Consider the following 72,089-nt stretch of genomic DNA (forward strand, 5'->3'; position numbering starts at 1 on the left):
GGAGAATTACTCAGTCGTGGCGAAACCTCTATCAGTCAATTTTTGCAATTGAGCTTTCAACTTTTTTAACTCTATCGGAGCCATTCAGTACAAAGCTATCGATATCGGAGTTGTTCCAGGCACTAACTCAATACCAAATTCAACCTCTTGGATCGATGGTAAACCCGATAACTCTTCAGGAAACACATCTGGGTAATCACATAGAACTGGCACTGATTCAATCTTCTTTTCAGCCACTTTCGTGTCAAGCACATAAGCTAAATAAGCTTCACAACCCTTTCTTACATATTTCTGAGCTAACATCATTGAAATCACTGCTGGCAATCCATTCAAATCATCTGATTCAATTCGGATAATCTCGTTACTCTGACATCTCAAATCAATCATCTTCTATTTGCAATTCACAACAGCATCATGCAACGTTAACCAATCCATACCCAGGATTATATCAAACTTACCAAATGGTAACAACATCAAATCAGCTAGAAAATAATTTTCCCAAATCATCAATGGACAATCCTTGCACACTTTATCAACCAATACACACTTGCTTAAGGGGTTTGATACTCTAATTACAATTTAAGTAGACTCTACAGGTAAAGTCTTACTAGATACTAAATTCACATATATATTTACGGATAAGTAGACCCTAGGTCTATCAATGCAATAACTTTAGTATTATAGAGAGTAAAAGTACCGATTATAACATCTGGATATGACACTTCTTCACGTGCTCGAATAGCGTAGGCTCGTGCAAGTGCTCTAGCATCAGATCTTGCTACAGTGTCTCGCATGACACCTCTATCACCACTTCACATTTCCCGTGTTTCTCGGTGGTCTACCTCTAGCTGCAGTGTTACTCGGCCTCGTATTCTAAACATTATCTTTTTTGGCTAACTCTAGGCAATCTTTTATAAAATGATCTCGTGAACCACAACTATAACAAGCTTGGTTATTACTTTTTCCCCAGCAATCACCAAAATGTCGTCTTTCACATTGTTGACACTCAGGCTTAACATCTTTTATGATACCAACGATCGATACCAATGTGGTTTGAGCTTTAGGATTAGTATATTGCTTCCCGCGATCTCTACTCTGATATCCCATTGAAGCTGTTGATCGATTAAAGTAATCTCTTGATTTCTTCGATGAAAAATGATAAGATTTATTCATCAATCACTTTCTCGAATCTCTAGCCTCTGAATTAGCTTTTCTCTTTTCTTAACTGAGATTTTTGGCCTTACAAGCCCTCTCAACCAGTACTACGAATTCTTTCAGTTCAAGTATCCCGACTAATAGTTTTATATCTTAATTCAATCCATCAACAAATCTTTTACACATGATCTCTTCAGTAGACACGTATTCTCGAGCATACTTGCTCAAACGTACAAATTCTCTTCCGTATTCAGTAACGGATATCCGACCTTGTTTTAACTCTAGAAACTCTTTATTTTTCTGGTCGAGAAATCTTTGACTTATATACTTCTTTCGAAACTTGGTCTGAAAGAATTCCCAGGTAACTCATTCTTTAAGAACAACCGATGTCAACGTTTTCCACCAGTGATATGCATTATCTCTAAGTAAAGATACTACGCATTTGATACATTCTTCTGAAGTACAGGACAATTCATTGAATACTTGAATAGTATTCTAAAGCCAAAACTCAACCTTCTCAGCAACATTATCAACTGTAGCCTAAAACTCTTCAGCCTCGTGCTTACGAATCTTATCAACAGGTGGCTTACTCAATCAAATCAAATCTATTACTAGTGGCACAACCAGAACTTGTTGAGGAACAGGTGGGGGTGGAGGTTGTTGAGCAGCTGAATTCATTCGAAAGAATTTCGTGAACCACTCAGTCATGATTTGGAAGAAGGCTTGCTTAGCCTCTCCTCCCTGACTACTAGATATCGGCCTAGCTTTGGCCGGCGCTGCGCCTTGAGCGAGAGCGAGCGCATTGCTCTCAACATCATCAGCTATCCCTCATTCAGGATCCATTTGCTATATGAAAAACACATTTAACTGTCAGGAATCATCACACTATCGCAATTCATAGATATGGCATGTATAATTAGACTCTCATGCTCTAATTTAGTCCTAGAATTGACTAAACTATAGCTCTGATACCAATTAAATGTAACACCCTAAACCCGTATCATTACCAAATTAGGGTTAAAGGCATTACCGGACAAATCAAAATATTTCATATTCATTTCATAATCATCATAACATCATAGTCATACATCAATACAGAGTCCCTTACATAGGTTAATGAGACCTTAAACATGCTTTAGAAAGGGATCGGGACTAAACCGGACGTATACAAAATTTTTCAAAACTTAAACATTTTTCAAAGTTATACAGGTCACGCACCTGTGTGAGCAAGCTGTGTGTCTCACACGGCCTAGACACGCTTATGTATCTAAGCCGTGGCAAAACAGGACATAAATATTGACTTATCCACACGGCCACAAAACATGCCCATGTGCCTTGGCCGTGGACGAAATTGACTTAGGTCACACAGCTAACCACACGCCCGTGTGTCTAGCCTGTGTACCCTTAGAAATGGCCACACACGCCCATGTACCAAGGCTGTGTGCCTCACACAGACACCAGACACGTCCGTGTGTCTAGGCCATGCTCAAGACTAACTTGAATAACTAAATGACAGCAGACACACGATCGAGACACACCCCCGTGTGCTCATCCGTATAGGGTGAAATTAGGCTTGGTTTAAGCCACATTTCCACCTATCTCAAGCACTCCAAAACCATAACATTTTAGCATCATTTGCATACATTCATAGCCAACCAAATCAACCAATTTGTACATATGTCATGCCATTCAAATACCATCCAATTCACTACTCAATTTCACAACCAAAGTATACCAAAATCATCATAGCTTACCTAAATTTCAAGTGCATAAACTCATTATCTTATCACCATTTCGTATCACAAAATTTACCATTTCAATATTTCATAACTAATCCATCACATAAGCAATATATGCATCATATAACTTACTTATCAAACACACCATTTTGGCCAAATTAATAGGCCATACAAAACAATATTTACAAGCCAAGTCTCATGGCTATAATCACAACACAAAACATACCAAAATAACTCTAGCTTATACATGTTATATACCATATATATAACTCTCAAAATGGTACCAAAATAGATGTCCTTTAGTGTGAATGAGTCACTGACGATCCCTGGATCTGAGCTAGCTTTATAATACTATGAAACAAAGAACATTTCACATAATAAGCTTTGAAGCTTAGTAAGTTCACACCAAATATAATCAATAGTTTATATAATACGAAACATCAGCTATTAAACACTTAGTAATTCATAAATCATCCATCAATTCTATTCCATCACAATTGATATGTTCATACAAATTCATGAAGATTTATTCACATAGTATCATTTACCATATAGGTATCATACATACTTGAACTTTCCAGTATTTATTCATTTCATTCTCAACTCTCGTTCAAATACGTTAATTCATTTGGAAGTCTTTCCATGCTTTAAAAGCTTGCAGACTTAATGCATTAATAGTTAGCTGAAGTTGTAACGATCTCGCACACTTAGTGTCATCTCAAATAAGTCGAAACTATCTCGGTATCGCACACTTAGTGCATCATATAGCCAAAGCTATTCCAATCCGCACACTTAGTGCATTTTATAGCCGAAGCTATTTTACATCACACACTTAGTGCCTAACATAATCAAATATATATACAATTTATGCATTATCAAAGCATTAAAACTCAAATTGTAACATCATTTATCACGTACGAACTTAACTCGTACTCAGAATTGACGATTCGATTCGTTTACTCGATAATCTTCGATTTCCCTTGATCTAAATCCGAATTCCTCTTTTCTTGATCTATATGTATTCAAAATTAACCCTTTTATTCAAAATAATCATTCAATTCAATCCATTTACACATATTTAAGGCATTTTACAAATTAGCCCTCACATTTCACATTTTAACACTTTCACAATTTCACAAAATACACCTAATTTCAACAAACCCATACATAGACGAATTTTCCTATGGTCCCTATCAGCCCATATTTATCATTTATTTTACATTTCAACCCCTCAATTTCCACTTTTCTCAATTTAATCCCTAATATGCATTTTTACTCAAAAATCACTTTACAAAACATGTGTATCAAGCACCAAGCTTTCATAATCCATCATAAAACACATGAATTCATCAATGGCATCTTTCAAAATGATAATCAAAATCATAAATTTAGGCATGGGCTTGATAGAACATAAAGCAACGATCACAGAAATGTAAAAATCATCAAAAATCGAATAAAAATGAACCTTTAATCAAGCTTGGATGAAGGCCGAATGTATGAAAGCTCAAAACCCTTATTTTTTTTCTTTCAATTGGTTAAAACAAGATGAATGAAACATAATTTAATTTTTGTTTTTATTAAACATTAACTTAATTAACAAATACCATATTCAACCTTTTTAATTGCATTAAAATCCCACTAACTATTGCCCATTCTTGTCCATTCATTAAACCAATGGTCCATTTACAACATAAGGACCTCACCTTTAATAAACCATAGCAATTGAGCACTTTTAACAAATAGCTAGCCACTTTTACATTTTACACGATTAAGTCCTTTTTTCACAAATCGAACATGCAAACGATAAAATTAAATCACGAAATTTTCACATATATCAATTCACATAATATAAACATAGAAAATAATATTTAAATATTTTTTGACTTGAATTTGTTGTCCCAAAACCACTATTCCGACTAGGGTCTAAAACCGGGCTATTACACTAGCACACGGTCTGGCACACGGGCATGTGAGGCCATTTCAAAGGGTACACGGGCGTATGGTTGGCCGTGTGACCCAAGTTAGGGAGTTATACGGGGTCAGGCATGGAATGGGACACAGCCACGTGATCCCATTTCAAATGCCCACATGGCCTGTGACACGGGTGTGTCTTTGGCCATGTAAGACACATAGCTGGACCACACGAGCATGTGTCCTTTGTGCTTTGAAAATTTTCTATGTTTTCTAAAAATTTTCCTAAGTTCTTGATTTAGTCCCGAACCACTTCTAATGTTTGATTTGGGCCTTGAGAGCTCGTATTAGGGACTATATGATTGTATTTGTATGGTTTTTAATTGATATGAGAATTGTAATTTGAATTGTATGATTGTTTATAAGATTAGTCCGGTAATGCTTCATAACCCTATTCTAGTGACAGATACGGGTTAAGGGCCTTACACACTCTCCTATACACTAACATGTCCCAGTGAATGGAGCATAGCTCAACATTCCCTTATCTCTCCACATGTCCCAGGGCCTCAACGCCCAGAACACAGAAAATTTGTGGTGTGTACTCACAATCTTATAGCATGCCATTATATCCAATGTAAGGGCTCACTAAGGAGCACGCACAGAAACTTATCAAATAGAGCTCGCACAAGAAGCTTGTGAAAAACATAATTTGTAAAACTATAATATAAAAAAATCTTACAACAGAGGCTTGCTTAGGAGCTCGCATAAAACATATCTTTAAAGCATAACTTAAAAACGTATTCTTGACAACAGAGTCTTAAAACTTGAAAATAGAGTTTCATAGAAAACTTACTCTTGAAACTTAGTTTTAAAAAAAAAGTTCTCAGAAACCATCATAGTTCATACCCAAGATACTAACCTTTAAGCATTCATACTGAAAAACATATTAGTTAGCATAATTATGGCAATTCTTAACCACTCACTGATAAAGCTAATAATTTAAAAAAGTTTGGCTTTGTCTTTATTCCTTACTATTAGATGGTCTGGCTGGTTTGCAATATAAACAAACACATAGATTACTAAGCAGACAAAACTTTCAGAATTCAGATATGCAAGTGAACTTAACTTTCTAGACAATCACCTAACAGGATAAAGACTTACCTTGGTTGCTACAAACTTGGTTTAGAATAGAGATTTGATGATAGAATATTCAATGAGATAATTTTCATGAAATAAGGGTCGTATTTATAGGCGCTAAGTGTCCTAGAAATCTTAGGATACCCTACTTGACATAGGAAAGGTTTTACTTGCACAAAAAGTATTACTAGATACACCATATCTTGATTTCCTAATTTGAGTCTGACTTTAACTTTGGTGAACTCCCAGTTCACAACTTACATGGCGAACCACCAGTTCGCCAAACAAACTAGCGAACCCTAGCTCGCCAAATAGACTAGAGAACCCCTAGCTCACTAAATAAACTGACGAACATGACTTTCAATGAATCTGTCAAATCTCCTTACCACATCTTTTGGCTTATATTACAATGTAGAAACATTGGTGAACTCCTTTGATACAGATTGAAGTGGAGGAAGCGGAAGAAGGATCGAATTCAAGTTGTTTGACTCAAGAAGGAAAGATTTGAAGGTGACCTGAAAGAATAAATAAAAAAATTTACAAATTAATTAAAACAAAAACACTAAAAGAAGAAATTGAAAAACTAAGAATAAAAATTCAAAATAATAAATAAATAGATGAAATTTAAAAATGGAATATGGACTGAATAAACTGATGGATATGATGGATAGAAGGATAAATGTCCAATTGAGCCCTTTGAGATATAAATCCCAACAAACTCAATTAATGGCTCGAATCAACCCTCCAAGAAATAATTCTTGGCAAATCGAATGATGAAGAATGAATTCCTACAACTACTTGAAGAAAATCAAGAAGAAAACTACTTTTAAAAATCATAAGAAAGAAATCTTGCACAAAGAAATAAACTCCCAGAGTTAAAAACTTTATTAATGAAAACAAGTTTCTCCCCAATGAACAATGAAGAAACCTTTATCTAGGTTAGTAAAGTACATCCAACTAAAATTGTAACACCCCGAACCCGAGACCATCGCCGGTGTCGGACACGAGGGGTTAACGAGACAAATCCTCTTAAAGTACCGACCAATTTGGCATTTCCGGACAGGCTGGAAAACTGCGTCACTGTCGCCTTAAAAATCATATCTCGAGTTTCAAAACTTGGAAACTGATTCCGTAAATTTTCCCCGAATTTAGACTCATATATCCATCCATGGATTTATTTCTAGAATTTTTGGTTGGGCCAATTGTTACAGTTTATTAGTTAAAGTCACCCATGTTACAGGGGTCGACTACACTGACCTTCGCACGTTACAACTTGAATATCTCTCTGTACAGGGCTTTAATACTGGTGCCGTTTGTTTCTAATGAAACTAGACTCAAAATGGAATCTTTAAATATAAGGCATGACTTCTAATTCTTTCTAGATAATTTATAGTAAATTTTCAAAGTCGCGACAGGGGACCCAGAAACCGTTCTGGCCCCGTCTCACGAAATCTCGAATATCTCTTAAAATACGCCTCATATGGTCGTTTTGTTTCATCCATATGAAAATAGATTCATCAAGGTTCAATTTCATAATTTATTCACTATTTAATTCTACTTCTACTATTTTTAGTGATTTTTCCATCTCACCTCGCTGCTGCTGGCAGCATCTGTTACTAAAGCAAACAATGACTATTTCATAATTCTTCCATGGCCAACTATTTCATCATACGTAATGCAACTATGGCCACCTTATCAAAATTAAGGTTTCTAAGGCTCGTGACCATAGGTTTTAGAATCACACTCAACCGACCACATAGGCCATTTTCGCATGGCTTAAAGTTTACAACCCACAATTCAACAAAACAAAATAGCCTATACATGCCAAACGTTCTCCTAGTTCAACTACGAAGACAATACCAAAAGATTTCCAGCCGGTGTGATGACTTCAACGACGGTTCCGAGCACATAAACGATACGAGTCCAAGAGACCTAAAATGGGTGACAAGAAAACACCGAGTGAGTTTATAACTCAGTAAGTCATAAGCATTCATCAACCAACCATTAATAAAATTATCACAACATGAAACGATAAACGAGGCTAGGTACTCCATCCATATCGAAACTATACTATAATTCCTCGGACCTTTCGGTTCAATCTCATACCAAGTCATACATCCACATTTCATATTCTATACAATAAGATATTTGAGGCATTTTCACACACCAACTCATTTTCACCACAATCATACAATTGCAATCATCACATAGATTTAAAGCTTACCAAGCTCAACCCCGAGCATGAACATATTGCCTATTCGTCATGAGCTCAAGGTACTTACCGATCCATCGTCCGGGATTAACTCGGTAATGTCGCACACTCAGTGCCAATTGTAATGCAAGAGCATATAGTGAATCCGCACACTTAGTGCTATATACATTCAGCTCGCACACTTAGTGCTATATAATCAAACTCGCACACTTAGTGCTGTACAATTTTAAACCCGCACACTTAGTGCCAATCTTGTCACCGTGTCCATTTATACCCGCACACTTAGTGCCGAGACCAATACCTTATGCATTTTGCTGCCTTTATACATTCAACAATGGCATCATTCCATACACATACATTTCCATTTACACATCAACTCATTTAAACACATTTCCATATTATTATGATCATTCAAATCAACACCAAATATATGCTTAATGACTTACCTCGTGTTGGGTAAAATAGTTCCAAGTCGGCTACTCGATGACCTTCGTCTTTCCCTTGCTTGATTCTCCTTCTTTAACTCCTTGAGCTTAATCAATAAATCACTAGTTTAACCATCTTGCTAAACATTCATAATTCAACTACACATGCATATGTATGCTTGTATATTCGGCAACCATTCTTACTAATCGCCCATTTGGTCGATTATACACCTAACCGAATATGCACCAAAACTTGATTCAACATTACCTACATACTCACTTTAATGGCGAATATATATATATATGTACAATGTCAACTAACATCTTTTAATCACCTAATTTCATCTCATGAACATTTAATCAAATTTTCCCAATCTAGCATATATTTTCACATCCATTTGTAACATCATGTACAAACACATATACACATATATCAAAACACAAATTTTTACCTATCATGCAACAAGCATAAATCGCACTTATGAGCATGCCATGGCGAATACATCCCACACCATCCCTTTCAATTTTTGGTCATGGTTAAACAAAGAAAACTCCATGTCTTACTCAAGAATGCTAAAAGAAATTTCAAGAGTAGTCAATCCATCATTACATGCATCATCAACAAGCTTCACATTTAGCATGCAATGGCTTTAACACAATATCAACCTTGGCCAAATACCATTTCCATGGCATAACAAGGATTTGAACCATGGGCTAACATGAACATCAAGTTAGCAACTAAAACATGCATCAATCTCATGACACAACCTCAAACATACCTTAATCTTGACACAAGTATGACCAAATCTCCTTCTAGTTCTCTTCTAAACCAAGCATGAAGCAAAAATCCTTCCTTTTCCCTTAGTATTTTCGGCCAAGATTTGAGAATGGATGAACAAATTTTCTCCTTTCTTTTCCTCTACTCACGGCAACAAGGGGGCATCCATGCTCATTTTTTTTCATTTCTTTATTTTTCTACATGATCCACTAACTAAACATGTTGGAAACATGTTCCCTTGCCCATATTCTTGTCATGGCCGGCCACTCTTCCCCTTTTTGGGCAAATTGACATGCAAAACCACTCTTTTGCATGCATGTACTATTAGACCATTGTAAGATTAGCCTATCAACTTTCAACAATGTTTCATACAAGTCCATTTTAATAAATTCACATAGAAATGATCAAATTAATGCATGAAACTTTCACACATGCATTTACTAACATCATAAACATAGAATATAACTTTTAATTACTTATAAGACTCGGTTTAGTGGTCCCAAAACCACTTTCCGACTAGGGTCAAATTAGGGATGTCACAACTCTCCCCACTTAAGAAATTTTCGTCCCGAAAATCTTACCGTAAATAGGTTTGGGTATCGCTCTTTCATAGAGTCCTCGAGTTCCCAAGTGGCTTCTTCAATTCCGTGTTTATGCCACAACACCTTCACTAATGGGATTTTCTTATTGCGCAACTCTTTTACTTCACGCATCGAATGCGAACCGGTTCCTCTTCATAGCTCAAATTAGGTGAATCTCAATCTCGACGGAGCGATTACGTGCGATGGATCGACCTATATCGTCAAGCATCGAGACATGGAAAACATTGTGGATCCTTTCAAGCTCGGGGTAAAATTAATCGATGCGCTCTTCGGTCCAACTCGTTCGGATACTTCATACGGACCGATGAACCTCGGACTCAATTTTCCCTTACGGCCAAATCTAAGCACCTTCTTCCGGGTGAGACTTTGAGAAATACCTTGTCTCCAACCGATATTCAATGTCTTTCCTTTTCAAATCCGCATACGACTTTTGGCGATCCGGCGACCTTCAAACTTTCACGAATTACTCGAACTTTTTACTCGGCATCCTTAACCAAATCAACCTCAAGATTTTACCTTCACTAAGTTCAGTCGAGAATAGTGGGTACGGCATTTACGTCCGTATAAAGCCTCGTAAGGCGCCATCTTAATACTTGATTTAAAGCTATTGTTGTAAGCGAATTCAACCAAAGGTAAATACCGTTCCCATGAACCACTAAACTCAAGGATGCAACATCTCAACATATCCTCGAGTATTTGAATTATCCGTTCGGATTGACCATCGGTTTGGGGTGAAAAGTGCTAAAATGCAGCTTGGTACCCAAAGCCTCTTGCAATTTCTTCTAAAATCGCGATGTAAATCTTGGGTCTCTATCCGACACGATTTATCAAGCGAAAAATCCGTGCGGACAGGAATAAAATGAGCAGACTTGGTCAGTCTATCAACAATGACCCAGATCGCATCCCTCTTACTCGCTGACAATGGCAGTCCGAATACAAAGTCCATGGTGACTCGATCCCATTTCCACTCGGGTATCGTGATCGGCTGAAGTAATCCCGATGGCACTTGATGTTCCGCTTTCACTTGTTGACATATCAGACACCTTGAAACAAATTCAGAAATGTCTCGTTTCATACTGGGACACCAAAATTGGCGTTTGGTCATTGTACATTTTAGTACTACCCGGTGGATTGACATTCGACTCTCGTGAGCCTCGTTCAAAATCATCGAAACAAGTTCCGAATTCCTTGGAATACATAATCGACCCTTGAACGTCAAGCAATCATGGTCGTCAATCTGAAATTCCGATTCCTCATTCGAAACACATTCGGCTCGCTTAGCGACCAATTCGGCGTCGACCTTCTGAGATTCAAGTACTTGATGAATCAATAACGGTTTGGTCTCTAATTCGACTACTAGCACCTCATCGGGTGAAACGGATAGATGAGCATCCTTCGCTCTCAAAGCAACCAAAGCCTTGCGACTTAAAGCATCGGCCACCACGTTGGCCTTTCCGGTGATAATCAATGATGAGTTCATAGTCTTTCAACAACTCAAGCCAACGTCTTTGTCGCAGTTTAAATCTCTCGAGTCATCAAATATTTTAGACTCTTGTGGTCCGAATAAATGTGACACCTTTCTCCAAACAAGTAATGCCGCCATATCTTCAAGGCGAACGCTATGGTCGCTAATTCAAGGTCATGGGTCGGATAGTTTCTCTCATGCGGCTTTAGTTGTCTCGACGCGTAAGCCACAACTCGACCTTCTTGCATCAACACACAACCTAACCCAAGCAAGGATGCGTCATCAGATATGACAAACTCTTTCTGGAATCCGATTGTACTAGTACCGGGGCCTCGGTTAAGCAGGTTTTTAGTCGATCGAAACTTTCTTGACACGTTCGACCACTCAAACTTAACATCTTTTGAAGTAGTTTTGTCATCGGTGCAGCTATCATCGAAAAACCTTTCACAAATCGTCGATAGTATCCGCAAGCCCCAAAAGCTCCTAACCTCGGTAACATTCCTTAGAGGTTTCCAATCGACTATGGTCGAAATTTTGTTCGGGTCCACCACGACACCGTCACGGACACCACGTGCCCCAAAAGCTAACCTCTTTCAACCAAAATTCACATTCTTGAACTTTGGGTATAACTGCTTATCTCGTAAGATTTGCAACACTAGCCTCAGGTGTTTAGCATGTTCAGTTTCATCTCTCGAATAGACCAAAATGTCATCGATAAATACAACTACGAACCGATCCAAGTATGGCCTGAAAATTCTATTCATTAAATCTATAAATACCGCAGGGGCATTAGTAAGCCCAAACGGCATCACCAAGAATTCGTAGTGACCGTACCTCGTTCTAAAATCAGTCTTGGGTATGTCCGATTCTTGGACCCTCAACTGATAGTACCCCGACCTCAAATCTATCTTTGAAAACACTGAGGCTCCCTTTAATTGATCAAACAAATCGTCAATTCGTGGCAACGGATATTTGTTCTTTATCGTCACTTTATTCAACTGACGATAGTCGATGCACAATCTCATAGTTCAATCCTTCTTCTTCACAAACAATACTGGTGTGCCCCATGGAGAAAAACTCGGTCGAGCGAAACCTCTATCCGTTAATTCTTGCAATTGAACCTTCAATTCCTTTAATTCCGTTAATGCCATACGATACGGGGCTATTGAGATCGGCGTAGTACCGGTACAACCGATGCGAATTCCACTTCTCGAACCGGTGGCAATCCGGTAACTCCTCGGAAAAACATCCGAATACTCACAAACCACTGGTACCGATTCGAGTTTCCTTTCCGTCTCTTTACTTTCAAACACATACGCAAGGTATGTTTCACGCCTTTTCACATACCTCCGGCGGTCATGGAAGATATTATCGCGGCACTCCTTTTAAATCGAGACTCGACTCGGACTACCTCATTATTTGCACTCCTCAAATCAATGGTTTTCCTTTTGCGATCCTTCTTTGCATCATGTACTGGTCACCAATCCATACCAAGAATAACATCGAATTCATCAAATGGTAGAAGCATCAGTTGGTAGGAAAACAGATTCTCGAATTATTAGGGGCATCTCTTGCACACTTTATCAACGAGTGCGTATTGACCCAAAGGGTTTGACACTCGAATTACGAACTCGATGACTCAACAGGTAGAGTCTTACTGGATGCTAAAGGTTTCACATACATATGAATGAGTAGAGCGGGGTCAATCAATGCAATCACACTAGTATCAAAGAGAGTAAAAGTACCAGTGATAACGTCAAGGGAGGATGCCTCCTCTCGTGCGCGGATGGCATATGCTCTAGCAGGAGCACGGGTCTCGGATCGAACAGCCGTATCAGAGGCTCCTCTCTGATTACCACCCCTACCTCCAGAAATTCTCGGGGGCCTACCTCTAGCCGTTGTTCCACTAGGTCTTGCACCTTGCATCTTATTCTTCTCATCTAGCTCCGTGCAATCTCTAATGAAGTGGTCCTTCGAACCGCATCCATAACAGGCCCTATTAACAGACTTACCCCAACATTCACCTAGGTGTCGCCTTTCACATTGGGGGCATTCAGGTCTCTCTTGACGATTATTGCCCACACTAGCTACCGAAGTAGCTCGAGAGTCCGTCAATGGTCGGGCTCGATGGAAATTCCCGATCGCCTCGACTTATTAGTGTCCTCCACGAACTTCTTTCTTTGCCGAGAACGGAGCTTTACTCACGATCTTTTACGATAATCTCTTGCTTCAAATTCAGCCTTCTTCTTTTCCTTTCCGAGTTCTTCGCCTTGCGAGCTCGTTCGACTAGTGTTACGAACTCCTTTATCTCCAAAATACCCACTAGCACTTTAAGTCTTCATTCAATCCTTCTTCAAATCTTTTGCACATAGCAACCTCATCACTACACACTCCGAGCATATCGACTAAGTCTTACGAACTCATGTTCGTATTCGAATCTGATCATCCGGCCTTGCTTGAGTTCCAAGAATTCCTTACGCTTCGATCGATGAACCGTTGACTAATGTATTTCTTTGAAATTGGATTGAAAGAAATCCCAAGTAACTCGTTCATTTGGGACTATGGAAATTAAAGTCCTCCACCAATAGTAAGTGAGTCTCACAACAAGGATATAGCACACTTAAGACATTCATCGGTGTGCATGACAGTTCATCTAACACTCGAATGGTGTTATCGAGCGAATCGGCTCTTTCGGCATCATCGGTAACTATGGTCTTGAACTCCTCGGCCCGCGCTTCCTAATCAAGTCTACAGTGGTTTGCTTAGCCTCACGGGATCGATGAATCGGAGGCATTGCGGACTCTTGGGGCGGAGTATTTAAATTCGGGAATGGTTGGACAGCCGGGTTGGTTCGGGCATATTATGCGACCCACTCATTCATCATGGTGAAGAAGGCTTGTTTCGTCCCTTCATTTTGATTATTCGCGGATGATCGAGGCTCAACAGCGGTGTCCCTTGCGCGGAGCAGCCGCTACACTTTCAACGTCATCCGCCAAGGGTCTCTCTATCCGGGTTCCATTGCTAATCAAAACAAAAATTTCAACCGTCAGAAGTCATCACATTATTAAGCACTAACAATTTGGCATGTATAGCTACACTCACACGGGCTATGGTAGTCCTAGAACCGACTAAACCATAGCTCTGATACCAATAAAATTGTAACACCCCGAACCCGAGACCATCGCCGGTGTCGGACACGAGGGGTTAACGAGACAAATCCTCTTAAAGTACCGACCAATTTGGCATTTCCGGACAGGCTGGAAAACTGCATCACTGTCGCCTTAAAAATCATATCTCGAGTTTCAAAACTCGGAAACTGATTCCGTAAATTTTCCCTGAATTTAGACTCATATATGCATCCATGGATTTATTTCTAGAATTTTTGGTCGGCCCAATTGGTACAGTTTATTAGATAAAGTCACCCATGTTACAGGGGTCGACTACACTGACCTTCGCACGTTACAACTTGAATATCTCTCTGTACAGGGCTTTAATACTGGTGCCGTTTGTTTCTAATGAAACTAGACTCAAAATGAATCTGCACATATAAGGCATGACTTCTAATTATTTCTAGATAATTTATAGTAAATTTTCAAAGTCGCGACAGGGGACCCAGAAACTGTTCTGGCCCCATCTCACGAAATCTCGAATATCTCTTAAAATACGCCTCATATGGTCGTTTCGTTTCATCCATATGAAAATAGATTCATCAAGGTTCAATTTCATAATTTATTCACTATTTAATTCTACTTATACTATTTTTAGTGATTTTTCCATCTCACCTTGCTGCTGCTGGCAGCATCTGTTACTAAAGCAAACAATGACTATTTCATAATTCTTCCATGGCCAACTATTTCATCATACGTAATGCAACTATGGCCACCTTATCAAAATTAAGGTTTCTAAGGCTCGTGACCATAGGTTTTAGAATCACACTCAACCGACCACATAGGCCATTTTCGCATGGCTTAAAGTTTACAACCCACAATTCAACAAAACAAAATAGCCTATACATGCCAAACGTTCTCCTAGTTCAACTACGAAGACAATACCAAAATATTTCCAGCCGGTGTGATGACTTCAACGACGGTTCCGAGCACGCAAAAGCGATCTGAGTCCAAGAGACCTAAAATGGGTGACAAGAAAACACCGAGTGAGTTTATAACTCAGTAAGTCATAAGCATTCGTCAACCAACCATTAATAAAATTATCACAACATGAAACGATAAACGAGGCTAGGTACTCCATCCATATCGAAACTATACTATAATTCCTCGGACCTTTCGGTTCAATCTCATACCAAGTCATACATCCACATTTCATATTCTATACAATAAGATATTTGAGGCATTTTCACAAACCAACTCATTTTCACCACAATCATACAATTGCAATCATCACATAGATTTAAAGCTTACCAAGCTCAACCCCGAGCATGAACATATTGCCTATTCGTCATGAGCTCAAGGTACTTACCTGATCCGCTGTCCGGGATTAACTCGGTAATGTTGCACACTCAGTGCCAATTGTAATGCAAGAGCATATAGTGAATCCGCACACTTAGTGCTATATACATTCAGCTCGCACACTTAGTGCTATATAATCAAACTCGCACACTTAGTGCTGTACAATTTTAAACCCGCACACTTAGTGCCAATCTTGTCACCATGTCCATTTATACCCGCACACTTAGTGCCGAGACCAATACCTTATGCATTTTGCTGCCTTTATACATTCAACAATGGCATCATTCCATACACATACATTTCCATTTACACATCAACTCATTTAAGCACATTTGCATATATATTATGATCATTCAAATCAACACCAAATATATGCTTAATGACTTACCTCGTGTTGGGTAAAATAGTTCCAAGTCGGCTACTCGATGACCTTCGTCTTTCCCTTGCTTGATTCTCCTTCTTTAACTCCTTGAGCTTAATCAATAAATCACTAGTTTAACCATCTTGCTAAACATTCATAATTCAACTACACATGCATATGTATGCTTGTATATTCATAACCATTCTTACTAATCGCCCATTTGGTCGATTATACACCTAACCGAATATGCACCAAAAACTTGATTCAACATTACCTACATACTCACTTTAATGGCCGATTATATATATATATGTACAATGTCAACTAACATCTTTTAATCACCTAATTTCATCTCATGAACATTTAATCAAATTTTCCCAATCTAGCATATATTTTCACATCCATTTGTAACATCATGTACAAACACATATACACATATATCAAAACACAAATTTTACCTATCATGCAACAAGCATAAATCGCACTTATGAGCATGCCATGGCGAATACATCCCACACCATCCCTTTCAATTTTTGGTCATGGTTAAACAAAGAAAACTCCATGTCTTACTCAAGAATGCTAAAAGAAATTTCAAGAGTAGTCAATCCATCATTACATGCATCATCAACAAGCTTCACATTTAGCATGCAATGGCTTTAACACAATATCAACCTTGGCCAAATACCATTTCCATGGCATAACAAGGATTTGAACCATGGGCTAACATGAACATCAAGTTAGCAACTAAAACATGCATCAATCTCATGACACAACCTCAAACATACCTTAATCTTGACACAAGTATGACCAAATCTCCTTCTAGTTCTCTTCTAAACCAAGCATGAAGCAAAAATCCTTCCTTTTTCCCTTAGTATTTTCGGCCAAGATTTGAGAATGGATGAACAAATTTTTCTCCTTTCTTTTTCCTCTACTCACGGCAACAAGGGAGAGGGCATCCATGCTCATTTTTTTTCATTTCTTTATTTTTCTACATGATCCACTAACTAAACATGTTGGAAACATGTTCCCTTGCCCATATTCTTGTCATGGCGGCCACTCTTCCCTTTTTTGGGCAAATTGACATGCAAAACCACTCTTTTACATGCATGTACTATTAGACCATTGTAAGATTAGCCTATCACCTTTCAAAAATGTTTCATACAAGTCCATTTTAATAAATTCACATAGAAATGATCAAATTAATGCATGAAACTTTCACACATGCATTTACTAACATCATAAACATAGAATATAACTTTTAATTACTTATAAGACTCGGTTTAGTGGTCCCGAAACCACTTTCTGACTAGGGTCAAATTAGGGATGTCACAAAAATTATAAAGTATACTGAAACTCTAATTAATCTAAATAAGAAGTAGTTTTAAACTAAACTTTCTTGTTTAACTAAGAATTCTTGTTTGACTAAGAAACAAATACTCCTAAACAACTTAAAATACTTAAACAATATCCAAAATTCGGAATAAAAAAATAATAAAACCTAATAAATACAATAGTGGGCTCATATATAACAAAAATTAAGCTTAAAAATCGAACCAAGTATGATTTAAACTCGAATTAAAAGCCCGAAACTCGTAATTCCCGTCATAATCTAGTTCAGAAATTTTGCTCGCACAGTCTTCACTAGAACAATCATAACTTCATCTCCCGAACTCGAAATCGGGTGATTCATAGTGTGTTTCGAAGCTAAGAGATAGATCTTAAAACCCCATCCATACATATATCATTCCCTGCTTCCCACAAAAAGATTCATCCTCGAAACTTGTCTTTGATTGAATAAGAAAGAATCTCTATCATAGGTGGAATGATTTAATAGAAAGCTCCTCACAAAGGATCAACAAATTCTTGAAAGAATGGAATAAGTCTTCTTGATAACAAGTTTGGGCTACTGAAAACATAATAATTCCTTTCTTTCAAATACATTCACTCTTTCTTTCCATTCTATTTTTCAATATGAATTGAACTCTTTAATTTTACTTTCTAGGAATTTTCACTCACCAAAATTGGACCATTAAATTGACTTTTATCACTTAAGGTCTCTTGTCTCTCAGTCTTTTTACATGAATCATCCTCACTTCCCTTTAACCCTTCACAAAAATTTTGTAAATTGAAGTCATCATAATACAACTCTTTAGGAGGAGAGTTAAGGTCTAAATCGTCCAAATTCATAGACTCTAGGAAACAATTCTTGCTATCAACTTTTTCCAGTTCACAAAGTTCACTATCACTAACACTATCATCATAGTTCACATTATTACTATCAACTTTGAAATAAGGTGTAATGTTAGATATAAACTCAACAATAGGCAAAAAATCACACTTATTTTCTTTACAAATGGTGTCACTTGAAGTTTCTCATTCATCTATATCATCATAGTCATTGATAGCAGTAGATGAAGACTCCTCAATAGGTTCTGTTTCATATTTACGTTCCTCGGCTTGCAAGTATGTTTTCCTAAATGAATATGTTGGACATTCAAATGCTTTGTGATCCTTCGTATTAAACCAGATTCACCTGCTAGCTCGTTCTCTTTGTTATGCCATAAGTCGCTTAAGCTTGTAGAAAATATTATGTTTTTTGTACCCACGTCTTTCTTGACAAGTCCATAAACAATAAAAAGTTGAACGACATTCGAAACAACATGTCCGTGCAGGTTTTTTTTTTTAGAAATATGACATTTATGTCTTGTCCAATGTTTATCATTGTTAGTTTCCATCCGAGACAAAGTTTGACTAAAATTTTATTGAACCGCCTCGTGATGAAGGACATGAGTTTGCATTGTATCGAACTTATTTTCCAAATGCTCTTGTGCCTCTTCGGAATCTTCCTGAAGTTTGTCGAATAGTGCCATAACTTGGTCCACGGTAACCATGGATGGATCATGCTTTTCATCCTTACTATGTGTTCATACTATTATTTGAGGCTGAAATAAAAAAGCACTCAAAACAAAATTGATCAAAGAAAATTAAACATCATCATTATACACTCGCAATAAAAAAGATAAACTTTAAGAGACAAAGAAAAGAAGTTAAGATTGTCTTGCTTGTAACTTTTAAAGAGAAATCAAACTCAATAATATTCAAAAAGATATGGAATCTTTCTCTAACAAAGTTGACCTAAGGCTCTATTAAGCCAAAGAAAAACTTAAGTCTAAAGAAAGTAAGTTGCGCAGAGAAAGGAGAGGTTTGTACCTATTAACACAAGAAACGAAAATGTGTTAGAATGTGTAATAGAAAAAGAAAATCTAAAACAAAAGAAACCCTAATACTTGAATAAAAAAAACTACCCAACCAAAAACCCAAAATAATGGAAAACAACTTGAATTTTTTTGTTCGAGGTGTTCACTATTTCCAAAAATCACGAAATTTAACGTGGAGTCTTCTCAAATAATGTAGATCTGATCTGGAAAATTTCGACACAAAATTCAACCGACAGAATAATTTTTTATTTTTCTTTTTTCATTTTTTTTTTTTTACACTTTTCGATCACTTTTTTGGGGAAAATATTTTTTTATATTCTAAGAGAGTGAAGAATCAAAATGTAAAATTTATGATCGTTTGACAAATATTTACCCACTAAAAATATTTTTTTTGAAAAATTTTTGGGTAAAAGAAAAAAAAACTATTTTGAGATTGTTTACTAGAAATCAGTTTATAAGAACACAAAGAACACCTAAAATGTCTGAAGCTGATACCAAATGATAAGGATTAAAGCGGAGGAAGCGGAAGAAGGATCGAATTCAAGTTGTTTGACTCAAGAAGGAAAGATTTGGGTGTGACCTGAATGCAAGAAACCAAACAAATTTAGAAAATAACAAAGAAAATAAGAAAAATTAAAAAAATAAATGATAAATATTCAAAATAATAACTAATTAGCGAAAAGATGATTAAAGCAAAGTGGAAGATGAAACGGTAAACCGATGGATAAAATGAATAGGAGGATAAATGTCTAATTGAACCATTTGAGATATAAATCCTAACAAACTCAATTAATGGCTCTAATCAACCCTCCAAGAAATAATCCTTGGCAAATTGAAGGGCGAATAATGAATTTTCATGACTACTTGAAGAAAATCGAGAACAAAACTACTTCTAAAAATAACAAGAAAGAAATCTTGCCTAAGGAAACAAACTTCCAGAGTTGAAAACTTTATTAATGAAAACTATTCTCCCTAATGAACAATGAAGAAACCTTTATATAGGCTAGCTAAGTACATCTAAATAGAAATATAAAGTATACTGAAACTCTAATTAATTTAAAGAAGAAGTAGTTTTAGAAAACTAAACTTTTTTATTTGACTAAGAAACAAAAACTCCTAAACAACTTAAAATACTTAAACAATATCCAAAATTCGAAATAAATAAATAATAAACTAATAAAACCTAATAAATACAATATTGTGCTCATAGATAACAAAAAATTAAGCTTAAAAACTGAACCCAACATGATTTAAACTCGAATTAAAAGCTCAAAACTTGTAATTCCCATCATAATCCCGTCCAGAAATTTTACTCGCCTCATTTTCACTAAAACAGTCATAACTTGAGCTCCTGAACTCAAAATTGGGTGATTCAAAGTGTGTTTCAAAGATAAGAGATAGATATTCGAATGCCATGAGACATATCAACCCAGAAATGTCTGGATCTCATCCAAAAATTTGTCACAAGTCTAATAATTTCCCAAACTTGAAAATTGGCAACTTCGGTGAATGAGATTTAATAAATTTCACCATGTCCGCGTAAGTATCATTCTCCCTTTCTACGAAAAGATTTATCCTCAAATATTGTCTTTGGTTGAATAAGAAGGAATATTTATCATAGATGGAATGATTTAATAGAGCTCCTCGCAAAGGATCAACAAATTCCTGAAAGAATGGAACAAGTCCACTAGACAAATTCAATTTAGGGTTAGTGAAAACATAATCATTCCTTTCTTTTAGATAGGTTCTCTCTTTCTTCCATTCTCTTTTTCAATGTGAATTGAACTCTTTAATTTTACCTCATAAGAATTTTCACTCACCAAAATTGGACCATTAAATTGACTTTTATCTCTCAAGGTCTCGTCTCTCAATCTTTTTACATGAATTATCCTTACTTCCCTTTAACCCCTCTCAAAAAAATTTTAAATTGAATTCACCATAATATAACTCATTAGGAGTATAATTAAGGTCTAAATCGTCCAAATTCATAGACTCTAGAAAATAATTCTTACTATTAACTTTTTTCGGTTCACAAAGTTCACTATCACTACCACTATCATCATAGTTCGCATTATTACTATCAACTTCTATGACATCAACTTTGAAATAAGGTGTAATGTTAGATATAGACTCAAAAAGAGGCACAAAATCTCACTTACTGTATTTACAAACGGTGTCACTTGAAGTTTCTTGCTCATCTATATCATCATCGTCACTGATAATAGTAGACAAAGACTCCTCAATAAACTTAGTGTCATACTTACGTTCCTCAACTTGTAAGGATGTTTTATTAAATGAATATGTTGGACATTTAAAGGCTTTGTGATCCTTTGCATTACACCACATGCACTTCCTAGCTCGTTCTCTTTGTTCTGTCATAAGTCGTCTAAGCTCGTAAAAAATATTATGTTTTTTATACCAATGTCTTTCTTGACAAGCCCATGTTCAATAGAAGGTTGAACGACATTGGAAACATGTTTGTGTTGGTTTTTTTACAAATATGATATCTATGTCTTGCCCAATGTTTATCATTGTTAGTTTCCATTTGAGCTAGAGTTTTCCTGAAATTTTGTTAAATCGCCTCATGATGAATGACTTGAGTTTGCATTGTGTCGAACTTATTTTCCAAGCGCTCTTATGCCTCTTTGAAATCTTTCCAAAGTTAGTTGAATAGTACTGTAAGTTGGTCCATGGTAACCATATATAGGTCATACTCTTCATCCTTATTATGTGTACATACCATTATTAGAGGCTGAAATAAAAAACACTCAAAACAAAATTGATTAAATAAAATTAAACATCGTCGTTATACACTCTTAATAAAAAAGATAAACTCTAAGAGACAAAGAAAAGAAGTTAAGATTGTCTCACTTGTAACTTTTAAATAGCAATCAAACTCAATAATATTTAAAAAAATGTGAGATCACTCTTTAACAAAGTTGACCTAATGCTCTAAGAAGCCAAAGAAAAACTCGACTCTCAAGGAAATAAGTTGTGCAAAGAAAAGAGAGGCAACTCTTTTCGTATCTATTAACACAAGAAACAAAAATGTGTTAGAATGCATAATAGAATAAGAAAAGCTAAAACAAAAGAAACTCTAATGCTCAAATAAAAAAAAAAGAAAAAAAAACCTACTCAACTGAAAACTAGAAAAATGGAAAACAACTTGAATTTTTTGTTTGAGGTGTTCACCATTTCCAAAAAACATGAAATTTAAATTGTAGTCTCCTCAAATAATGTAGATCTAATCTGGAAAATTTCAGCACAAAATTCAACCCACAATATTTTCTTTATTGTTCTTTTTTTTCAATTTTTTTTTGTTTTTGCATTTTTCAATCACTTTTTTTTTTTGGAAAATATTTCCTATATTCTAAGAGAGTCCTAAGAATCAGAATGTAAAATTTTAGATTGTTTGGAAAACGTTTACCCTCTAAAACAAAATTTGACAAACTTTCTAGGTTAGAGAAAAAAAAAACTATTTTGAGTTTGTTTATTGAAAATCAATTTATAAGAAGAAAAAAAAACACTTAAAACATCTAAATCTAATACCAAATAATAAAGATTGAAGTGGAGGAAATGGAAGAATGATCGAATTCAATTTATTTGACTCAAGAAAGAAATATTTGGATGTGACTTAGAAAGAAGAAACCAATTAAATTAACCAACTCTTGAGAACTTTCCTTTAGCTTTGTTATGGATGAAATTGTGACATATAAAGCTTAATGTTTTAGTTCGAGATGTAAATTAACGTTAAAATTTAATAAATTTAATCTTCAACGTTAACAAAATGATAAATTTTGATTTTCTTTAATTTTGTAAATTTTAAAAATAATTTTATTAATTTGGAAAGCATTACATTTACAAAATTTTTAAAAATAAAAAATTGTTATTTTATAAATATTGAAGGCTAAATTTATTTAATTCTTTTAAAATTTGGATTAAAATAATAAATTTTATAAATTCGTTAATTTTTTATATTTAAAATTTAATTGATAAAATATATAAACATTAGAGGATAAAAATTTATTATTAGACTAATAAAAAAAACTCACATCAACATCAATACTTATAACCAACAAATTAGATTTTGATAAAGAAAAAATTATAAGTTGAGTGACAACTAAAACTAAAACTAAAACGTTCACTCCTTTTTATTCTATCATATCATTGAATGCTATTAAATTATCTTTATTTACTCTCTTGCAAAATATAAAATTAATTTTTTTCTAACTTAATAATTAACAGTAATTTATCCAAAAACTATAGAAATAGTTCACAATAATTAATGTCATTATCAATTATCCTTTTTTATCACATTCTAGTAAAGCATGAACAAAATTATTTCTTCAATTATTGCTCACTTAATATCCAAATTTGTTACCATGGAAACTATTCAGCCCCTTGATTTGCATTTAGCCTATGAATAAAAAGAACATTATGTATTACTCAAAACCATATATGCTCTAGCAGCTGAGACAGCCTTCCTTTAAATTGTCATTACTCTAATTTTTGGTTGGGGGGGTCCTTTTATCCATCCCACAGGCTATTGCTTAACTGTCAAAAACCCAATTAAGAAAAAAAAAGGATATGCCAAAATACCTGTATTTAATTGATGTTAGTTATGAAAAATGAACATGAATATACCTCAAAAACTGAAAAAAGCATTAACCAAGGAAGGCGCTTGAGACCAGAGGTGTCTTCGCTCCAAACAACCCCTCAAAACAAAATCTTGGGCCACCAAAACTCACTTTTCAAAGGTACACCAAGCAGAATGTCTCTATTTTAATTGAAACCTCGAAAGAGCTAACAAAACTTTGCATCCTTTTTCAATGGGTTCCTTATTTACTTGGAAGAGTATCTTGATTTTTTCTGCGACTTCTTTGGAGATATTAAGATGGAGGTATATGGCTTAATTGCTTCCTGCCCAATGCCTTTAGCAACTAATTCAGATTCAGGTTCATCATCACTGTCAATGTTGCTTGGAGTGACCCGATTCTGGTATGCTCTACGCTGCAAAAGAAAGACATTGTAGTAATAGCAAACAAGTTCTTCCCTACTTTTGTTACGAAAATGTTTGCAGATCTCATCCCAGAAACATTTCTGTTGTGACGAAGGATTTGACTTCACTATATTCGAAAACATCTTCTGTTCCCCTTCCTTCCAAGCAGATGCAACGTCTTCACCCATCTTATCAAATTTCAACTTCTTGAAAGCTGGACCCAGCTCAAGCTTAAGCTTTGATCTTTTCTCAGCAACATGAAATTTTACACATTGTAGAGAACCTTGGACTTGGCAACCACATGAATCTTGTCTTCCCTTTCCAATCCGATCTCTTTCGATCAAGAATCTGTTTTCCTTTTTCTCCAATGGCCAAAAACGAGTTCCCAACCATTTTGCATCACTTCCTGAAGCTACTCCCGTCCAGACTGGTACCTCAAACTGAAACTGTGGCCCAATAGGAACTTGAATGTCAGCTTCATAGTCAAAAACAGAACCTGGAGTCACGGAGTCACAGGTTCCATTGAAGTCACTGTGATTCCCTGAGGACTGTGACCAATTCTGTTCCTTTGCATCTGTTCTCCCAAAAAGGAGCTTCTTGGTGCAACTCAACCTTTCTCTGAGATTGTACCCAATTTTAGTTTTATCATCATACAAGCAAGGATGCATCTTCTGAGTTTTCTACAAGTGTGAACAAGCAATTATTATATTATAAACTAACAAAAAAAAACAGAACAGAATAAGAGGCATATAGTGAAATAAATGTATCGGTAACCTAGAAATTCTCATTCAAGTAAAAGCAACAATATACACCCAGCAAAAATATTTAGTTAGGTATCAGGAAAAGTAATAAATATATAACCCTCTAAACTACAGCGACAACAATGCTTTTTTCCACAACCGGATCTACTAAGCCATTACATTCCATTTAAGATATCTTGAGATTTCCCATATATTATTTTCACGCTGACATTCTTTGAGAATATATGATGCATGTAATGAGTTGAAGCATTGGAAATTTAGACCAAATAAAGGGCATAAGCAGGGGCATAAAGAATAAAATGAAATATTTTAATGAATAAAATTTAGACCAAATATTTGATCCAGTCCTAAATGAATAAAATGAAATCTGACTTGCATAAAAACCATATCTAAGGGCAAGCATGGCGAAGAATTTGATAATATTTTAATGGTTCCAGCAATAGCTACTTTTGGTTCTTTTATTTTCCAGCACCAAGATGGTTGCAATGCAACCTATGTTATTTTTCATAAGGAAAGAGAGAAGTGCACAATGGAGCATTTTCAAGCAGACTACCATCATAGAATAACAAATTCAAGAATAAAATAAAATGCCCAAGAGATATATGACATTATTAAAAATAAACTTGCAAAGACACGTGTAATAACTAATATAAACATTGACCTCCTACTTGAATTAATGACTTAGATATACCTGCCGTTTTGACTGGTCAGAACTTGAATGATCATCCTTTCTGTGAAAGGCAGCTACTCGAAACAATAAAATCTGCTTCCAAAGTTCCTCACTACCATAAGACTTCCACTCTGAGCTCTCCGGTAATGAACCAACCACCAGATCACATGGATCCATCGCAACCTTTTTAACCCAATTAAGCATTCCCCACATAGAATCCAGCTTCCTCTTATTTGAAGAAAATTTTTCCTTAATGTCACTTGAATCCAACTTCACAACATCATCATCACTATGTGTGTATTTCTTACATTCAACAGAATCCTCCATAATTGCACTTGAATCCCTCTTCCTCTTATTTGAAGACAATTTTTCCTTAATGTCACTTGAATCCAACTTCACAACATCATCATCACTATGTGTGCATTTCTTACATTCAACAGAATCCTCCATAATTGCACTTGAATCCCTCTTCCTCTTATTTGAAGACAATTTTTCCTTAATGTCACTTGAATCCAACTTCACAACATCATCATCACTATGTGTGCATTTCTTACATTCAACAGAATCCTCCATAATTGCACTTGAATCCCTCTTCCTCTTATTTGAAGACAATTTTTCCTTAATGTCACTTGAATCCAACTTCACAACATCATCATCACTATGTGTGCATTTCTTACATTCAACAGAATCCTCCATAATTGCACTTTTCACCTCATCCTCATTACAAAATTTCTCAACATCGGTAGAGTTACCTGCACTTTTCACCAAATCTGAAGGCGTATGTACATATTCATCAACATTAATGAACTTTTTTTCACCGTCTGAATCAACCACCACACTCTTTAAGTCATCATCATTTCGTAATTTTTCCACTTCGTTGTAATCTAAAAAATCCTTGGTTATATCAATATCCATAGATTGTTCGCCATTTACAAATTTTTCTCCTCCACCCGACCCTGCCACTACACTCTCTTCCACTTGAGAAAACTCCGCAATTTTCTTTGACTCCGATAAAAACCTTTTAAGCTCAATTCCCATCTCCACCAAATTACCAGTATAATGTGATTCACTCTTCAAGTCCTCACTTTGAACAATTCTCTCCAACCATCTCTCTAATGAAACTAAGTACTTAAGATATACCAACTTAACCAATGACGCTACATTTAAACCCAACCCAGATTCTGTGGCAACTGAATCCCATAACCCACTTTCTGAAACAGCATTGTATCCACCTTTCTCTCTTACAACCAAAAAAAGCTTAAGCCAGTCCACAGGCTGCCCACCTTCAGCCATTGGAGGGAGTGAGCAAACACAACCTTGGGCACAGATCTCTTTTAAAAACAACCCAAGGAACTTGTTAAACCCAAATCTAAGCTTATCAGGTTCAGATTTCAAGAAAGACCCTTCAGAAAAGGGATCCAAACCAATCGAAGAACCAGCTGGCTCGAGATTTTCAGGGGGTTTTTTGCAATCTAGTGAAGATTCGTCAGCTCTAATAGACAATCCTGGCATTGATTTCGAATTCAAACCCTACAAACAAATAATAAACAATTAAAAATCATACTTGAGCGTTATAAAAGAAAGAAAAAAAATACCCATTAAGCATCTGGGTCTCTTATGGCCAAAATAGTCTGGTTTTTTTGGCGGGAAAATGACTAATCTAGGGTTTTGATTAAGATTTGTTTTATGTTTTAGGTTGCCATTAAACGTTTTTCCTAGAACATTAATCAACAATTCTAAAAACAAACACATGGAAAAGAGAAAACATACCATTATTTTCCTCTCTTTTTTTTTCTTCTTTGGGGTCTGGTATGGAACGGTTCCGGTTAGACTCTCTTCTCTCTGTCTTGGCTTTTTTTTCCCTTTGCCCCTTCTCTTTTGCCTTAATACCTCTTTTCTACCCTTGTCTTTTGAGTTCTTTGCTAAGCCCTCCTTTGCCTTAGAGAGTTAAAAAAACTTGAAAAAAAATAAAGAAAAAACAATAAAAGGGACTAGAGAAGTTTGTGTTAAGGAGCTTCAAAATACTTCCCAAACATCTAATTTATATGGGTACCATGATTGGTTAAACAAAGTTAATTATTAACCAGGGTTTTAGATTGGATCATTTGGTATGGTTAGATAAAGAGCTTTTTTAGAGATTTAAATCTTTTGTATAAATTTTTCTTTTAGATTCCTTCTTTATTTAATTACTTTTTCATCCATTAATATTTAACAATTTAAATATATTTTCTTTTCAAAGAAAGATATTCAAATATATAAAATCTATGTACTAGTTAATTTATGAACAATATTTATGATTGAAGTTTAGCTATTAGTTTCCCTTTCTCAATTTGTGAGTTCATAATGATATCAAAAAACAAAAATAAAAGGAGAGTCAAATCGATGGTAGTGGATAGATCATACCAGTTAGTACATATCGTTTTAATCTTAAATCTGTATCAAGTAATTTATGTTTCGATTTGGTCAAAATTTCGATGTGTTTTAGTTATTTTGGTATGTTTCAATTCATTTCGATCAATCTTGACTTGTACAGTGCGTAATGATTGATAAAAATTTTGATATTTTAAACTAATTTTTATTTTTTATCTTAACCATTTTAATTTTTCTATAATTATATTTATTTATTTTTAAACAATCTCATTATAAGATTTAATTATATATGCTCTTTTGACATAATGCTTAAAACTACTAATAACCCCTTTCCAACGCATAAATAGAAGGATAATGTGCTTCAACGCACCCAAACACACGTCTTCTGCATTAACAATAATGTCATACCAATCAAGTAAAAACTCAATCGACAATTATATTTAAAATTAAAAGTTAATAAATTAAATTATTGACCGAAAATTTTATATGGTTAATAAATAATTATTTAAAATTAGAAGTTAATAATTTATTAATCATATAAACAAATATATTTATATGAATGTAATTGAGATATTTTTGCATACAGATATAATATATAATTTATTTTATCAAAATAATATATAATTTAATAAGAAACTAAAAATTGAACTATAAATATATATAATATTTAAATGTATATATAATTTATCAAGAGACTAAAATGAGAATATTGTTATAAAATAAAGAGAGATAGAGAATAATGAACAAAGAAAATATGGGAAGCAATAAAGAATGTATTTTATTGATCAATGGGATGATTACAATGCTTCTTCAAAGTCTTTATTTATAAGCATAAGAAGTATTAAATGAAGTAGAGATCTAATTCTAATAACTATTAGAATTTAAAATACATCAAAACTTATCTTGATCTTGATGGACATCTACTTAATAATATATTCATAAAACTCCCCCTTGGATATCCATTGGTAGATAATGTCCTTTCGTTAAAACCCTATTAGGAAAAACCCTATGGGATAAGAACCTAACGAAGGAAAAAGAGTACACAATCTTCTACTACAAGCTACCTCGTTAAAAATCTTTACCAGAAAAACCCAATGGGAGAAAACATTGGTTAAAGGAAAAGAGTACAACTTGTTTTAGACTCTCCCTAATGGCAACATTATATTACATCTTTGAGTTGATGCATTCTAATCTTGTGTAGTAGTCTTTCAAATGTTGAAGTTGGCGATGCCTTAGCAAAAAGATTTGTTAAATTATTACTAGAACGAATTTGTTGAACATTTATATCACCTCTTTTCTCAAGATCATGGGTGAAGAATAATTTTGGTGAAATATTTGATGTTGCATTATCTTGGTACAAGATAGTTGACATCTTTTCTTATAAAGGCAAATTATATATCTTCTGGATATGTTGGATCAATAACCTTAGTCAAACACACTCTCAACTTGTCTCATGCATTGCAATTATTTCTGCATGATTTGAAGAAGCGACAACTAATGTTTGCTTTGTTGAACACCATAAAATGGCAGTACCGCCACATGTAAATAAATATCCTATTTGAGATTGACCTTTATGTGGATCTGATAAGTATCCAACATCAACATAGTCGACTAATAGGGATTTTGAATCATTTGAATAAAATAACCCTATATCAATGGCCCCTTTGAGATATCTAAATATATGTTTAATTTCATTCCAATGTCTATGTGTTGGAGAAGAACTAAACCTTGCCAACAAGTTTACAATGAAAGCTATATCAGGTATTGTGTTGTTTGCAAGATGCATCAATGCCCTTATGGAAATTAGATTTGGTACTTCAGGACTAAGAAACTCTTTATCATTCTTGCAAGGACGAAATTGATATTTATTCACATCTAACGATCGTACAACCATCAAGGTACTCAATGGGTGTACTTTATCCATGTAAAATTTCTTTAATATCTTTTCCGTATAAGTTGATTGATGAACATGAATTCCATATTTTAAATACTCGATCTGTAAGCCAAGAAAAACTTTGTTTTTCCAAGATCTTTTATCTCAGATTCTTTCTTTAAACAATTTAATGTATTTTGAAGCTCTTCAAGAGTTCCAATAATATTTAGATCATTAACATAAATAGCAATTATCACAAAATTTGATCTAAACCTTTTTATAAAGACACATGGACAAATTGGATCATTTTTGTAACCTTCTTTTAACAAGTATTCGCTAAGAAAATTATACCACATACGTCCAAATTGTTTTAATCCATATAAACTTTTCTTTAATCTGATCGAGCAATTTTCCCAAGAAACTCTATATCCTTCTAGGATTTTAAACCCTTCTAGGATTTTCATATAAATTTCACTATCAAGTGTACCATACAAATAGGCTGTAACAACATCCATTAGATGCATGTCAAGTTTTTCACATACTATCAGACTAATAAGATATCTAAACATGATTGCATTCACCACAAGAGAATATGTCTCTTCATAATCAATGACTGGCTTTTGTGAAAATCTTTGTGCTACAAGTCGTGCTTTATATCTTACGACTTCCTTGTTTTCATTTCGTTTTTGCACAAATACCCATTTATATCTTATCGGCTTTACACCTTTAGGTGTTTGGACTATAGGTCCAAAAACCTCACGTTTAGAAAGTGAATTCAATTCTACTTGAATTGCATCTTTACATTTTGGCCAATGTTTTCTATTTCTATATTTCTCAATAGATTTAGGCTCAAAATCATCATTTTCTTTCTTTACTTCAATAGCAACATTATACACAAAATTGTTGTCGACAATTATATTTTTTTGCTTCTATTTGTTCCCTGAAGTAACATAACTTATCGAGATCTCTTCGTTATCATCATTTTTAGGTACCTAAATCCCTTCTAGGGTTTTATGATTATGATTAGTTATATCTTTGGCCTCTTTTTGGGAACTTGTCCCCTTAATATAATCACATTGAATATTTGCTCCTTTCCTGTTACAAGGATTTTTCTTTAGAATCGACATGTATTCCACGCTTCAGGCATGTATTACTTTCTTTGTACTAACAGTTTGCCCTATTGGGATATCAATTCATATTGGAGCATTTTCAGCTGGTATGTGAGATTTTGTAATTCTCTTTAGGTCAGTAAATGAATCTGGCAGTTGATTGACCATGTTTTGCAAATGTATGATTCTTTGAACTTCTTGTTCACATTGACTTTTATGGGGATCTAATTGAGATAATGATGATCCATTCCATGTAATTTCTGTTACCAGCTATATTATATCTCCCCTTAATGTTGGGAATATTGCTTTATTAAAGTGACAATCAATAAATCGTGCAGTAAATAAATCTTTAAATAATGATTCAACATACTTAATTACAGTAGGAGATTCATAACCAACATATATTCCCAACCTCCTTTGAGGACCTTTCATTTTTTGTTGTGGTGGAGCAATTGGAACATATACTACACATCCAAAAATTCTAAAATGGGAAATATTTGGCTCCTGAACAAAAGCCAATTGCAATGGGGAGTATTTATTATAACTTGTTGGCCTGATGCGCATAAGTGCTATTGCATGCAAAATAGCTTATCCCCAAACTGTAACATAGAGCTTTATTCTCATAAGCAATGATCTAGCTATTAGTTGGAGGTGTTTGATAAATGATTCAGCTAAACCATTTTGTGTGTGAACATGAACTACAAGATGTTCAAATTTTATCCCAATTGATATACAATAATCATTAAAAACTTGGGATGTAAACTCACCAGCATTATCAAGACGAATAGTGTTTATTGCATAATTTAGAAATTGTGTTCTTAATTGAATTATTTGAGCAAGTAGTCTTGCAAATGTCAGGTTGTGAGTCGATAATAAACATACATGTGACCATCTACCAAATGCATCTATCAATACCATAAAATATCTAAATGGTCCACATGGTGGATGAAAAGGCCCACATATATCACCTTGAATACATTCCAAAAATGCAGGAGATTCAATCCCAACTTTAGTTGGTGATGGTCTAATAATCTATTTACCTTGAGAACAAGCATCGCAAAAGAAATATTTGAATTCAAGAATCTTCTAGTTCTTTAATAGGTGTCCAATTGAATTCTCAATTATTTTTTGCATGATAATAGATCCGGGATAACCAAAGTGGTCATGTTAAATAGTAAAAGTATATGGTTCTACAAACTTCTGATTTATAGTAACATGTGCCTCAATTGCACTAATATATGTACAATATAAACCTGATAAAAAAGTAGGTAGTCTTTCCAAAACATATTTCTTTCCACATTCAACATTTGTAATATATAGATATTCAATATTTTCTCATTCATAGTCTTAATATGATAACCATTAATACGAATATCTTTCAAACTCAATAAATTTCTTTAAGACTTAGTGGAAAATAAAACATCATTAATGACAAATTTTGTACCTTTATGTAATAATAAAATAGCTCTTCCGAAGCCTTCAATAAGTTTTGAACTACCCGATATTATATTAATATGAACATCACTTATTGTAAATGAGAAAATATTTTTTTATCTTTGAGTATCATATGTGTTGTAATCCTTAAGATGTAAATCTTTATTGATTTTGGATCTAACAAAATTTTGTTGATCATTCATATTCTTCATAAAATAAATAAAATATAACATTAGAAATGTTGTAAATATTTATTAAATATGTATAATTTGCAAGAAAATAAACATACTTAAAATATCATAAAAATGCCAAAATAACACCAACTTATTATTTATGCAAGAAAACGAAACATACTTAAAAACAACATAAAATGCTAAAATAACACCAACTTTTCTAATGATTCTTAAAGAAATCTGCCACATCAAGGTGAGTTACATCATTAAGGCCATGAATTACATCACCCTATTCTTTTGCCTCAATTTCATTATTTGGGATATAAAATTTGTCTTAATATTATTTTTCTTCCTTTTAATGGACGTTTGACAAAGTTTCACTAAATGTTTAGGCGTATGATAGGTATGTGCCTAATGCCCCCTCATACCACATCGGTAACATAAATTCTCAATAACCTCTGAAGGATTATTTTGACCATCTATTTCTTGTCCTTCGTTGTTATTCTTTTTTTGGTGGTTAGAAGTACCACTACTATGAACATCATGATAACAATTACTAGTATGTCCTCGACCATGTCCACCAATATGTCCAGAACTACGACCATGATTGCGACCTCTATATTTTTTGTTTTCATATTTATTGTGTACTGCAACATTCATTTTAGGGGGTGATGCAGTACTAGTGGGACGAATTCCATGGTTTTTCATCAACAACTCATTATTTTGTTCAACCACTAAAAGACATGAAATAAATTCAGAATATTTTTTAAAACATTTTTCACGGTATTGCTGCTGCAGGAGCACATTAGTAGCATGAAAGGTTGAAAATGTTTTCTCTAACAAGTCCTCATCAGTTTCAGTTGAGAACTAATTTTGAATAATTCTAAATTGTATTCACTTATAGTCTTAAAATCTTTCAACTGTAAGTGCATCCAATCATAATGAGTTTTAGGGAGGATCACCGTTTTCTGATGGCCAAATCGTTCTTTCAAATTTTTCCACAACTTGAGATGGTCTTTCTTAGTGGGATGTTCCTCTTTTAATTCTTCATGTAGATGATGATGGATGAAAATTATTGCTTTTGCATTGTCTTGGTTAGATGCTTCTTTATTTGCTACTATACTTTAGCATCTAGGTGAATTTCAGCATCTAACACCCATGAGAAATAATTCTTGCCTAAGATGTCTAGGGCGGAAAATTCAAGTTTGGAAAGATTTGATATTATAATTACTAAAAAAAACTTTAAAAAAATATTAATAAAATAATAGTAATCAAATTATTTGTCAAATGTAATTATAATAATGTATTTAAGAATGAAAATAGGAAATAATATAAAACAACTTGTGATATAAAATTCAAGATTACCTTAAGCCAATAGAGATATTAAATTTGATTCCTCCTAAGAACTTTAAGCAAATTATTGCACAAGTTTGAAACCCGCTTTTTTCGTCAATTTTGGGGTAGCCAAGCAACCAATTTGAATGCTAGGTTAGAAAAATAATGAAAGTAATTCAATGGGGGATTAGAAAGGGATAGAAAGCAATTGAGGTATGGTTTATCAAAAAAAAAAAGGACGAGATGGATTCAAAATTATGGAAAAAAAATTTGAGAATCGTGCTGATAACGTGTTATAAAATAAAGAGAGATAGAGAGAATAAAAAACAAAGAAATTATGGGAAGCAATAGATAATGTATTTTATTGACCAATGGGATGATTACAATGCTTCTTCAAAGCCTCTATTTATAGGCATAAGAAGCATAAATGAAGTAGAGTTTTAATTCTAATAACTATTAGAATTTAAAGTACATCAAAACTTATCTTAATCTTGATAGAAATCCACTTAATAAGATATTAATAATAAATATAAATATATATAATATTTAAAAATAGTTATAAATACAAAACGTTATATGAAAACATTCAATTATTACCAAAAACAAATATAGTATGCCTCTTGAAATGATACTTACTACCTTAATCAAACCCTCTTTTGAATGATAAAATATTATCTTATCTACATCAAGAAAAATTGTGCTATTATATTATGTTCAAAAATATAAATTTGAAATATTAGTCGATTTTATATATTATATAAGTTATGGTAATAAATTTATATTTTATATATAAATTAATTAAGGCTCAATGTGATGGTATGAAAATGTATAAAACATAAAATTCAAAAATACAAATACCCATAAGTATTTTAAGTTTATCACTTAATAAGCATGAAGAAATTTATAAATTCAAAAATAACTATGATAAATGAAAATTTTAAACTCCACATCCAAAATTGAATGGGTGACATGTGTTTCACTTTTATATATTTAGGGTTGGTAAAATTATATGTATATGTCGATGTAAAAGAAAAATTAAAGATTTAGATAATTTGTTTCGAAAATTAAGGATAGGCCTATTTTAGAGAGAAAAGATAAAAATGTACTTTATATGACATGTTTTCAAAAGACGTGGAAGAGAGATGGTAAAAACGTTTCCTACAAGGAGCATTTTTACCATGTGACACTACCTCATCCCAAAGCTGAATTTAAAAAAAAAATACTTATATAAATCATTGGGGACTAATGACTAGTTCACCAACAACCATTTTTTTCTCCAACGATTGTTTTATTTTTCCTATATATACCCATCCTATTTTTATTTTTTTTCTATTCAATCCTATTCTTTGTTCATCTATTCTCTCAATTCTCTTAAATCTTTTATTCTCAATTTTTGTCATTCAATTTCTCTCAAATTCTTCTTTTCTCAATTTTCTATTTTGTAATTTATTTTATTTGATTTAATTTTTTTTAATTTTAAAAATTTTAAAAATGTCAATGCCTCTAATTCGTTTGGATCACAAACACATTTGTGGCATCCAATTACAAGTGGTAAGAAATTATTATTTATTTGAATTAATATAATTATTAAGTTGTTAATATTATTTTTTTAATCTTTTATGTTTATATAATCAGGACAAAGATCAAATTATCGAGACATATATGCAGAATTTAAGTGTGAGAGCATCGCATGTCATTGAACAACACTTGGAAGAGGAGGGATTCTTGCACGTATCACATATGCTCGGCGGATTAAATTGGAGCCTGCATTTATCAATGCTTTGCAAGAAAGGTGGAGACCTGATATACACACATTCCATCTTTCGTGCAGTGAGTGTATGATTACACTCAAGGATGTGGCATTACAACTCGATTTCTGGGTTGATGAGCTAGTCATTATGGGGGAAGTACGCATTGGTGATTGGAGCCCGATTTACCACCAACCATTAGGCAAGGTGTGCAACACCCCTAATAACCCAAATCCGTCGCCAGATTAGGGTTACGGCATTATCAACCAAAACACAATCCAAAACAATTATTCATTTCTGAACATACAAAAAAAAATATTATCTTCTTTATAAAAGTTTCACAACTAAAATAGCCACAAGTCAACAATTCATATAAACCACACATGCATATTTGATTTCCAAAAACCAACCATGTATAACAAAATATCTAATCAATGTCTCGAAGTAACAATATACATCAAGCCGTTTAGGTCATACATAAAAAAAAATCCATGTTCGAACCAAATGTCCTCTTCAATTATGACATTTAACAACCAGAACTTAATCAAAATTATAATATTTCGTATATCAAACACGTATCAAAACATTCACTTGATGCATTTAATTCCTTAGATAATTACTAAACACATCATTTTGTAAACTAAAGCACATTCGTTTATTAATCCTTTCTACATGAAACATTAACAATCATTACTAAATGGTCAAATATATTTCTTACTTATTACAAAGTTTCAATTGCATATTACTATATCAAAATAGACCATTTTAAAACACACATATCAAATAAAGGCATACAACTTATTAACCCACCAAAAATGAGTCATTAACCACTATTATCAAATGGCCAAATATAACTTTTTTTTACCATTTCAATTTGAATCAATTGAAATCACTAATAATAAAACATAACATGTTTATTCTGCATTCTAGTAATCATATCTAGACATTATTATTATTTTATAATCAACCAAAGAACACATGCACAGCCGATTCATTAATCAAATATTCGGTTCTCATGTTAAAACTCCTCTGATCAAACTAAAACAATCATAGAACATATTTGTAATTTGCCATCACCAATCGAATCTAAATAGCTAAATGCAAATAATGACATATCGACACTCAACCTATAATTTAATCACCAATATCATTTCATAAATAACTTATAACCTACATCTATATTTATAGGACACAAACCGAATTAACCATTACAAATGAATTAGATTAACCATTATACAATCGGCTATAAATTTATCACTTACTCCATTACAAAGTCAAATCACAAGACTAACCACATATGCTAATCAAATCCATATACCAAGCTTATTAAATGAGCTAGTTGTAAGTTGTTCATATCATTACCCGAATCAATACATAAAACCAAACACCATTCATATATGTCATAAAGCATACTTACCAAAATAAGCATAAACCATGATCAAATATAATCGAACATAAGCATAATGATCAAGCTATTTTTGCATGGCTATATATATATATATACACAAATCCAAAATCGACCAAAACAAATCCTAGCCTATACATGCCATAAGTTCAAAGTTCAAACTTTTAAAATACCGAAATAATGAACGATAGTGTGACGGATTTCCTTGACGATCCCCGAGATCGTAACTAGCTTTCAAAATCTATAAAACAGCAAACGACCACACACACAGTAAGCTTAAATAGCTTAGTAAGTCATAAGCAAATAAAACATTCAATAATATACATAATTCAATTAAACTAAACTGAACCAAACAAATTATAACCTTGTTTACATGAATTATGCTTACCAACTCAATCATTAACTCATAAACATTAACCATATAAAGTTAGTGGCCGAATGTATATATACTCATAACATAAATAATTCTCACTTTATAATGCATATTTCATATATAAATCATAAGTACACATTTACCTTATTTTCTCAATCATTTAACTTAGCACATACTTGACCTTTTAGCTCGATTTCACATTCGATCTTTACTTAATATTGCCCGTGGAACCATTCGTAATTAATAAGGATTCTTGGATAATTGAAAAGCTCGTACAACGCTAATGTCCCAGACGTGGTCTTACATGTAATCACATATCGATGCCACTGTCCTAGACAGGGTCTTACACTTAAATCATAAATCGATGCCAATGTCCCAGACGTGGTCCTACATGAATCATATATAAGAATCCTATGTCATGACATATGTATCCTAACTATTCCTAAGGTTCATACGGGGCTTTAGGACATTGTAACTCGATCAATTCAAGCTCGTAAATACTTCTCCCATACTTATCCAAATTCGTCTTGAACATACATATAGAAGTGATAATTAAATTTGGCACAAATAAGATATATACAATCGAATTTAACCACATTTATTTACTTATGTACTTACCTCGTACGAAGACAAACAGACCGGGTCGACTATTCAACAACTTTAGATTTTTCCCGATCCAAATTTGATTTTCTCTTTTCTTGACTAAATTAATATAAATTAAACTTATTTAATCAAATATTCAATCAAATTCATCCAAAAACACATAAATGGGCAAATTACACTTTTTTCCCTAACATTTCACATTTTTCACAATTTAGTCCCTATTTCACAAAAAACAAAATACTCAAAATTTGAATACACCCATGTTAGGCCGAATTTACCCCTAGTCCATATAAGCCCATATGTTTCATTTATTTCACATTTTGACCCCTCAATTTTCAAATTTTACAATTTAGTCCTAAATAGACATTTTTATCAAAAATCACTTAATTAAACTTGTCAATTTAACAATATATATTTATTTTTCATCATCAAACACAAAAATCATCCAGCTATCAAAAATGGTAATTCATGAAGACATTATCAAATTCAAAAATTCAAGCATGGGCTAGCTAATACTCGAAGCAATGATCTCAAAAACGTAAAAAATTATTAAAAACTGAACAAATTACATACCTAAATTAAAGAAGACAAAGGCCGAACCTAGCTTGCTCAACGATGGTGTTTTTCACCTTTAACTTTTGGCAATAGTGAAGAAAAGATAAACAAAATGTTATTTTATTTTAATTTAATAACATTATTTACAAATTAATAATTTTCCATTAATGAAAACATTTAAAATTCATATAATGGATGGCCATTTATGTAATAATCCACTAAATATGGTCTAATAACATCTCAAAGACCTCATATTTAATAAACCATAACAAATAAATACTTTAACAAATAGAAAGTCACTTTTGCATTTTACGCGATTAAGTCCTTTTAATTAAATTGAACACTCAAACGATAAAATTTTCACACGAAATTTTCACACATATAAATTAACATGATGTAGACACCAAAAATAATATTAGAATATTTTTTTGACTCAGATTTGTGGTCTTGAAACCACTATTCTGAATAGGGTCTAAACCGAGCTGTTATAACTCTCCCTCCTTAGATATTTTCGTCCCCAAAAATCTTACTAGCGAATAGGTTTGGGTAACATTCTCTCATAGCATCCTTGGTCTCCCACGTAGCTTTTGCTACCCCGTGCCGATGCCATAAGACTTTCACTAAAGAGATTTTCTTATTTCTTAATTCTTTAACCTCACTATCTAATTATTTCTTAATTCTTTAACCTCACTATCTAAAATTCAGATCGGTTCTTCTTCATATGTCATATCGGATCGAATCTCAATCTTCGACAGAGAAATCATATATGATGGATCGGATAAATATTGTCGAAGCATCGAAACATTAAATACGTTATGGATCTTTTTTAACTTGGGTGGCAACAACAGTTTGTAAGCAATCGGCCCAATACACTCAATAATCTCATACGACCTAATAAATCTTGGACTCAATTTGCCTTTACGACCGAATCAGAGTATCTTTTTCCATGGTGAGACTTCCAAAAAAACTTTATCCCCGATTTGAAATTCAATATCTTTACGTTTCAAGTCAACATATGATTCCTGACGATCTGGCGCTAATTTCAAACTATCGCGAATCACTTTCACTTTCTGTTCAGTCTCTTTAATCAAATTGACCCCATGTATCTTATTCTCACTGAGCTCAGTCTAATACAAAGGTGTTCGAAATTTGCAATTGTACAAAGCCTTGTAAGGTGCCATTTTGATGCTCAATTAAAAGTTATTATTATACGCAAATTCTATTAGTGGCAAGTATCGTTCCCATGTACCTTCAAACTCAAGAATACAACATCTCAACATATCCTCGAGTATCTAAAAATTCGTTTGGACTGACCATCTGTCTGCGGATGGAAAGCAGTGCTAAAATCTAATTTCGTACCTAATGCATCTTGCAGTTTCTTCCAAAATCGCGATGTCAACCTAGGATCACTATCCAAAATAATAGATTAGGTACTCTGTGCAATCTCACAATCTGAGAAATGTACAACTCAACAAGCTTATCAAGAGAGTAATCTGTGCGAATCGGAATGAAATGAGCTGATTTAGTCAATCTATCTACAACAACCCAGATTGCATCTTTCTTGCCTGGTGACAAAGGTAAACCTAATACAAAATCCATCGTGACTCTATCCCATTTCCACTAGGGTATCATAATCGGTTGAAGTAATCCAAATGGTCCCTGATGCTCGGCTTTGACTTGTTGACAGATTAAGCATTTTGAAACAAAGTCAGAGATGTCTCGTTTCATACCATGCCACCAGTAAAGTTGTTTCAAATCATTATACATTTTTGTACTACCCGGATGAACAAATAACCGAATGCTATGATATTCATTTAAAATCATCTGAATCAACTCTGAATTTCTCAGAACACATATTCGGCCTCTGAATCTCAAATAACCCTCAGTATCAACTTGGAATTCTGAATCAATATTCAAATCACATTGAGCCCATTTTGTTAGAAATTCATTATCGACTTTTTGAGCTTCGCAAATCTACTGCATGAATAATAGTCTCGCTTTCAACTCAGCTACAATTGAGCCATCATCAGATAGAGCCATATGGATATTCATTGCACGCAGAGCAAATAGATATTTTCGACTTAGAGCATCAGCAACTACATTGGCCTTTCCTGGATGGTAGTCAATTACAAGCTCGTAATCTTTTAACAACTCTAACCATCTTTACTGTTGTAGATTCAGATCTTTTTGAGTCATCAAGTATTTTAAGCTTTTGTGATTGGAATAAACATGACATTTCACACCGAACAGATAGTGGCGCCAAATCTTCAACACAAACACAATAGCTGCTAATTCCAAATCGTGCGTCGGATAGGTCTTTTCGTACGGCTTTAACTATCTTGAGGCATAAGCTATAACTTTGCCTTCCTGTACAAAACACATCCCAAACCATTCAAAGATGCATCACTAAAGATTACGAATTCTTTACCCGATTCTGGTTGAACTAGCACCAAAGCTTCAGTCAATAAAGCTTTCAATTGATTAAAACTTTTCAGGCAATTTTCTGACCACTCGAACTTAACATCTTTCTGAAGTAGTCGCGTCATCGGGGTTGCAATCATCAAGAAACCCTTTACAAATTGTCTGTAATATCCAACAAGTCCCAGAAAACTTCAGACTTCAGAAACATTTCTCGGAGTTTTCCAACCTAGTATTGCGAAAATTTTACTCGGATCAACCCGAAAACCCGATGCTGATACAACATGTCCCAAGAAACCAACTTCACGCAACCAGAACTCACATTTACTGAACTTCTCATACAACTGTTTATCACGCAACGTCTGTAGCACAATTCTCAAATGTTTGGTAGTGTCCATACCTCGTTTAAAAAGCAGTTTTCGGTACATTGGAGTTTTTAACTCGCAGCTGATAGTAACCTGATCTCAAGTCTATCTTTGAAAAACTATAGCCCCTTTCAATTGATCTAACAAGTGGCAAAGGATATTTATTCTTTATAGTCACTTTATTGATCTATTGGTAATCGATGCACATTCTCATAGTTTCGTCTTTCTTTTTCACAACAAAACCGGTGCACCCCAAGGAGAAAAACTCAGTCGCGCAAAGCCTCTATCAGTCAATTCTTGCAACTGAGCTTTCAACTTTTTTAATTCTGTTAGTGCCATTCTGTACGGAGCTATCGAAATCAGAGTTGTCCCCGGCACTAACTCAATGCCAAACTCTATTTCTCAAATTGGTGGTAAACCCGGTAATTCTTCAGGAAACACATCTGGATACTCACACACAACTGGTACTGATTCGATCTTCTTTTCAGTCACTTTAGAGTCAAGCACATAGGCAAAGTAAGCTTCACAACCCTTTCTCACATACTTCCAAGCTAACATTGAAGATATCACTGCCGGTAAACCATTCAAATCATTAGACTCAATCCAAATAATCTCATCATTTTGGCATTGCAAATCAATAGTCTTCCGCTTGCAGTTCATAATAGCATCATGCAAAGTTAGCCAATCCATACCCAGAATTATATCAAACTCGTTGAATGGAAACAACATCAAATCAGCTGGAAAACATGAATCTCGAATCATCAGCGGACAATTCTTGCACACTTTATCAACCAAAACACACCGGGCTAAGGGGTTTGACACTCTAATCACAAAATCAGTAGACTCAACAGGCAGAGTCTTACTGGATACTAAAATTTTACATACATAAGAATGAGTCGATCAAGGATCAATCAATGCAACAACACTAGTATCATAGAGAGTGAAAGTACTGGTAATCACATTTGGAGGTGAAGCTTCTTCACGAGCGTGGATAACATAAGCTCTAGCAGGTGCGCAAGCTATAGATCTAACAGCTGTGTCTTTAGTTCCCCGCTGACTGTCACTCACATTACCTATATTTCTGGGTGGTCTACCTCGAGCTGCCATGTTACTCGGCCTCGTATTCTGCTTCATGTCTTGCTCAACCAACGCAGGGCATTCACGAATTAAGTGATCCATCGATCCACATTTAAAACAAGCCCGATTATTCAATCTACAACTACTGGGATGTCATTTACCACAATGTTTGCACTCAGGTTGGTTCGATCGGATGTTACCAACACTAGCTATTGAGGTTGCTCTTGAACTAACGGGTGGTCTGTCTTGATCAAGTCTAAAATAGCCCGCAGTAGCCTTTGAACGGCTAAAGTCATCTTGAAATTTCTTTGATACCGACTGAAATGTTTTACCTGACAATCTTTTTCGTGAATCTCTAGCTTCAAAGTCAGCTTTTCTTTTCTCTTTCCCGAGCTCTTTGGCTTAGCATGCTCGCTCGACTAGTACAACAAACTCTTTTATTTCAAGTATCCCAACTAACAGCTTAATGTCTTCATTCAACCTGTCTTCAAATCTTTCACACATTGTAGCTTCGGTCGAAACACATTCCCGGGCATATTTGTTGAGTCTTACAAATTCCTGTTCATATTCTGTTACGGTAATACGATCCTGTTTCAACTCGAGGAATTCTTTACGTTTTTTTATCAATGAATCTCTGACTGATGTATTTCTTACGGAATTCAGTCTGAAAGAACTTCCAGGTCACCCGTTCTTTTAGAACTACTTATATTAATGTATTCCACCAGTGATACACAGAATCTCGAAGTAAGGATACAACACATTTTATACACTCATCAGGGGTATAGGATAGCTCATCAAACACATGAACGATATTATCGAGCCAGAATTTAGCTCGCTCACCATCATCATCAACAGTGGCTCTAAATTCTTCAGCCTCGTGTTTTTTGATTTTATCAACCAGTTGCTTATTTAATCTCATCGGATCAATTACTTGAGGTACCACGGGTATCTAAGGAAGATCAGATGGGGGTGAGGGTTATTGAACAGCTGGATTTGTCCAGACATACTGTATGAACCATTCGTTCATCATCTAGAAGAAGGCTTGTTTAGCCTCTCCCTCGTGGCTACTTGACATCGGCCTAGAATCAGCCGGCGCTGCTCATTGAGTTGGAGCGGGCGCATTACTTTTCATGTCATCAGCTACAACTCGATCGAGATCCAATTACTACACAAAAACACATTTTAATTGTTAGGAATCATCACACTATCGCAATTTATAAATATGGCATGTATAGCTAGACTCATACTCGCTACGATAGTCCTAGAATCGACTAAACCATAGCTCTGATACCAATAAAATGTAATACCTCTAATAACCCACATTCGTCGTCGAATTAGGGTTATGAGGCATTATCAACCAAAACACAGTCCAAAACAGTCATTCATTTCTGAACATACAAAAAAATAATAATATCATCTTCTTTATAAAAGTTTCACAACTAAAATAGCCACAAGTCAACAGTTCATATAAACCAGACATGCATATCTGATTTCCAAAAACCAGGCAAGTAAACCAAATATCTAATCAATGTTTCAAAATAACAATATACATCAAGCTGTTTACGTCATACATAAAAAAAAATCCATGTTCGAACCAAATGCCCTCTTCAACTATGACATTTAACAACCAGAACTTAATCAAGATTATAACATTTCATATGTCAAACATGTATCAAAACATTCACTTGTATACATTTAGTTCCTTAGAATAATTACTAAACACATCATTTTGTAAACTAAAGCACATTCGTCTATTAATTCTTTCTACATGAAACATTAACAATCATTACTAAATGGTCAAATATATTTCTTACTTATTACAAAGTTTTATGCATATTACTATATCAAAGTAGACCATTTTAAAACACATATATCAAATAAAGGCATATAACTTATTAACCCACCAAAATGAGTCATTAACAAATATTATCAAATGGCCAAATATAACTTTTGAACCTATAAGTCTATGTACATTTTACCATTTCAATTTGAATCAATTGAAATCACTAATAATAAAACATAAGCTGCTTATTCTACATTCTAGTAATCATATCTAGACATTATTATTATTTTATAATCAACCAAAGAACACAGAACAACTGATTCATTAATCAGATATTCGTTTCTCAAGTTAAAACTCCTCTGATCAAACTAAAACAATCATAGAACATATTTGTAATTTTCCATCACCAGTCGAATCTAAATATCTAAAACAAATAATGACATACCAACACTCAACCTATAATTTAATCACCAATATCATTTCATAAATAGCTTATAACCTACATTTATATTTATAGGACACAAATCGAATTAACCATTACAAATGAATTAGATTAACCATTATACAATTGGTTATAAATTCATCACTTACTACATTACAAATCCAAATCACAAGACTAACCACATATGCTAATCAAATCCATATACCAAGCTTATTAAATGATCTAGTTGTAAGTTGTTCATATCATTACCCGAATCAATACATAAAACCAAACACCATTCATATATGTCATAAAGCATACTTACCAAAATAAGTATAAACCATGATCAAAATAATCGAACATAAGCATAATGATCAAGCCATTTTTGCATGGCTATATATATATCTATACACAAATCCAAAATTGACCAAAACAAATCCTAGCCTATACATTCCATAAGTTCAAAGTTCAAACTTCTGAAATATTGAAATAACGAACGATAGTGTGACGGATTTTTTTGATGATCCCCGAGTTCGTAACTAGCTTCCAAAATCTATAAAACAGCAAACGACCACACACACAATAAGCTTAAATAGCTTAGTAAGTCATAAGCAAATAAATCATTTCAATAATATACATAATTCAATTAAACTAAACTGAACCAAACAAATTATAACCTTGTTTACATCAATTATGCTTACCAAATCGATCATTAACTCATAAAAGTTAACCATATAATGTCAGTGGCCGAATGTATATATACTCATAACATAAATAATTCTCACTTTATAATGCATATTTCATATATAAATCATAAGTACACATTTACCTTATTTTCTCAATCATTTAACTTAGCACATACTTGACCTTTTAGCTCGATTTCACATTCTATCTTTACTTAATATTGTCCGTGGAACCATTCGTAATTAATAAGGATACTCGGATAGTCGAAAAGCTCGTACAACGCAAACATCTCAAACGTGGTCTTACATGTAATCACATATCAATGCCACTGTCCCAAATAGGGTCTTACACATAAATTACAAATCGATGCCAACGTCCCAGACGTGGTCTTACACGAATCACATATCGGAATCCTATGTCATAACTATGTATACTAACTATTCCTAAGGTTCTTACGAGGCTTTATGGTGTCGTAACTCGATCAATTCAGGCTCATAAATACTTCTTCCATACTTATACAAATTCTGCTTAAACATACATATACAAGTGATAATTCAATTCAGCACAAATAAGATATATACAATCAAATTTAGCGACATTTATTTATTTACGTATTTACCTCGTATGAAGACGAACAGACCAAGTCGACTATTCAACAACTTTAGATTTCCCCCGATCCAAATCCGATTTTCTCTTTTCTTGACTAGATTAATATAAATTAAACTTATTTAATTAAATATTCAATCAAATTCATCCAAAAACACATAAATGGGTAAATTACACTTTTGCCCCTAATATTTCACATTTTTTCCAATTTAGTCTATATTTCTCAAAACACAAAATACTCAAAATTTGAATACACCCATGTCAGGCCGAATTTACCCCTAGTCCATATAAGCCCATATGTTGCATTTATTTCACATTTTGTCCCCTCAATTTGTAAAATTTACAATTTAGTCCTAAATAGATATTTTATCAAAAATCACTTAATTAAACTTGACAATCTAACAACATATATTTATTTTTCATCATCAAACACAAAAATCATGAAGCTATCAACAATGGCAATTCATGAATACATCATCAAATTCAAAAATTCAAGCATAGGCTAGCTAGTACTCGAAGCAACGATCTCAAAAACGTAAAAATTATCAAAAACTGAACAAATTACATACCTAAATCAAAGAAGACAAAGGCCGAACCTAGCTTGTTCAACAATGGTGTTTTTACCTTTAACTTTCGGAAATAGTGAAGAAAAGATGAACAAAATGTTGTTTTATTTTGATTTAATAACTTTATTTACAAATTACTAATTTGCCATTAATGAAAACATATAAAATTCATATAATGGATGGCCATTTATGTAATACTCCACTAAATATGGTCTAATAACATCTCAACGACCTCATATTTAATAAACCATAACAAATAAATACTTTAACAAATAGAAAGCCACTTTTGCATTTTATGCGATTAAGTCTTTTTAATTAAATCGAACACTCAAACGATAAAATTTTCACACGAATTTTTCACACATATAAATTAGCATGTTGTAGACACCAAAAATAATGTTAGAATATTTTTCTGACTCGAATTTGTGGTCCCAAAACCTCTATTTTGAATAGGGTCTAAACCGGGCTGTTATAAGGTGCCAGACAAGTTTAGTGGTAGTCGAACATAAATGAAATGGTAAAAGATAATTTCTCACATCTCAATTTTAATGTTGTTAAAAGAAAACAATTCGCTCGAGCATTCATATGAGGTTGATCGGGGGTCTTCTAATATCAGATAAATCTTAAAATCTGGTACATTTAAGGTGGCTCTTACAATTAATCGACTTACAAAAAAAGCTGGGTGACTTAGTTGGGGATCAGTTATCTTAACTACATTGTACCGAGAGATGTGTCGAGGAACTGAAGCACAAAAAATTAAAATCGGTGGTTGTATACTCCTTTAGTCATGGGCATGGTACCAATTACCATTTTTACGTTCCTTATTAAACTTCCCTTATCAATTCTCACTCGTAATAAGGTAAGATTCATTCAATAATATAGTTATCATATTATTTTTTTCATTATTATATTTTTGGGATAAAATATTATTTAAATAGGTGGAAAATGATGTGAGTCATGTGGGTATCCTGAATGAGCTTGAATGTATTCAATTATTGTTAGATTAACGGTCAGAAGTGACCGCTGTCAAACGCGCAAGCGTCTGGACTAAAGTTACGACAGCAAAAAGATATGGAGTAAAGCAGCGATGTTCGCAAGTATATGGGTCAAATTGTAATATAGTAAAGTGTTACAACAAAACGCTCCAGGAAGTATTCTGTGGATTGTACCCAAGGGTTTGCGGATTGGAGAAATTTATTATTAAATTAATAACAAAAAAATAATTACTAATCTAATTAAATCACAATTTAATAGTGTTGATTCAGAAGTAAAATATTAATTAAACTAATTAAATTAATTAATCTAAAATAACCTAACGAAATTTAATTAACCTAAGATATCCTAATGAAATTTCCTGTTCCTAGTGTTAATGATGCGAGTTCCCAACCTATGATCGATTAAATCCCTAATTTCCAATTATGTCGTTAATTACCCTTAATTGAGTTATTTACCACCCTTAGCGAAGAATACCCTTTCGGTCTCATCTTCACTAAGGATTACCACTTACGTCACCTTTTCGGTCTCTTCCTAGGCATAAGAATACCCTTTCGGTCTCATCGCTTGGCACAAGTTATACTCGATAGGATACCGTCTCGATCTCACCTATCTAGATATTCTATTATGTGTGTCACTTCCTAATATACTAAATACTCTTGAATAAACTCCCAATTTTAGGTAAATAATTACTTAATTAATAAACGAGTTTCGTAACTGAATAATGAAGATATAAACTACGCACAAGATTTTATCCCAATATTCATGCAAACTTTAGTTGACTAAGTTAACAAAATATAAATAATGGAATAAAAGAATAAAGGAAAACAGAATGCTCATTGATAAATAATCAAAGTGCGGTTCTGAAACAGTCTTCACTCACAATCGTCTTTACATTAGAATAGAAAGATTCTGACTAAACGAACATAAGAAATGATAAAATAAAAATTAAAGAAAACTAAAAATTAAAAGTATGAAAATATCGTTCGACAGCTCTCTAGGGCTAATCCCTAAGTCGACTTTCTTCTAATGATATTATAATCAAGTTTATATAGGCTACAACTGAGGGTTTTAAGTGCCTAAAACATCCTTCAATTAATTAGGGTTTTAACAAGACAAATACGCTCTCGACGTCTGCTAAAACGCTGCTGCACCTATCTAGGTTTTTGTTGTGATGTCAAGGATCCCCACGTCACGATGTCGGGCCTATTTCAACCCTGGATGCTTTGATGTTCAGTGTCGCGACACTATATGTTGATGTTGCGACAATGGCATCATCTTTTGTGTTCTTTGACTTTAAATGGCACCTAAACACTTAAATAGCCTATTAGTCATTCTTGAGGCTCGAGTTGGTCTAATGGGTCATCAAAACACTAAAAAGCACATAAAAATGCTTATTTTGCAATAAAATGAATCTAAGCTAATGAAACTGAAAATGTAACAAATAAACATAAAATGACTAGAAAACAAACTCGTTAAGTGCTGAAAAGGCTTTAATTTGCCACAACAAATTGTGGTAGATCAAGAAGCCAATGTTGGTTTTTAAAATTTTCAATTATATGATAATTATGTAAGAATTTGAAATTTAATATTAGGTACATAATAAAATTTATAAATTCGTATTGTAGTTTAAATAGATGTTATACTTTGATCCGAGAATTCAAGAATGCAACCCAATCGAATTTTTGACCGATCCCAATATTTGGCACGTCAAAGTGCCATTGATAGTTTTTGCAATAGTTTATATTGCACAAGTCTGATCGAGTGATACGCCAATTTCGGTTTATGTAACATATTTTTCCCTCAACCTAAGAGCTTGATGAACTTCACAAAATTGGCTTGTGGGAGAGAATCGATGAAGATTGGCCTAAATTCCATGCCAAGTATATCTACATTTGGGAACATAGGTATGATTTCCTATACGAGAATAAATTGTCTGACCTGGTTTGGCGACGTCTTTAGATTACATGATAAGGTTCATAGTAAGTCATATTTATTATCGGAGGAGGAAATGTGTAACACCCAATACCTGACCTGATCGTCGAGTTCGAGCTATGGGATGCCACATTTTATCAGAGAAACTACGATAAAATACAATTCATTTTAACAGTTAAGACATATTATTAAGTTTAAAACAAGACTACAACATATTATACAAATATTTCCAAGTCTTATACGAGCTTACGAAGGCTTTTAAGGTGACTCAAGGTCGAATAAGGGCCAAATTGTAAAATTTTCAAACTATTGACTTAACATTACGACTTCAGGGGTTCCAAGTCATGACATAACTCACTAACTTCCCCTTACCGTGACATTAAAAGCCTGACGTCGCGACGTGATAGACTGTTTTCAAAATGTCTAATTTGTACCAATTCATATTGTAACATCCCTAACCCGTATCTGTCGCCGGACTAGGGTTAAAGGCATTACCAGACGAATCGAAACATTGAACTTTCATTTCATAATCATCAAAGCATCAGAGATCAAATATCAATATAGAGTCCCTTATATAGGTTATCGAGACCATAAACATACATTAGAAAGGAGTCGGGACTAAACAGAACACATATAAAAATTTTTCAAAACTTAAACATTTTTCAAACAAGTACAGGTCACATGCCCGTGTAATCAGGCTGTGTGCCTTACAAGACATTAGACACGCCCGTGTGTCTAGGCCGTGTCAAAATAGGGCATACATATTGACTTTCTCACAAGACCACAAGACACGCCCGTGTGACTTGGCCGTGGTCGAGTCTGACTTGGGCCACACGGCTAGCCACACGCCCGTGTGCCTTGGCCGTGCTTGAGTTTGACTTACAATTGTAGGGTACCCTAGGGGACACACGACCGTGCCACATAGCCATGTGTCGCACACGGCTGAGACTCACGCTCGGGTCTCTGCCCGTGTGGACAAAAATAGGCCATTTGAATAGCCAATTTGTCACCCCAATTTTTGGTCAACCTACAAGCACCAAACCAAGCATATATGCATAACCATTTCAGCCAATATCTATACCAAACCATACATAATTCATGCTATAACATTACCAATCATTTCAAATCTTAATTCGTCAATCAATTTATACCAAAACTTAAACTAAAATCATACCTAAACATATGATCATTACATCATTCAATCAAATGCTCAAAACTTACCAAAATGTCTCAACATTGACTATTTCTTTTGGCCAACCAGAACATACCACAATTTCACATTAGCATCACATATCATATACCATTATCAAACTATAAGTTCAAACACAAACTATATATCACAAAACATAATTCCACAACTTCTAGCCTATACATGCCATACTTTAATATATACATTTTCAAAGTACCAAAATAAGGTTCGATAGTGTGGTGACTATCCTCGAGCTCGTAATAGCTTCGATAGCTATAAAACAATCACACAAAGTAAGCTTTCAAAAGCTTAGTAAGCCATATACAAATAAACATATCATTCAAAACAAAATCATTTATACTTTGTATACCAATGCTAACACAAATCACATATTCAAATACTTACCTTTCATTCTCAAATAGGCTATACAAAGTAAACATACGTGAATTTGATATGATTTCACAAAGTTATTCATTTTCTTGGAATGCCCATTTGAACTGTTTGGAAATGTAAGGATACGCGGATAGCTCAGAGAACATATACAATGCCAACATCCCAGACATCATCTTACATGTAATCAAACATCGATGCCACTGTCCCAGATAAGGTCTTAAAAATCAGATACAATGTCGATGTCCCAGACATGGTCTTACACGCAAAACAGAAGTCGATGCCAACGTCCCAGACGTGGTCTTACAAAAAATCACATAACGAAATCCTATGCCATGACATATGTATCCTAACTATTCCTAGGGTTTGTACGTGTAACAGCCCGATTTTGACCCTAATCTGAATAGTGGTTTCGGGACCACGAATCCGAATAAAAAAAATGTTTTAACTTAAATTTTGGTATTTGTTATGTGTGAATTGATATCCATGAAATTTTCGTATCTTAATTTTTCTGTTTAGATGCCGAATTATAAAGAAAGGGTGTAAATGCATAATAGGTAAAATTTGATGAATTATGTGTGAATGCCGAATTGTTAATGGTCTTTTATTTTAGGGGAGTTAAAATGCTATTAAACCAAGAATCATGCATGGACACAATCGGTCATTAGATAGTGGAAATAGTATAATTTTATAATGGCTATTTTGGTAACTTAATAAATTATATTATCACATTAACTTAGTAAAATAGGAAGTGGTGGAGCTTTCATCTTTGGAAAGACCGTAGATGGCCAAGCAAAAGAAAGAAATAGATTCCTTGCATTCGGCCCTTGTCTAGTCTAATTTAAAGGTATGTTTGAGTTTAATTTTTAGAAATTTTTGCACATTTCAGATGATTGTTAAGTTGCTTAGTTAACCCATAGTTTAATTTTTGGAATTGGTAAGGAAATGGTATTCGACCATGGATAAAGGTTTGAGAAAAAAATTAGTTTGAAGTTGCATAATAGAAGAGATGTGTTATATTATTGAGTTTTATACTAGAAGTTTGCATGAAATTAACTAAATAGGGCTTATTTGCTTAGTTGATAAATTGAGGAGCTAAATTTCAAAATAGATTAAAATGAATGATTTATTTAAACTTAAAGAATATTCGGCCTAAGTATGTTAGGTTGGAATTTTTGATATTTCATGTTTTTTTATATTGGATTAAAATGTAAAAATGTACAATGTGAAGGGCAAATTGGTAATTTGCTTGATTATGAGTTTGGGAGTTAATTGAATAAAATTTTCTTTAAATGAGTTCAATTTGAATTTTTAATAGATCAAGAGCAAAGAGGATTGGGTTTGGATCGAGGAAAGGCGAAAATAGTCGAATAGTCGAGAAATATAGTCCGTCGATATTCGAGGTAAGTTACTAAGCAAATATATCTATATCGAAAAATAGATATGAATTATCGAGCACTAAGTGTGACAGCCCAAAATTGACCCTAGTCGGAATGTGGTTTCGGGACCACAAAACCGAGGCATAAAAATAATTTAAAATTTATTTTGATGCCTATAATATGTGTTAATTCATGTGTGACATTTTTGATGTTTCGATTTAGAGTTATAAATGTGAATTTCACTAGAAAGGATCTAGTAGTAAACTTTGAAAGTATGATGGGGAAATGTGTGATGACTAGTTGATAATGCATGCAAAAATAAGGGATTTGCATGTCAAATTCCCTCCCCCCCCCAACATGAAGTGGCCGGCCATGACAAGGGTGTATGGGCTAAACATGTCATGAAACATGTTTTGTTGGTGTATTAGGGAGAAATAATAAACAATGGTGTATGGGTGATAAAAGAATGAAAAAAATGTGTGTGAGTGTGGTATCTTCTCCCATTGCCGTGAGTTGTAGAGAAAGAAAGAAAAAAATTTTGTTCATCCATTTTTCTCTTCTTTGGCCGAAAATACTAAGGAAAAAGGAAGGATTTTTGCTTCATGCTTGGTTTAGAAGAGAACTAGAAGGAGATTTGGCTATACTTGCATCAAGATTAAGGTATGTTTGAGGTTGTGTCATGAGATTCATGCTTGTTTTGGTTGCTAACTTGATGTGCATGTTAGCCATGGTTCAAATCCTTGTTATGCCATGAAAATGGTATTTGGCCAAGGGTGATATTGTGTTAAAGCCATTGCATGCTAAATGTGAAGCTTGTTGATGATGCATGTAATGATGGATTGACTACTCTTGAAATTTCTTTTAGTATTCTTGAGTAGGACATTGAATTCTTTGTTTAACCATGACCGAAGTTGAAAGGGTATGGTTGTGATGTATTCACCATGGTGCATTCATGAGCATGATTTATGCTTGTTACTTGATTGGTAAAATTTGTGTTTGGATGGGTATGAACCCTTGAGATTCGACCTTGCACCTATATGTGTATACATGTTTGCACATGATGTATTGGTATGACATATATACTACCTCAAAGTATGTATTTTCATGTGATTATGTTTTGATTATGAAGTAAATGATAGATGTGTATTGAGCTACAATATGTAAAGCATTAGCTAGTAAAATGTGAGCCATTCATGTGTGGTATTAAACACATAATTGGCCTCAACATCAACATGCATAATCGACCATGAATGAGTACCTAAGAGGTTGTGTTGTTCGCCATGAGTAAGCATGTTGAAGGCTTTGTGTGTTGAGTCGATTCATGAATTCGTACTTATGTGACTTTAATGTCTAGTGAATATATGTGGGCTAAGTGCCTTGAGTTCCTCTTTTTGATACTCAAATGATTGAATCAATTTAATTGTTAAATTAAGCTCAAGAGCAAAGAGGGACCAAATCCGATAAAGGGAAGGAAAAAGTAGTCAAATAGCCATCGGAATCATTCGACAACATCCGAGGTAAGTTTTCGAGTATCGAAACTTAGATTTTGATTCGATTGAATGAAGTAATAAGCAATCGAAATTCTGCCCTTGTATATGACCATTGAGCCGAAATGATATTTTTGTTAAGTGAATTGTGCATAAAAGTTTTGTTGTGAAAATGAAACAAAGATGTGTATGAATGTTCGAGTGATATCCGGGCTAAGCCCGAAGGCAATTGTGCGAGCTATGATACCCGGGCTAAGCCCGAAGGCAATTGTATGAGCTATGATATCCGGGCTAAGCCCGAAGGCAATTGTGCGAGCTATGATACCCGGGCTAAGCCCAAGGCAATTGTGCGAGTTGTGATATCCGGTTAAGTCCCAAGGCATTTGTGCGGGTTACCATAACCGGGCTATGTCCAGAAGGTGTTTTGAACGAGTAGCTATATCCGGATAAACTCCGAAGGTATGTGAATTGAAATTTATAAGCTGCTGGAAAATTTTCAGTTATTGCACTTGTGAAATTCCCAACAACAAGGTATGTTTTGTGTGTGCTTTGCACACTATGAGTAAATGCTTGTCTGAACATTCGCTCTAATGATAAATGAGCTATCGGCATTAACTAGGCCGTTATTTGTGTATGAATATAAGAGTTGGGATTGTGAAGTAAGCATGTCTTTGAGAAATTGTGCATATGAATTATTGTTTAGCTACTTGAATGCTATGCTTTGGTTGTGTGTATATTATGGCTCAAACTTACTAAGCATAAATTGCTTACTCCGTTTCTTTGTTTCTCTGTTTATAGATTTTGCTCGTTAGCGATCGGATTCGGGATCATAGAAGTTGAAGTCAACCACACTATCAAAGCCCTTTTTGGTACTCCTTTAGTTGAGTTTTGGATATGGCATGTATAGGACTACCCTCGGTTGTTTTTAAGTACTTTGTGATGTATATGTGTGCGGCCATGCGAAAATGGTTCGTAAAAGTGGAGTATGGAAATTGACCATATGTGGTTTGTAATTATGTTTGGTTTCATGATGTGATTATGGTTTGGAATGAGAGAGTTGGTCACATGATCAGCCATTGGAATGGCTAAATATGATCATATGTGGACCTAAGTATGACTAGACTATAGTTGGTCCATGGGAACTACAATATAGGTAAAGCCTACCTTAAAAACAGATGCTGCCAGCTGCAGTGACGTGGATGTGAAAAATCACCAAAATTTGTAGGAATGGTTTTAAATAGTGAATAAATTATGAAATCGAACCTTGACGAGTCTATTTTCATATGAAAGTAACGAAATGATCATATGAACAGTATACCGAGAGATATTAAAGTTCTCGTGAGACAGGACCAGAACAGTTTCTGGGTCCCCTGTCGAGACTTTGAAAATTTACCATAAATTATCCAGAATGAATTAGAAGTCATGCCTTATATGTGCAGATTCCTTTTTGAGTCTAGTTTCATTAGAAACAAACGACATCAGTATTGAAACCCTGTACAGAGAGATATTCAAGTTGTAACATGCGAAGGTCAATGTAGTCGACCACTGTAACATGGGTGACTTTAACTAATAAACTGTACCAATTGGCCCGACCAAAAATTCTAGAAATAAATCCATTGATGGATATATGAGTCTAAATTCATGGGAAATTTACGGAATCAGTTTCCGAGTTGTGAAACTCGAGATATGCTTTTTAAGGCGACAGCGACGCAGTTTTCCAGCTTGCCTGGGAATGTCAAATTGGTCGGTGCCATAAGTGGTTTTGGCTTGTTAACCCCTCGTGTCCGACACCGGCAACGGTCTCGGGTTCGGAGTGTTACACTAAGTTTGCGAAGTAAAATTATCGAGCACTAAGTGTGCGAAGTAAAACTATCGAGCACTAAGTGTGCGAATACAACAAGTGATCGAAAGTAGACAAATGAGTTATTTATCAAATGCAAAAGTAGTAAATGAAATATTTAAATTCATAATATACAGGTATGTATCAAACCTATGTGGTTGATATTATTGAATTTGGAATTACGGGCTTGGTTGTAGCAAATGTGAAATGTATGAAAGAATAGTTAAATGAAAGAGGAAGGAGTTAAAAAGGAATGAATTGATAAATTATATGCATGTTATAATGTTTGATTATTTATTTTAACTGCAAATGAACATTCGACTAATTATGAAAATGTGAGATTGGAATTGATGAGTAGTTATGTGAAAGAGTATATGTATATTCGAAAATGTTGGAAATTATATGTGAATGATTGATAGATATATGGACTCATAAGATTGGATGAATATGTGATTATGGAATTATGACTCGGTTATTTAATTGGACTATCAATGTCTCTTAAATTGTTTAAATTGCTTACAACTTACTAAGCTAAGATAGCTTACTTTGGGTTTGTGTTTACTTGTTTTTAATTTATAGATTTTAGATATCGTTAAGTGCTCGGGGATCGTCCTTGAAGTTCACCACACTATCGTCTGTTTCGGTATTGATGAATGTTTAATTTTGAATTTATGGCATGTATAGTCTAGTATTTTTGTTGGTTGTATTTGAGTTGTACTTTTGGAAGCCATGCGAAAATGGCTAAATATGATGTTTAAATTTAAGTAAATTATGGTTGATTTCATAATCAAGTAATGCTATAATATATAAATATATATGTGATGGAATTAATTTAGTATTCTTGGTATATGCGTATGAATTCATGATCTGTTGGTATGGTTAGATTATGGATATATCATGCATAAGAATGGATTGTTGATATGAAATTATTAAAGACGTATGCCATTGACTATAGTATAAATTGGGCATTTGATATTGATTAGTTGATAATCGGTTCTAGAAGAAATAATTTATTTGTGTACTTGGAAGATTTTTTTTTATATGAGATATGAATTTTGGTTGGCTTATGGATTTAGTTATATGTGAGATTTTATGCACGTTTTATGAATGAGAAAGTTGCTAATGGATCTTAAATAAGTATAATTAAATTCGGCTTTGGTCGATAAAATGAATAAATGGACATTGATTTATGTTTGATTAAATTGGATGAGTTCATACAAGATAAAAAAAAATTGACTTTGTTTATGGTACTTTGATTATTAAATCATGTGTATATTAGATGTTTGAAATTTGGCATCTTTATGAATTTTACAAATGACCTTATGAAAAGTATAATTGATAATCATTAGATGCCAAATGAAATTAGATAATGATCATGTGATTTATATATATATACGTTATTTATTTTATATATGTATGTAAGAAATCCTTGACTTCAATGAATGGTTTGTATTTGATAGGATTTAATATTGTCTATAAATTGTATATTATAGAAATGTTATAAACTTTATGTTTAACTGTGATATTAAAATGATGATAATTATTAAATGATGAATTTTGTTTGATAATGCCTTGTAACTCGTCCGGCGACGGACACGGGTTAGGGGTGTTACAGTACGGGGCTTTTCAGACATCGGAACTTTGTCGATACTTTATCGAATAGCACATATTGAGCTTGAATATTCATTCATCGCAATTCAATATCATAACAATAATAATTCAATTTAAACAAGCTTATTTGTATATCGACTTACTTCGTACAGATTCGGATAAACTAAATCCGCTACTCGACGACATTCGACTTTTCCCGATCTAATTCCGTATTCGCTTGTTCTCGATCTAAATCAATTCAAATCTAACTTATTCAATCACGCATTCGTTCAAAACAATCCATAAACACAAACTGAGGGCAATTTGCAAACTAGCCCTCACATTTTCACATTTTAACACTTTAGTCCCTAATTCACAAAATCACAAAATACACATAATTTGTATATACTCATGCTTGGCCGAATATTCATAGCTCTCATACAAGTCCACACATTTCATTTATTTCACATTTTAGTCCTTCAATTTACAAATTTTACAATTTAGCCCATTTTACTCAAAATCATCAAAAATCCAAAGACAACACATATAAACCCAACATCAAACTTTCATATTTCATCATATAACAACATAAAGCTCATGAATTCATCCATGGCACATTTCAAAAATTATCATCAAAATCAGAAATTGAGGCATGGGCTTGATAGTATACGAAGCAACGATTACAAAAACATAGAAATTATCAAAAATGGATAAAAAACCATACCTTATTCATAATCACAAGTGCTGAAACCCTAAGAGCTTTTATTCTTTCTTTTTCTTTGCTAATTTCGGCTATGAATGATAATGGATGAACAAATTTTAAGCTTTTGTTTTATTAATCACATATTAATATACATTTTACTAAAATAGCCTTATTAATATCATTTAAAATCCACTAAGTAATGCCCATTTATGTCCATTCAAACTTCCAATGGTCAAATTACAACATAAGGACCTCTCTTTTAATGAGACAAATCAAATAGGCACTTTAACATTTAGCAGGCAACTTTTACATTTTACGTAATTACGTCCTTTTAACAAATTAAGCACACAAACGACTAAATTTTCGTACGAGACTTTCACACATGCTCATTCACATACAATAAACATTAAAAATAATATTTAAATATTTTTCTGACGCAGATATGTGGTCCCGAAGCTACTGTTCTGACTAGGGTCAAAACCGGATTGTTACAATTCTCCCACCCTTTAGGGATTTTTGTCCCCGAAAATCTTACCGTTGAACAAATTCGGATATTGCTGTTTCATAGCATCTTCAGGCTCTCATGTGGCTTCTTCAATACCGTGTCGATGCCACATCACTTTTACTAACGAAATTTTCTTATTTTGGAGTTCTTTAACCTATCGAGCTAAGATATGGATCGACTTTTCTTCGTAAGTCATATCAGACTGAATTTCAATCTCAGACGGAGGAATCACATGCAAAAGATTGGATCTGTATCTTCGAAGCATCGATACGTGAAACACATCATGAATCTTTTCTAACTCTGGTGGCAACAACAATCTATATGCTACTGGCCTAATACGATCGGTAATCCCATACGACCCAAAGAACCTTGGACTCAATTTGCATTTTCTACTGAACCAAAGTACTTTCTACCACAGAGACACCTTCAAAAACACTCTATCGCCGATCTCTAACTCAATATCTTTTCTTTTCAATTCTGTATATGATTTCTGACAATTAGAAGTTGTTTTCAGACTATCTAGGATCACTTTCACTTTTTATTCAGTTTCTTTTATCAAATCAACCTAGTGAATCTTATTTTCGTTGAGCTCCGTCCAATACAAAGTTGTACGGCATTTGCGACCATATAAAGCTTCGTACGGTTCCATTTTAATGCTCAACTGAAAACTGTTATTATAAGCGAATTCAATCAAGGGCAAATACTATTCCCACGTACCTTCATACTCAAGAATGCAACATCTCAACATATCCTCGAGTATTTGAATAATTCGCTCGGATTGACCATCCGTTTGGGGGTGAAAAGCAGTACTGAAGTGCAATTTAGTACCCAAAGCATCTTATAATTTATTCCAGAATCGTGATGTGAATCTCAAATCTCTGTTTGACACTATAGACAATGGCACACCATGCAATCTCTCGATATTAGAAATGTATAACTCAGCTAATTTGTCAAGCGAGTAATCGGATCGAACCAGAATAAAATGAGCTGATTTCGTCAATCGATCAACTACAACCCAAATAACATCTTTGTTTCTAGAAGACAGGGGTAAACCCGAAACAAAATCCATTGTCACTCGATCCCATTTCCACTTTGAAACCATAATTGGTTGTAACAAACCAGATGACACTTGATGTTCAACTTTAACTTGCTGATAGATCAAACATTTAGAAACAAAGTCAGAGATATCTCTTTTCATTCCGAACCACCAATAATGTTGTTTCAGATCATTATACATTTTCATACTACCCGGATGCACAAATAATCGACTGTTTTGAGCTTCACTCAAAATCATTTGAATTAACTCTGGATTTCTCAGGACACAAATTCTATCTCAGAATCTCATACAATCATTTTTATCAACTCTGAATTTTGAATCAGACTAGACATCACACTGAGCTCGTTTAGCTAAAATTTCATTATCAATCTTCTGAGCTTCGATAATCTGCTGTAAAAACAAAGGTCTCCCATCATCAGACAGAACCAAATGAGCATTCATCGTACGTAGAGCAAATAATGATTTCCGACTTAAAGCATCTACAACAACATTTGCCTTACCCAGATGATAATCAATCACAAGTTCGTAGTCTTTTAGCAGTTCTAACCATATTCTCTATCGCAGATTTAGATCTTTCTGAGTCATCAGATATTTCAAACTCATATGATCAGAATATACTTGATATTTCCCACCAAACAGGTAGTGAGCCAAATCTTTAGAGCAAACACAATAGCAGCTAACTCAAGATTGTGTGTCAGATAGTTCTTTTCATGTGGCTTCAATTGTCTCGAAGCATAAGCAATGACTTTGCCTTCTTGCATTAAAACACATCCCAAACCGATCAATGACGCTCACTGTATATCACAAATTCTTTACCTGATTTGGGTTGTACCAATACTGGAGCTTCAGTCAACAAACTTTTCAACTGATCGAAGCTGTTCTGACACTTTTCAGACCACTCAAATTTAGCATCTTTTTGAAACAGCTTTATCAATGGAGTCACAATCGTAGAAAGTCTTTTACGAACCTTCGATAATAACCGGCGAGTCCCAAAAAACTATAGACTTCAAAGACATTCCTCGGAGGTTTCCAATCCAGAATAGCTGAAATCTTGCTCGGATCAACTCGAATACCAGATGTTGATACAATACGACCCAGAAAACCAACTTCTCACAACCAGAATTCAGATTTACTGAACTTCGCATATAACTATTTATCTCGTAGAATCATAGCACTAATCTCAGATGCTCTGCATGTTCGGATTCACCACGTGAATAAATTAATATGTCATCAATGAATACAACAACAAATTGATCTAGATACGGTCTTAAAATTCTATTCATTAAATCCATAAAGATAGCAGGTGTGTTAGTCAATCCAAAAGGCATAACGAAGAATTCACAGTGGCCATACCTCATTCTGAAAGCAGTTTTCGGAATGTCTATGAGTCTTTTACTCGCAACTGATGATAGCTTGATCTCAAATCTATTTTCGAAAACACAGCAGCTCCTTTCAACTAATCAAATAAATCATCAATTCGGGGCAGGGGATACTTATTCTTGATAGTTACTTTGTTCAACTGACGATAATCAATACACATTCTCATTGTACCATCTTTCTTTTTCACAAATAGAACCGGAGCAACCCAAGATGAGAACCTCAGTCTAGAAAATCCTCTATCGGCCAACTCTTGCAACTGAGATTTTAATTCTTTTAATTTAGTCGGAGCCATTCTATATGGAGCTATCAAAATCGGAGTAGTACTAGGTACCAATTTAATGCCAAATTCAACTTCTCTGACCGGAGGTAAACCCGGAAGTTCTTTAGGAAACACATCAGGAAACTTGCATACAGCAGGCACTGATTCAACTTTCTTTTCTGACACACTTGAATCAATTACATAAGCAAAGTAAGCTTCACAACCCTTTCTCACAATACTCAAAGCTTTCATCGAAGATATCATAGTAGGCAATCCATTCAAATCTCTAGATTCAATTCTGACTATTTCATCATTTTTGCATCTCAAATCAATAGGTTTTCGTTTGCAGTTCACAATAGCATCATGCAAAGTTAACCAATCCATACCCAGGATTATGTCAAATTCATCAAAAGGCAACAACATGTGATCAGCCAAAAAACAATTGTCTCGAAATATTAACGGACAATTCTTGCAGACTTTATCAACCAAAACACATCTGCCTAGGAGGTTCAAAACTCTAATTACAAATTCAGTAGACTCTACGGTCAAAGTCTTACTGTTCACTAAGTTCATGCATATATACGAATATGTCGATCCAGGATCCATCAAAGTAATCACAGAAGTATCATAAAGAGTACATGTACCTGTAATCACATCTGGCGACAAAGCTTCCTCACGAGCTCGAATAGCATAGGCTCTGGCAGGTGCACGAGCCTCGGATCTAACAGCTGTCTTTTGTCCCTCTCTGACTGCCACTTACATTTCCCGTATTTCTGGGAGGTCTACCACGAGAAGCATTGCCACTCGGTCTCGAATTTTGCACACTTTCTTGCTTGACAGATTCAGAGCAATCACATATAAAATGATCTAACGATCCACATCTGAAACAAGCCCGATCATACATTCTACAATTACCGGGATGTCTTTTACCACAATGCTTGCACTCAATGTGATCGGATTTAGCATTTCCAACACTGGCAACAGATGTAGCTGGAGCTTTAAAGTTCGACTGCAATCTAGCACAATCTCTATTTGAATGTCCCACATTAGCCTTTGAACGGCTATTATCATCATGAAATTTCTTTGATGCAGATTAAAATGACTTGCTCGATCATTTCTTTTGCACTTTTCTAGCTTCATAATCAGCTTTTCTTTTCTCTTTCCTAAGATCTTCATCTTTACATGCTCGTTCAACAAGCACAACAAATTCTTTAATTTCAAGAATCCCAACTAGCAAATGAATATCTTCGTTTAAGCCATCCTCGAATCTTTTGCACATTATTGCCTTGAAAGATATACATTCACGAGCATACTGACTCAGTCTTACAAATTCTCACTCGTATTCTGTAACAGATATACGACCTTGTTTAAGGTCGAGAAACTCTTTATGTTTTTTGTCGATGAATCTCTGACTAATGTATTTCTTTCGAAATTTAGCTTGAAAGAAGTCCCAGGTGACTCGTTCACTCGAAACTATAGTTATCAAAGTTTTCCTCCAGTGGTACGCCATATCTCTCAGAAGCGAAACGACACATTTTATACATTCTTCGGGACTCAAAGACAATTCATCAAACACTCTTATCGTGTTCTCTAACTAGAACTCGGCTTTTTCAGCATCATCATTCGTTGTAGCTCAGAACTCTTCAACCCCATACTTTCTAATCTTATCTATCGGAGGCTTACATATCTAAACCGGGTTTACTGATGGTATAGCAGGAGCTTGCGGAGAATTGACTAGGGGTGGAGGTTGTTGAACAACCGGATTTGTTTTAATAAATTGGCTAAACCAACCGTTCATCATCTGATAGAAGGCTTGTCTAGCCTCACCATCACAGCTACTCATAGAGGTCTAGAATCGGATCGCACCGTCCCTTGCGCGGGAGTAGGCGCATTGCTTTCGACATCGTCTGCTACGGCTCGACTGTGATCTATTTGCTATATAAAAGTGCATTTCAATGTCAGGATTTATCACACTATCGCAATTCATAAATATGACATGTATAGCTAGACTCACATACGCTATGGTAGTTCTAGAACCAATTAAAATATAGCTTTGATACCAATAAAATGTAACACCCCTAACCCGTATCCGTCGCCGGACTGGGGTTAAAGGCATTACCAGATGAATCGAAACATTTAACTTTCATTTCATAATCATCAAAGCATCAGAGATCAAATATCAATATAGAGTCCCTTATATAAGTCATCAAGACCTTAAACATACATTAGAAAGGAGTCGGGACTAAACAGAACACATATAAAATTTTTTCAAAACTTAAACATTTTTAAAACAAGTACAGGTCACACGCCCATGTAATTAGGCCGTGTGCCTTACACGGCATTAGACACGCCCGTGTGTCTAGGCCGTGTCAAAACAGGGCATACATACTGACTTGCTCACACGGCCACAAGGAATGCCTGTATGCCTTGGCCGTGCTCGAGTCTGACTTACAATTGTAGGGTACCCCAGGGAACACACGACCGTGCCACATAGCCATGTATTGCACATGGCTGAGACACACGCTCGGGTCTCTGTCCGTGTGGACAAAAATAGGCCATTTGAATAGCCAATTTGTCACCCCAATTTTTGGTCAACCTACAAGCACCAAACCAAGCATATATGCACAACCATTTTAGCCAATATCTATCCCAAACCATACATACTTCATGCTATAACATTACGAATCATTTTGAATCTCAATTCATCATCAATTTATACCAAAACTTAAACTAAAATCATACCTAAACATATGATCATTACATCATTCAATCAAATGCTCAAAACTTACCAAAACTTCTCAACGTTGACCATTTCTTTTGGCCAACCAAAACATACCACAATTTCACATTAGCATCACATATCATATACCATTATGAAACTATAAGTTCAAACACAAACTATACATCACAAAACATAATTCCATAACTTTTAGCCTATACATGCCATACTTTAATATATACATTTTCAAAGTACCAAAATAAGGTTCGATAGTATGGTGACGATCCTATCCCCAAGCTCACAATAGCTTCGATATCTGTAAAACAATACAAACACACACAAAGTAAGCTTTCAAAAGCTTAGTAAGCCATATACAAATAAACATATCATTCAAAGAAAATAAGTATCATCAAATCATTTATACTTTGTATACCAATGCTAACACAAATCTCATATTCAAATACTTACCTTCCATTCTCAAATAGGCTATACAAAGTAAACATACCTAAATCTGATATGATTTCACAAAGTTATTCATTTTCTCGGAATGCTCGTTTGAACAGTTTGGAAACGTAAGGATACGCGGATGGCTCAGAGAACATATACAATGCCAACGTCCTAGACGTGGTCTTACATATAATCAAACATCGATGCCACTGTCCTAGACAAGGTCTTAAAAATCAGATACGATGCCAATGTCCCAGACATGGTCTTACATGTAAAATAGAAGTCGATGCCAACGTCCCAGACGTGGTCTTACAAAAAATCACATAACGGAATCCTATGCCATTATATATGTATCCTAACTATTCCTCGGTTTTGTACGGGGCTTTTCAGACGTCGGAACTTTGTCGATGCTTTATCGAATAACACATATTGAGCTTGAATATTCATTCATCACAATTCAATATCATATGCACAATAATAATTCAATTTAAACAAGCTTTTTTTTATATCGACTTACTTCGTACGGATTCGGAAAAACTGAATCGGCTACTCAACAACATTCGACTTTTCCTGACCTAATTTCGTATTCTTTTGTTCTCGATCTAAATCAATTCAAATTTAACTTATTCAATCACACATTTATTCAAAACAATCCATAAACACAAATTTAGGGCAATTTGCAAACAAGCCCTCACATTTTCACATTTTGACACTTTAGTCCTTAATTCACAAAATCACAAAATACACATAATTTGCATATACTCATGCTTGGCCAAATATTCATAGCTCTCATACAAGTCCACACATTTAATTTATTTTACATTTTAGTCCTTCAATTTACAAATTTCACAATTTAGCCCATTTTACTCAAAATTATCAAAAATCCAAAGACAACACATATAAACCCAACATCAAACTTTCATATTTCATCATATAACAACATAAAGCTCATGAATTCATCCATGGAACATTTCAAAAATCATCATCAAAATCAGAAATTGAGGCATGGGCTTGATAGTATACGAAGCAACGATTACAAAAAACATAGAAATTATCAAAAACGGATCAAAAACCATACCTTATTCACAATCACAAGTGACGAAACCCTAATATCTTTTATTCTTTCTTTTTCTGTGCTAATTTCGGCTATGAATGATAATGGAAGCTTTTTTTTTATTAATCACATATTAATATATATTTTACTAAAATGGCCTTATTAATAACATTTAAAATCCAATAAGTAATGCCTATTTATGTCCATCCAAACTTCCAATGGTCAAATTATAGCATAAGGACCTCTCTTTTAATGAGACAAATTAAATAGGCACTTTAACATTTAGCAGACAACTTTTACATTTTACGCGATTAGGTCCTTTTAACAAATTAAACAGACAAACGATTAAATTTCCATATGAGACTTTCACACATGCTCATTCACATACCATAAACATTAAAATTAATATTTAAATATTTTTCTGACATGGATATGTGGTCCCGAAACCACTGTTCCGACTAGGGTCAAAACTGGACTGTTACACATACCACCTAATCAATCAAATATATATCTGGATTCAACCATTTCAACATTTTTAACAGTTCTCATATGCTTAATTTTGATCATTAACACCATATGTACATATACATTAGACAAATCATCACTTCAAATCCAAAAGATATAACCATTTCTACAATTTCAACCATTTAACTTTTTCAACCTACTTATGCCATGTTCATATATCTATATCTATATCTATATCTATATCTATATCTATATCTATATCTATATCTATATCTATATCTATATCTATATCTATATCTATATCTATATCTATATCTATATCTATATCTATATCTATATCTATATCTATATCTATATCTATATCTATATCTATATCTATATATTTAACATATTTATATCTATATCTATATCTATATATTTAACATATTTAAACTTGACTCAAACTGTAACACCCCTCACCTATATTCATATCCGAAATCGGGTTACGGAGCATTACCGGACTTATTACACAAGTAAACATGCCATTAACATACAATTTTTCCATTCCAAATATAAATCATTCACAATCATTCATATCGTCCCTAATACGAGCCTACGAGGCCCAAATTAAGCATTAGGAGTGGTTCGAGACTAAACTGATAACTCAAGAAATTTTTAGAGAACTTAGAAAATTTTTCAAAAAACAAGGGACACACGCCCGTATGGCCTGGCCATGTGTCTCACACAACCAAAAACACGTCCGTGTCATAGGCCGTGTGGACATTTGAAACGGGATCACATTACCGTGTCCCAACCTGTATCCGACCTTGTGTAACTCCCTGACTTGGGTCACACGGCCAACAAACACGCCTGTGTGACTAGCACGTATGCCTTTCGAAATGGGCTCGCATGCCCATGTGCCAGGCCGTGTGCTAGGCCATGCCAATCCTATAGGGTATACTAACTTATGCCACAGGCCAAGTCACACTCCTGTGTTCTGGGCCGTGTGGAGCATACTGACTTGATTTCTAATTAATCACTAGGGGACACACGGCCGTGTCACCTGATCGTGTGTCACACACGGCTGAGACACACGCCCATGTCTCTGCCTGTGTGGACAAAAATAGACTATTTACTAAGCCATCTTTCTCATTCAAATTTGCATTCACCTATACAATCCAAATGGCATATAACATGGCATAAACAAGTATTCTAACCAATCTCAATCAAGTCTAATTCATGCTAATTCCATACCAAGAACTATAGTGCTCATAACATTATAACGTGCCTATGCAAAACATGCCAATTTTACATTCACAATTTTACCTAAATGATTAACTTCAATACGTACATTATCTTGCCTAAAACCACAAGCATATCAACTTCAAATTTCAACCATTTGGCATCCATAATGCCAATTCACAACAAGCATGTAAATGGAAATTATACACAACATATTAAAAGGCCTTTTTCACATATATACATACATCACCAAATATGCCAAAATAAGTCACATCACATGGCTATATACATAACAAACCATTCATCATTTACAAGCCAACTCAAATGGATAAATCCATTACTAACATATACTCAAGTGACCATAACTCCTATACATGTGATATAACCAAATACATAAGTTCAAAAGTACCAAAGTGATAGCTTGATAGTGTGATAAGATCTCTGACGACTCCCAATCTGAGATAGCTTTGATATTCACTATAAAACACGAAAAAGTAAACAGAGTTAGCTATAAAGCTTAGTAAGCTCATATAGTTAATAAGTAAAGCTTACCATTCATTCACTAATCAAGTAGTATGAACATAAAATGCTACAAAATCATTAAATCATAAGGTTAACATATATTTAATCACATAAGTAATCATGAACTCACAACTTTCATAGGTTCAATGCTGATATAGTTTTGGTATATACCTATACTGATACGTATCTAATTATCACCGTCTCATATCTTTGATATACCCGTTGAACCATTTGGAATAATATTGGATACTCAGGAATCTCGCACCCTAAGTGCCAATACATAGTCGGAGTGCTATCTCAATCTCATATCTCATATAATGCTCACTCTCGAGTTATCAATGGGTCTGCTCACATAAGCTGACGGTCATAACGTAGCTACACGGTGATGTTCACACAAGCTGATGAGAATCCACAACACATGTTGGATAACTCAGCCACCGGTAGGATGTACGGACCAGCACCCAAATCACATAACCTCTAATGACATGTCATTCATATCCTAATCTATTCCTAAAGTTTACTCGAGATTTCACATTTTCGAATCTTTGTCGAACATATCTGTAAGGTCGTATTCACAATTAAATTCAATAATAAAGCATTTAAAACACAATTATAATAATGCTTACTAACATACGAACTTACCTTGATTTACAAAAACGATGAAATGAATCGACTAGTCCGATACTTTGTTTTTCCTTTATCTAGATCCGAACTTCGCTTTTCTTAATCTAAATAATATCAAATTTAACTTATTCAATTATCATTCTATTCAATTTAGCCCAAAAATCGCATTATGATGACTTTACACCTTTTCCCCTAATATTTCAATTTCTTTACAATTTAGTCATTAGCTCATAAAATACAAATTCATTCAGTTAAATCCCTAATTTCTCTTATTACCCAAGAAACCCATATTTTTCATTCATTTCACATTTCTACCACAAAATTTCTATATTTCTCAATTTAATCCCTAATTGACAATTTTACCAAAAATCACTTTACAAATGTTGTTTATTTAACAACAAGCATACATTTTCTATCATCAAACATCAAAATACATGTACATTCATCAATGGAAAAACTCTAAACCTTTAACGGTTGTGCAAATTAGTCCCTGGGCAATCTAGATTAAGCTGCAACGATCTCAAAAACATAGAAATCATTAAGAACAGGACAAAAATGAACTTACATGCACAAAGGATAGTTGGCCGAACCTTGAAGCTCCTTTAATGGAGTTTCAATTTCTTATTTTTGGTGGAAGAAGATAGCCTAAAAGATGGTATCTTTGGTTTTCTTTATTTTACTTAATTTATTTCACTAATTTACAATTTTAACCATAGTTATAAAACCTTTAAAGCCATTAAAAGATGTCCATCTTTGTGCACTAACTTTATAAATGGGCTAATTACCACTTAAGGACCTTTACTTTAAGTTCTATAGCTATTAGACGCCTTTAGCTAATAGAACTCAAGTTTTACACTTTACTCAATTTAGTCCTTTTTATCAAATTGAACATTCAAACGATAAAATTTCTTAACGAAATTTTCACACAATCATATTATCATGATTTAGACATTAAAATAATAATAAAATAATTATTTTAACCTCATATTTGTGGTTCCAAAACCACTATTCCAATTTGACTAAAAAACCGGCTGTTACAACTCTCCCCCCTTAGGAATTTTCGCCCCCGAAAATCTTACCAGAAAATTGGTTAGGGTGCTATTTTCCCATAGCTTCTTTGGGTTCCCACATGGATTCTTCGACACTGTGCCGTTGCCAAAGTACTTTCACTAAAGCTATGCTTTTATTTCTTAACTCTTTAATCTTTCGAGCGAGAATTTTGATAGGTTTTTCATTATACATTATATTAGGCTAAATTTCAATCTCTGTCGAAGAAATTACGTGTGTCGAATCTAATCTATTTCGGGGTAACGTCAACACATGAAACACATTATGGATCTTTTCTAATTCTGAAGGTAAAACTAGTCTATATGCCATTAGCTCTATTCTTTCAATAATCTCATACGACCTGATAAATCGCGAACTTAATTTTCCTTTACAACCAAAACGAAGAATCTTTTTCGTGGAGATACTTTCAAAAATACTTTGTCGCCGATTTGAAATTTAATGTCTTTACGTTCCAAATCTGCATACGATTTCTGTCGATCTAAAGCTGCTTTCAAACTGTCGAGAATTACTTTCACTTTATCTTCGGTCTCTCTAACCAAATCAACTCTGTGACTCTTTTTCTCACTAAGCTCGATCTAGTACAATGGAGTTCAACATTTGCGACCATACATGCTTCATACGGTGCCATATTTATGCTTGATTGACAACTATTGTTATACGTGAATTCAACTAACGGTAAATATTTTTCCCAGTTGCCTTCAAACTATAAAACACAGCAACGAAGCATATCTTCGAGAATTTGAATTACTCTCTAGGACTGACCATTGGTTTACGGATGAAATACAGTACTAAAGTGCAACCGTGTACCCAAATCTTCTTTTAATTTCTTCTAAATCTCGACATAAACCTTGGATCTCTATCTGAAATAATAGAAACTGGAAGCCCGTGCAATCTAACAATCTCAGAGAAGTACAATTCAACTAATTTATCAAGCGAAAAGTCTGTACATACTGGGATGAAATAGGCAGACTTCGTCAGTCGATCAACGACAACCCAAATAGCATCTTTCTTTTTTGGTGATAGGGGTAATCCTGATACGAAATCCATTCTAACTCTATCTCATTTCCACTCTGGTATCATCACCGGTTGTAACAGTCTGGAAGGCACTTGATGTTCAGCTTTAACTTGTTGACAAACCAAGCATCTTGACACAAACTCTAAAATATCTCGTTTCATACCCGACCACCAGTACAACTATTTCAAATCATTGTACATTTTAGTACTCTCCGGATGAACAGATAAACAACCACAATGTGTTTCGTGTAGAATTTTGTAACACCCCTAACCCGTATCCGTCGCGGGACTAAGGTCATGAGGCATTACCGAATAAAAAGGACAAATTCGAACATTTAATATTCACTCAAGTCAAACTCATTTATAATTAAAAATATATATACATATCAATATTCAGAACATACATTGATTTATATCTTGCATAAACAAGTCACAACCAAATTCAACGTATTACCTACTACATATAATGATTTTATATACACAGCATTAACTATTACCAACATGATCAAACATACTTCTAATACGACCATTGTAATTATGTATAGCCAGCAAATCACATACACATTTTTATAACTTAATAATCCATAATACATATCTTAAACCACATACATATGTGGCTTCGGTCATAATCAATTTGAACTTGCATGCTTTACAGTTTAAATACTAATCAAAACATTCAAATGACATATAAACATGTCTTAACTTAATTCATAAATAAACACCAAAATTTCTATCACTCATGTATCTTTCTCTTTACCTATTAATTCAATTACAAGACCAAACATTTATATACAACCTAATCAATATAAATATGTATATATGCATGATATGCTTTTACCCTAAAGCCGAAACCACACTTCACATTTGAGCACCAAAAGTATGTATACCAAACAGACAACCAAAATATTCAAGAAACACATGCATTATTTACCATATAATCACCGAATTAATCAAATTAAATCATAAACACCTATCACTTAAATTATAATCCAATCCATATTATCCATCACAACTAATTAACACACCAAAAACATATTATAATAATTTAATTTCATAGCCAAATCTTGCTACCTAAAATCACATACATATTCCAAAACTTTCATCATCAAGTACCAATGAACATATTCATTAAACGTTTTTACTAAAAACTTTCAAAACCAAATTTAAACATAATAAGCAAGCCATTTTCAAACATATAGTACTTAGTACATATATTATACATTCATGGCACATTGCATATTAATCAAAATGGACTTGAAACATTATCATACTAGAACCGAATTCAAGCATAGACATAAGCCATTTTCGCATGCCTTTTATACAAAACCAACATTCAGCATTTTTAAATTTTGTTCCAGCCTATACATGCCATAGTTCCATAATGCACTATATCAAATACCAAAAACGGCTAATAGTGTAATAGACTTTACTGACGATCCCCGAGCTTGTAA

At 34.0% G+C, this 72,089-nt stretch overlaps 1 protein-coding gene across 1 annotated transcript; it reads right to left on the reverse strand.

Annotated features, from left to right (window-relative positions):
- Window positions 1-23,807: 23,807 nt before the first annotated feature.
- LOC108466828 (AT-rich interactive domain-containing protein 1-like) lies at window positions 23,808-27,974 on the reverse strand. The gene is made up of 3 exons (XM_017767187.2): window positions 27,670-27,974; window positions 25,921-27,429; window positions 23,808-25,148 (listed from the first exon to the last, which is right to left on the reverse strand). The coding sequence occupies exons 1-3, from the start codon at window positions 27,670-27,672 to the stop codon at window positions 24,312-24,314; spliced, it is 2,349 nt and encodes a 782-aa protein (XP_017622676.2). The 5' UTR covers window positions 27,673-27,974; the 3' UTR covers window positions 23,808-24,311.
- Between the last annotated feature and the right edge of the window lie 44,115 nt (window positions 27,975-72,089).

The sequence above is a fragment of the Gossypium arboreum genome, chromosome 7 (genome assembly GCF_025698485.1).
Source record: "Gossypium arboreum isolate Shixiya-1 chromosome 7, ASM2569848v2, whole genome shotgun sequence".
In the NCBI taxonomy this organism is placed as follows: Eukaryota; Viridiplantae; Streptophyta; class Magnoliopsida; order Malvales; family Malvaceae; genus Gossypium; species Gossypium arboreum.

Bases quoted from the DNA above. Each gene is read 5' to 3' on its own strand.
- LOC108466828 (XM_017767187.2), bottom strand. The intron at 25,149-25,920 runs GTATATCTAAGT...TCACACTTGTAG, and splicing joins CTGACCAGTCAAAACGGCAG to AAAACTCAGAAGATGCATCC.